Source organism: Phoca vitulina, unplaced genomic scaffold (assembly GCF_004348235.1).
Source record: "Phoca vitulina isolate PV1807 unplaced genomic scaffold, GSC_HSeal_1.0 scaffold6, whole genome shotgun sequence".
In the NCBI taxonomy this organism is placed as follows: domain Eukaryota; kingdom Metazoa; phylum Chordata; class Mammalia; order Carnivora; family Phocidae; genus Phoca; species Phoca vitulina.
Window position 1 is genome coordinate 16,810,429 of NW_022589709.1, and position 70,719 is coordinate 16,881,147.

General features: G+C 47.2%; 2 protein-coding genes across 5 annotated transcripts; one reads left to right on the forward strand and one right to left on the reverse strand.

Moving 5' to 3' along the window:
* Positions 1-429: 429 nt before the first annotated feature.
* On the forward strand, positions 430-22,465 carry BNIP1 (BCL2 interacting protein 1). 4 transcript variants are annotated; one of them, XR_004299340.1, is made up of 6 exons: positions 430-565; positions 2,465-2,557; positions 4,027-4,118; positions 6,876-6,977; positions 7,786-8,882; positions 10,979-11,053. XR_004299340.1 is itself a non-coding variant. In XM_032403733.1 (6 exons), exons 1-6 carry the CDS (start codon positions 482-484, stop codon positions 22,448-22,450), a joined length of 606 nt encoding a protein of 201 aa, XP_032259624.1. In that variant the 5' UTR covers positions 432-481; the 3' UTR covers positions 22,451-22,465. The 4 variants fall into 4 exon arrangements, 3 of the variants coding, with proteins under 3 accessions (XP_032259624.1, XP_032259621.1, XP_032259622.1); XM_032403733.1 differs by lacking the exon at positions 10,979-11,053 and adding an exon at positions 22,335-22,465 and having other exon boundaries at positions 432-565; positions 7,786-7,904; XM_032403730.1 differs by having other exon boundaries at positions 432-565; positions 7,786-7,904; positions 10,979-14,026.
* Positions 22,466-58,629: 36,164 nt separating this feature from the next.
* Positions 58,630-61,774, reverse strand: NKX2-5 (NK2 homeobox 5). The gene is made up of 2 exons (XM_032403480.1): positions 61,273-61,774; positions 58,630-59,686 (listed from the first exon to the last, which is right to left on the reverse strand). Exons 1-2 carry the CDS (start codon positions 61,601-61,603, stop codon positions 59,046-59,048), a joined length of 972 nt encoding a protein of 323 aa, XP_032259371.1. The 5' UTR covers positions 61,604-61,774; the 3' UTR covers positions 58,630-59,045.
* Between the last annotated feature and the right edge of the window lie 8,945 nt (positions 61,775-70,719).

The window sequence follows — 70,719 nt, forward strand, 5'->3', positions numbered from 1 at the left end:
CCTTGAATTCCATACATTAAAAGTAGTAATAACATTTTTCATTTTTTCATTTGCTCCACAGTTTATATTCACTGTACAACATATGAAAAATATAAGAAAATTTAAAGAAATATAAAAAATTGTTAACTCCACCTTCCAGAGACATCCTAATTGATACTTTCCTTCCAGTCTTTTTTTTTTCTCTATGCAAAAAAATATGTAGTCATTAGAATGGCTCTTAGATAGAAGATGGGGAGAAGCCACTGCAAAAACGCCCTTGATACTCCCTCTCTCTTTCTTCTTCGTTTTCTTAGGACCACACCAAGAAGCGAGGCTGAGTCCAGCGGAATTTTCAGAAGTCCCTAGGACTTGCCGCCTCTACCCTCGCTCGCCTCAGGCCGGTCTCTAGAGGGCGCTGCCGAAAGCCCAGCGCGGAAGGAACGCGACGCGGAAACGCGCTTAAATTTGGGCACCCCCCCTTCCCGTAGCCTGCGTCCTCAACATGGCGGCTTCCCAGGATGTCCACGTCCGTATCTGTAACCAAGAGATTATCAAATTCGACCTGGAGGTGAAGGCGCTTATCCAGGTACTAATTCCCGGGACCCCTGCCGGGCTCCAGCAGCCTTAAACCCAGGTTCCGCTGGCTTCCTGTGAGCTTGGCGGTCTCACTCCCGAGCTTTCCCCACTTGGTCAAGTCCCTGAGGTCGTTGGTCCCGCCCCATGGCCGGCTACCCCGTTGTGGTCCCCCTTTGGTCCCGTTTCCTTGACCGTTGGCCCTGATCCTCCATCCACTTGCTGTCGTCTTGCCCTCTTCTGGACACTCCCATGTTCCCCGGTCCCTGACCAGGCTGCCCCTTTATGGCCCCCATTGGCCCCTCCCGGGCACACTTCTCGACTGGGACCGCCACACAACATACCTGTCACCCTGGTTGGCCCCGCCTTCTGACACCGCCCTCCCCACCATTTGGTGGCGCCCTGGGGGGCATTAGCCCCGCCCCCTCCTGGCCAGCTGGGCTGGGTGCGGTGTCCCGTGGTACCAAAGGCCGCCTGACACGGGAGGCACCCGGTGAAATGAACTTAACTTAGACTGTAGTTGTGACTTTGTAAGTGAGGAAATCGGGTAAAGTGCCAAGGCCTGAATCAGAGGGCAGACGGTGGCAAAACTGCGACCTGACGGGGAAGGTCAGCCTAGAGAGGGACTTACGGAGTATCTACAACTTCGTTTAACAGATGGGGTAATTGAGATGCTTTGCCTTAAGCCATTTAAGGGCAGAAGGCAGCAGAGCAATAACCAATTGACATAGGCAAGAGTTAGGAATGTAGAAATGGTTCCTTGAATTTAGCAAAAAGAAACTAGGAGTTTTAAACCTTGGTTTTAGGCAAGTCATTTCCCTTTCCAACAAATGTTAGTAGACATTAGATGTAGACTGAGAGTTTGCAACTAGCTGTGGCAAAAAGTGAAGGAAAGTAGGACTTCCCATAGAAACCAGATGCAGAATAAACCAAAGTAGTGCCTTATCGTGGTGCAAGGGGGTGTGATTTAGCGAGTAAGCCAGAGAACAAGTGAGGAAACTTGATGCAAGCATTTAAACTTCTTCAACTTCACTTCTTCTCCATACACATTGCAAAACTTCTGGGATGAGTCTAGAAAAACAAATTTAGAATTCATACAAATAAAATTGCCTATTTATATAATCTAAATTGCTTAAGTCCCCTTTTGTACTCTCTAATATTTGGGTTCTCATGGCTGCTAATGAGAAAGATTGATTATATCTAGATTTACTGCACTCTTACTGTGTTGCAACCCCTCTGCAATATGCTTTACATACATATATGGTCTATGTGGTAGGCAGTGTGATGAGGAAACTGAGGCACAGAGAACTCAAGTGACTTTTTGTTACACAGTCAATAAATTGCTACAGCCAGAATTTGAATCCACATACTCTGGCTCTAGGGCCTGCTCTAAAACCTGACCCCAGTAATTTTGAATGTCCAGAAACAAATTCTAAATTGACTCTTGGACATGTCTATAAACAGTGTGATTTATAACAGATGGTTTGTAAAATCAGATTGAAGTTAACCTTGTCCTTTTCCTATGATGCCAGGAATTGAGTTTGCAAGTTGGAAAGATCTAAAGTTAAAGTATCACTTTTGGATGTCCATTCTTGTTGGTCATACAAGCTGCTTTAAGCCTTTTTATACCGACCAGGTGGCGTTTTGTTAAACTTTAGGAACTAGTAAGTCAAGACAGTTGTGTTTCTTTTTATGCTTTTATATTACATGCTCAAAATTAAAGAGGTATGAGAGAAATGTAAATGATAATGTTTTTGCTTGTGTTGCAGAGGTAAGCCGCAAAGATCAGGATGAATTATAGTCAGTAGGCCAGCCTTAGTTGTGGTCTAAGCCAATTCTGTCATTGTACAGATGGTATCATTTCATTTCATTGCCTCGAGAAAGGCCCTCTCACCTCTTCGATGTCTCCTAGGATATTCGAGATTGTTCGGGACCATTAAGTGCACTTACTGAACTGAATACTAAAGTGAAAGAGAAGTTTCAGCAGTTGCGGCACAGGATACAGGTGAGTAGCTGCAGAGCTGAGGTGTGGGGAGATTGGGTAACAATGAGGAGGCTCCGTCTTGGGAGTAACCTCCGCTTGAGAGCTGTCCAGGTTTTTTTGTTTTGTTTTTTTTAGTAAACGTTTGGACAGTGAGGGTAACTGTACTACCATGCTCTCAAGGTAAAAGTAAGGAACTTTTGAATGCATTGTCAGTGTCTCCTGGGGTTTTTTTCATGCTCTGCTTTGCCTAGCATCTTCCTCCCTGTTTCTGAGGTCTCCAATCACTTCATATGCACATATAGCACTCCTGAATCCAACTAAGGTGTATGTGCTCTCTCAAAAACCACCGGAGTGAGAAGTATCCATTTGCATAGCCTGCTTCTGCTGCTGTGCCCTAGTGAGAATAAGATGGGTGCGTGGATCTGCCCATCCCCGAGTGGGTCTGGGGGCACCCGGTCTCACTGCTTGTGGTCCTGGGATTTAAAGACCTGTGCTTTTCCTGTGATGTGGCCCCAGATGCCAGCCAACAACCTTGTTGTTTAACAGAAGACAGTCTGTTTCCAAAGCTAGAAGAAAAACTGGCTATTCGGAAATAGTATGTCTGGGTCCTGTGTGTTGCCTTCCTAAGGGATTTTCAAGGCAGTTGTGAAAATAAGCAGTTTTTGTCATAAAAATTCACTTTAGAATTTTAACAATGTCACTGAACCTAGCTGATCTTTTTGCCTCCATCTCTAGCACTGATTTAATCATTTAATTTTTTATTTTTGAAAGGCTATTACTTTCATATATATATATATATATATATATATATATATATATATATGAATGTATGTTTGTAAATATGGGCACATAGTGGGGCGCCTGGGTGGCTCAGTCGTTAAGCACCTGCCTTTGGCGAGCCCCTCATTGGGCTCCCTGCTCAGCGGGAAGCCTGCTTCTCCCTCTCCCACTCCCCCTGCTTGTGTTCCTGCTCTCACTATCTCTCTCTGTTAAATAAATAAAATCTTTAAAAAAAAAAATATGGGCACACAGTGAAACCTTCAAATTGTTTGCTACCAGTCAATAATGAAATAGGTACAGGGATTGAGAGTGAGCATTTAGACGTGTAGCAGTTTGATATTTCCATGATATCTCCAAGTGGGACCAGGGGGCTCCTCTTTAGTAATTTTTTATTCCCTTTCATTCCAGGCGTGCCCTAGATTATAGGAGTGAATCTCCCATTCCAGGGCAGCCATGCATCACTCACAGGTTGACCGCTCTGGCTCTTAGTTCCCTTCTCTCCTTGGGGCCCTGGGGATTATCTCTACTTTCTTGCAAGTCAGTTATATATTTATAAGGATGTTTGTTCTCTGTTACCTGGCATTCCTAAGTGTTCTCTTTTAGGAGGGTTTTCAAGTGCTATTGTATAACCTGCCTAGAAAGAGAAGTGCTCTTTGGTTTTTATATTGGCTTTTAAAATCATTTTAATATAGCGCTCTTTTCCCCCAAAGGAGCTTGAGCAGTCAGCTAAAGAGCAAGACAAAGAGTCGGAGAAGCAAGCTCTGCTCCAGGAAGTGGAGAATCACAAAAAGCAGATGCTCAGGTAGGTGGGGCCTGTGCTGGGTCACTTGCTCCCTGGGAGGCTTGTACAAGGGTTTGCTTAACAAACCTGGCTTAATGATTTAATTGTGTCATTTATACACAGACTGAATGTCCTCTCTAGATCAGTAGTTCTCAAAGCAGGGGCCAGCAGGGGTTGTTGGTAGGTCAAATTGTGTATAGTTTACAAAAGCATATTTACCATTATACTGTATTTTATATTTTTAAGACAAAACCAAAAAATGGTTGCTTTTATAATACAGGGTCCTTTTTCTTTAAGGGTAATTGTTACCAGAGAAAGTCCTACTTAAGATGGACCAAAATTTAGAAAGCTTTGAATGGGATTTTATCTTAAAAAACAAAACCCCCCAAAATGTAAATAAGGTTATGTTATGTTAAATAAAATGGTGGTTATCGTTGTAGCTGTGTGCTAACCTTTGATTATATAATTGAAGTATGTGCTATTTCTGGGTATTGAGTTGGGGGACTTGCCAACAAAATTGTCTGATGGCATGAAACAGTACCTGTCCCTTCACATTTGACTTTTGTATCATAATCATAAAGAGGTTTGTCGTGGCAAAAATATTTGAGGGCTCCATCAACTCTGCCAATCCTCTGGTAGCCAGGTCATTCTCTTTCGAAGCCCCTGCTAGTCATCATCCTCCTGGGTGTTCCCTTCATCCTTGTTAATTGCTCTAATTCTGCCACACCTGTATTTGTCTGTGGTTTTGCTTCTGATTTGAATAATTCTCCAGCGTCATCCTTGCTGACAGCAGCTGTGTTTATAACACCCAGCAACAGGAGGAGACTGACAAAGATGTGGGCATGGTGGAGGCTAGTTAGTGTAAGTAGGGAGGGATGTGTGAGTGGTGACCAGTGTTAAAGTGCGTGGCTCAGTCATAATATTTTGTGTCGTGATGGCGTTTGCTTCCCTCGGCCACCAAGGATACTCAGATTATGAACACTGAGTCAGGAGGACCCCTTGTATAAAGTATAGTAAGTTACACCAGATAAGGTGGGCTTAGCATGGGTTTAAAGTTGAGAATGGCCATTCATGATGTGGAGTTACAGGGGAGAGAGAGAAAGCAATAAATGAATACTTCGGCAGTTGTGTGTGAAAGCTGGTTGTGCTTGCCTGGGTTATCGTGCTTATCACACCGTTCAGCAAATATTTGTTTGCTTGTCTTTCTCCCCAATAAATGTGAGCCCCTTGAGGGCAGCCACTGTGGCTCACTTATCTCTGTGTCACAAGGCCCAGCAGAACCCCCTTGCAAATAGTTCGAAAATGTAATTGATTTTTTTTAAATATCAGGTGCGAAGTGGCATAGTAAATGCTGTTCCGGTGGCAGCACAGAGGTGCTCTTAGAAAAACACCCTATCAGTTCATGTGCCCTGTGTTTGACTTCGTAAATACCTCAGGGGTTAGCACAGTTGATGTGACCCAGCTGCCTAAGAGTTCTAGTGCTTGAGCTTGCTTCTCTGAGGGGCCCAATTAACATTTGTTTTTGTTTTTTTTAAAAGATTTTATTTATTTATTTGACAGAGAGATAGAAGAGCACAAGCAGAAGGAATGGCAGAGGGAGAAGGAGAAGCAGGCTCTGCACTGAGCAGGGAGCCCGATGCGGGACTCGATCCCAGGACCCTGGGATCATGACCTGAGCTGAAGGCAGACGCTTAACCATCTGAGCCACCCAGGCACCCTAACATTTGTATAGTCTATCGACAAAAGCTGCACTGCCAACCCCAGGGAGCTGTTCACCAAATTTGAGGTGTCTCTCATAAGGGAGATCGGGTAAAGAATGTAAATAAATCACATCAAACTGGGCCCTGCTAATACATTGTGTTTATCTTGTTCATGATTGTTCTGGGTGTGTAAAGAACAGCAAATCTTAAAGAAATATTGAGCAAAACCAAAGTACTGAATCACTATATTGTACACCTGAAACTAATATTACACTGTATGTTATCCGACTGGAATTTAAATAAAAACTTAGGGGCGCCTGGTTGGCTCAGTCGGTTGAGCGTCCAAATCTTGATTTTGGCTCAGGTCATGATCTCAGGGTCCTGGGATCAAGCCCTGTGTCAGGCTCTGCACTGAGCATGGAGCCTGCTTGAGATTTTTTTCTCTCTCTCCCTTTGCCTCTCCCCCTGCTCTCTCACTCTCAGGCGTGCTCTCAAAAAAACAAACAAAAAACTTAAATGAAACTTTAAAAAGAAAAGAAATATTGAGGAAAACTGCCTTTCTATGATTTTTCTACTTCTCATAATACCTATTGATTGGCTAATGGGCCAGAAACTGTTGTTCTAGGTACTGGTGATCCAGGAATGAGTAAGACATGGTTCTCAAGAAATGGAACCAACCAGTACACAAGGCAAAGAGCAGGAAAATGTTAGAGATAACTTGACAGAACAAGGCCTCGTGCGCCCACAGCGAGTTTGAAGTCTGAAGCTGTTGTGGGCTGTCAACACAGAAGTGCTGTGGCCAGACTGCTCCCTCTGGCTGCCCTAGAGGGAGAGGGACAGCTACAGGCAGTAGGGCAGTAGGAGAACGTCCCAGAGGCAGCCTCCAGGGTCCAGACCAGAGGTGTTGTGGCCTGAGCTGGAACAGTTGCTGGGGCAACCAAGAGGTGGAAATGGCGGGTGGTGGAGGTGGACTCTGTGGGCCACTCCTGGGTGGCCTTCCCCATCACTCCCGTGCCAGAAGGAAGAACTGCTGTGACTTGATTTGACAGAAACTCATGCAAGACGCTTTTGATTCCAGCAATCAGACCTCATGGAGGAAGGCTAATCTCACTTGCAAAATTGCTATCGACAATCTAGAGAAAGCAGAACTTCTCCAGGGAGGAGACCTCTTAAGGCAAAGGTATCTGTCTTTTTGTCTTTCTGGGCCCTGATGTTAGAACAGATAGCAATTGGCAAGGTGCAAAACCCACGTAAGGAACCCCTTCTTGTTTTCAATGTAAAACTGGTACTTAATTTTATTATATAGGTAATATTTTTTAAAGTATGAAAGAAAATACATGCTTATTTGTAATAAATTGGTAAAATAAAGAAAAATATTAATGACAAAATGAAACCATACTGTCATTGTGTTGTACACATTTGGATACATTGCCTCCTCCTACCATTTTTTTTCACGAAGTCTGAGTCATACTGTATATAAAACTTAGTGCCCTGCTGTTCTTCACATAGCATTATAGCACAAATACTTGCTTGTTGCTTTAGAAACTCTTTAAACAAAGGTTTAAGAGTACATAGTATTCCCCTGTATTAGCTAATCCCCTGTTTGTGGGTGTTTACATTTCTAGTTTGTCCATACTGTAAATAATACACAAGGCCACATCTTAGGACATAAGGCTTTGTCCACATTTTGGATATTTCCTTTGGAGAGTTTCCCAGGGATGAGATTATTGGGCCAAAAGCCTAAATGTTTCTAAGGCTCCTAATACGTATTTGCCAAATTGCTTTACAGAAGGTAGCAGCAGTTTGCGTTCCTACTAGGAGTCTTCAGGAGTGTGGTGTCAGCATACCCTTGCTGGTGTTGACTATGATCATTGATATTTAAATAGATTTTATTTTGATAGATTAAAAAAATGGGATCTCATTTGAAGATGGGATTTTCTTGCAGCCAGGCTTTTGTTGACATGCCTCCTCCCACTCTGGACTTTTAGGAAAACCACCAAAGAGAGCCTGGCCCAGACGTCCAGTGCCATCACAGAGAGCCTCATGGGGATCAGCAGGATGATGTCCCAGCAGGTCCAGCAGAGCGAGGAAGCCATGCAGACTCTAGGTAAAGCCGGACCTGGAGTTAGAAGCTTCTCCCAGAGACACCAGCCCCAGAGCCCTTGCCCTGGCACCTGCCACCAGGCTCTTCCACCTTTGCCCCCTCTCCCTACCCTCATCTCCAAGCTTACTGACTTGTGTGGCTTCTCAATTCTTCGACAGTGTGGTGTTGCCTAGAGTGGGATGTGTCGCTCTTACTTCTCTTTTTGGTTTTTATTGTTGTACTAAGAAGATCTGCACACCCCTGTCAAAATGTTTCCCCAGCAGAAGCACTCCCAGGGTCTCCTGTGAAAAGTAGAGATCCCCAGGCCTTCTCCTGGAGAGTGGGTGCCAGTAGGGCTGGGGGAGGGGCCTGGCAGTCTGTTTTTTTCTCTGGAGTTCTGTGGACCCATGTGGCCAGGCAGGTTGGGGAATCATTGCTTGAGGAGATGTTTAGTATATTGGCAGCTGGTTGGTCTGCTAGGGCCTCAGCTTACGATTATACTCTCCAGTGTTATTTTTACCATGAGCTCCTTTTAAAAGATACCATCAGAGGCCACAAAAGAAGCCACTTGAGCATCTGGTTTCTCTAGCAGCTTTCCCATGGTGTCTCCCTTGTAATGTAGAAGAGAATTGGCCCTCTTCAGGGTCCTTTGTATAGGAAAACAAGGAGAGAGTTTACTGTTTGAGACAGTTTTAGAAGATTTCACAGAGACTAAAGCAGAGAGTGTGGTATGCACTTGTCAGCTCATGGCCAGTCTCGTTTCAGCTCCACCCTTCCTGGGCCTCCATCTGGATTATTTCAAAGCAAATCACAGACATCATCTAAAAATATCTCAATATGTCTCTCTAAAAGATAAGAGACTCTTGAAACAAAAAACAAACGAAACCAAACCACAATACTATTATCACTCTTAAAAAGTATGTATAATTTTGAGCCACTCTTTTTTCAGTGCACTATTCAAACAGGAGGAAGGAAAAGCAAAGCAAGCAACTTGTCCCCCAGGTCAGTCCCTGTGTTTGAAACTTATCTGGGCGTTTAGGCTCAGAACCAGCCAGTCACATCCGCTACATGCATGCTGGGGGCGGGGCTCAAGCCTTGGGAGAGACCTGGGAGAGTGTGCAAAATAGGAAGCCACCTGGCCTTTGAGTGGAGGGCTTTTCTGCTTTGATGCACGTGACAGGACGCCTCCCCCTACACACAGTTTATAGACACATCAGAAACAGATGAGATCGTTAAGTGGTGAGGAGGGTGCACAGATGCTGCTGGCTTCTGGGGTGTTGAGGGCAGTTCTTAGGGCCCGTTAGAGAAAACTGTTGAAGAAAGAAGAATGCAATTCTTAATCCTTTCCTTACAGCTCACAAATTCAGCTTGATTTAAGAGCCTAATAGGGCTACAATTTTTTTTAAAAAAAGCATATAAGGGATATAATGTCTGGAATTTGCTGGAATTGGGTGGGGTAGTATGGGAACAGGAGCGCCAGGGTGTTGGTGGTTCTTGGGTATGGGTGATGGGCATAGGGCATTTCATGATACTATTCTGTCTACTTTGGTGATGCTTTAAAATTCTCTATCACATGAAGTTTAAAAAGAAAGGCCTGTTAGATTTTTTTGAACTGACTCTTACTTAGGTTTTTGGGATGGAGGTAGGCATGGAGAAAGGGCCAAGAGAGGGATTTTTGTTGTCTGAGTGTTTATTTTTCCCCTTCATCTGTCTTTATATAAATGCTGCTCTGTTTCCTCTGGTAATTTCTTTTACTTACTTATTGACTTTTAATTTTATGAAAAAGTAATATGCATTACATGGTTAAAAAAACCTCTAGGCCTGCATTGTCCAATAGAAATAGAATGTGAGCCACATATTTAACTTTAAATTTTCCAGTAGGCACATTAAAAAAGGTAAAAAGAAACCTATGAATCTGTTTAACCCAATACATATAAAATATTTCCATTTCAATATGTAATATCAAAAACTATTGAGATATTTTACCTTCCTTTTTCTCATACTAAGTCTTGGAAATCATGTGTGTATTTTACACCTAGGGACATCTCAGTTTGGTTTAGCCGCATATGCATGCTCAAGTGCCACCTGTGTCTAGGGGCTGCCATATTGGACAGTACAGGAGAGACGTAAAAAGATAGCTCTCTCTTCTGACCTCCCTCTGACCTCTGGCCATCAGGTCTACTCCCCAAGGGCAACCACTGTTACCAGTTTCTTTTATATCCTCCTGAGCTCCTCTAAGCACATATAGCACAAGCAAATTAAATATTGTTTATCCCCCTCTCTCTTACATAAATGGAAATTTTCACATACGCTCTTTCACACCTCACTTTTCCACTTAACAGCACGTTTTATTCTTTGGATGTTCTGATGATGTTAGGCTTTGGGGGAGAATCTTGCCAGGCAGACCTTCTTACCCAAGTGTCAGGCTCAAATACCCATACTCAGAAGTACATTTGACTCCTAGGCACAGGTACCTCCCCTTAGAGTTCATACAGTGGTCAGAGCACGGTGTGACATCTTTAAAGCTACAGCAGTGTCCCAGGACTGAAGAACTGACATGTGTGGGGGCTGGTGGCAGGGCCAGCCCAACTTGTTAGGATCCCACCAAGAGCAGATCTGACTCTCAGGGGTCTGGGCAGGGTGCACCTCAGGTGGAAAGTCTTGGTAACTCCTAGCTTCTGCCCCCCAAAAGACCTCATAGTGCCTGGTCACAATCACCCGGGTTCGTTTTGGGGCTGGTGGTTCTTCTCACCAGCACTTGCCTGCTTTGGAAAACTGAGATCGATGGTCAGGAAAGGAACTCTATTCTTTTTTCCCTGGTGATATTCACATTGGAGAACGCCTAGTTGTGGCCCTGTGACATTGTATATAAACAAACCACATCACTCTGAGCTGAATAGGACCTAGGGAGGTACTTTCCTTATAATATCCTTGTTCGTTGCTCCTCTGGTTGTCTCTGCTCACATCTTTGCTTATGGCCGAGGGGAACTTGCTGCAAAGTGCAGTGTTATTTGCTGGTAACCCAGCCAGCAGAGCAAAGTCTTTGGATTTGGTGCTCTACAGTCTCTGAGTCAGGCTCCCTCCCTCTTCTGTTTCAGCCAATTCTTCCCGGACTATCCTGGATGCAAATGAAGAGTTTAAGTCCATGTCAGGGACCATCCAGTTGGGACGGAAGCTTATCACAAAATATAATCGCCGAGAGCTGACGGACAAGCTTCTCATTTTCCTTGCCCTGGCCCTTTTCCTTGCTACGGTCCTCTATATTGTAAAAAAGCGGCTCTTTCCATTTTTGTAAGATCTGGAATTACCAGCTTTTGCCCTTTAAGCTCGTGTCAGGATCTGTCCATGCTCCTGAGGTCTGGCCCCGGCTGCCAAACCAATGCACACCTCTGCAGCCTGTTCCACTTGCTCAGCAGGTGGATTGCAGACCCAGCCCCCCAGCTTTCTGTAGGCAGCTGGTTGGCCTATAAAGGGCAAGTAGAGCAAGGGGAGGCCTGTCATCAGGACACCTGCAGGACACAGGGACTCCAGGAGCCATCACACAGTGCGTGTGGCTGTCACATGGGGCATGCAGAGGCCAGCCTTCAGGATTGGATCCTCCTCTCTCCCCTTCTCCTGCTGTAGCCTTAATGCCAGATCTGGTGGAAGGAAGAGAGAAGTGGGGAGAAGAAGGATAAGGAAAACTCAGGCCCATTCCTTGAATAAACTTGACTCTATTTAATAGAATGAAATGCATGTGGATTTATAAGGTATCCTTCTGGGAATTTGTGACCTGTTTTTGATGTCCAGATTTCTAGAACATCAACTTAGATCATTTATTTGTTCATTCAACAAAGGATTATTAAGCAACAGCCACATGCAATGTCTTAGAGACGTTGCTGCCCGTTACAAATACTTGGTAAAGCAGCTGTGGTTCCTCCCTCCGGGAGCAAGAAGAACAAGATCTCATAGGCTCTAAAAAAGCAAGTTACAAAAAGCCCCCACGGGAGGTGGCTGACACCACATCTGAAAAGGCTCAGGCAGACATCCTTCTCTTTTTATGTACAGTGGTGGGCCTGGCCTGGGGGTGTGCTGTGTCTTGGGGGCTGGCCCACGTCTTTCTCTTTGAGGTCCAGAGCTAAATATAACCATGAGAGCGAGCCTAGTGATAAGCTGAGGCCTGTCTGGGCCTGAGTTCTGTTGAGGCCTGGGGGATACTGGGGCTCAGGCTGGGAGATGTTAGTGTCTCCTTGTGCTGTAGGCCTGGCTGGCCTCATGAAATCCCAGCCTCCCCACTATTTATAGCCCCAGAGGCCCTGGGAGGTGTAATGTGGAGGCAGAGGGGAAAGTGGAAAGAACATGGACTTTGAACCTTGGTTTTGAGTCTTGGCTCTACTACTAAGGGACCATGTGACCATGGGCAAGTTACCTTTTGTCACTGAGCCTCAGTTTCCCCACCTGTAAAGTGGGGGTGATAGTCCATATAGTCATTTGTAGAGTCAATATGAGAATCAAACAAGAATGTACAGTAACAAGTGCAGCTTCTGTCTGACTGGACAGTGGGCTTCCCAAATGGGGCCCCCTCCAGGACTCTGCGCCCTGAGGTTTCCTGCAGCGAACAGGCTTTAGTGAAAGCTGGCCTGGGCATCGGAAGTTCTGTTAGATCAGCTTGAGCAGAGGGAGGGTGTGAACAGTTACGGCTTCAGTTACAAAGTCCGGATTGTCACGGGACCAAGTGTGTAAGAGATTGGCTGCACATCTCAGACTGAGTAGTTTAATGAGCAGGTTCTAAGTTAAAGTGTGTGTGTGTGTACTTGTACACACACACTTCCATATATATATCATTCTTAAACAATTTCTGGACTCAAGACACTCAGTGCAAAATGTGTATGCATGTGTCTTATTTATAGTCAAGTTAAAGCTGAGAATAAAGCACAGATGGGAAATTCCCACTCAGATTCCAGCTGTAAGTGCAGCAGATGGATGTTATCAATTTAGGATTTTCTTGTCTTAACATTTTTCTTTACTACTTCCCACTAATTGTCAACATCCTCCTTACAATATGGGAATGTGTGGGCTCTGTACTCCTTAAAAAAATCTCCCTTTGACTTTATTCTTCTTTAACTTGTTTCCTTCTGCAAATAGGTTGAATTTGAAGTGTCATCAATAGCATTATATCTTGCAGCCCCAGTCAGCCAGCCACCGGGATTCAAAATGATCCCGGTGGGCTGGCTGGGCAGAAGCAGCCAGCGCCATGTTCATCCGTGAGGGGGCAGTGTTCACATTTGTTCTATGATCTTGCTGTGTTTGGGACTCTCCATCAGTCCACGTGGAATGTTCTTATGGATTTTTTTTTTTTTTCGGATACCAGACACTTTAAAAAAAAAAGCCATACAAATGTACAAAGTCCACCTATATAGTTTTTGGGAGATGTTTCATAAATGATTTTAATTCTCACTGTTAACAGTAACGTAAACTTGTATTCTACATTTTGCTTAGATGAAGGTCAAGGAGCTAAAAGGACAGAGCATCTGTCAAGAGGTCGTTCATTCAAGTATTTACTGAGGACCTACTTTGTACCAGGCACTGTGTTAGGTACACTCAGTGAACAAAACAAAGATTCCCTGTCGTCATGGAACTTATAATATGTGGGGGAGGGTGGGCAGATGATAAACAATTAAGATACTAAATAAGTCATTCATTCTGTTAGGAAATAAGCGTCTTAGGGAAAAGTGAAGCTGGCTAAGGGAGATCTGGAATATAGGTGAGGGGATAGGTTTGCGGTATTAAGTAGGGTGGTCAGAGCTGGCCTCATTGAGGAGATAAGATCTGAGCAAAGGCCTGTTGAGGATGGAGACACCATAGCCATGTGGACTGCTGAGGGAGGAGGGTTCCACACAGGGGCCAGCTAGAGCTAGTGCAAAGGCCTACAGTGGGAGCATCTGCGATACTGTGATTTATCGTCAGAAATATATATTTGGTGTCCCCGGTCCTGGCACAGAGCTGCTAAAGCCCTTGGACTTTCCTACAATGAGAGTGATAAAGGTTTCTTTTGTTATCTTCATGAGGCAACTTTTGGAAAGCACTAAGGATGGGGCTGGTTGCCAGTGGGCCTCAGAGGAGGGGAGGGGGCTGGAGATTGAGTTCTGTCACCAGTGGCCAGTGATTTAATCAGTCATGCCTGTGTAATGAAGCCTCCACAAAACCCAAAAGGAGGGGCGCCTGGGTGGCTCAGTCGTTAAGCGTCTGCCTTCGGCTCAGGTCATGATCCCAGGGTCCTGGGATTGAGCCCCACATCGGGCTCCCTGCTCGGCGGGAAGCCTGCTTCTCCCTCTCCCACTCCCCCTACTTGTGTTCCCTCTCTCGCTGTGTCTCTCTCTATCAAATAAATAAATAAAATCTTTAAAACAAAAAACCAGAAGGACTGGGTTCAGAGATCTGGGTTGGTGAGCATGTGGAGATTGAGGGAGGGTGGTGCACTTGGAGAGGGCATGGAAGCTCTGCGTTCTTTCCTCATGCCTTTCCCTGGCATCTCTTTCATCTGTCTGTTCCTGAATTATATCCTCTTGTAATAAATTGGCAATCTAGTAAGTAAAATGTTTCCTTCATTTCTGTGAACCTCTCTAGCGAATTAATCAAACCTGAGGAGGAGGTGCTCATGGGAACCTCCCATCTGTGGCCTGCTAGTCAGAAGCCCCTGTGACAATCTAGACTTGTGATGGGCAGCTGAAATGGGGGTGGGGGTGGGGTCGCAGTTTTGTGGGATTGAGCCTTTAACCTGTGGGATCTGATGACCATGTGGGTAGTGTCCGAATTGAGTTGAATTATAGGACACCCAGCTAGAACTGATCGTTGGTGTGGGGAAAAAACCCATACATCAGAAATGCATCCATGCATGCACTGGAGCATGACTGATGGGGGAATAGCAAGGAAGCTAGTGTGGTTAGAGCAGAGTGTGAGGAGTGGTAGAGAAGTAGCACAGGACATCAGAGTGGGAACAAAATCATGAGAAGCCTTGTAGGTCATTGGAATGATTGAGCTTGTACTTTGAGGAATATGGGGAGCCACTGGAGCAGAGGAGTGACTTGATATGACCTACGTGTTGATAACAAAGTGAACAAGACAAGTACAGAGCAGGGTGGCCAGTTGGGAGGACCACTGCAGATGTCCAGGTAGCAGATTGACGGTGGCTTATACCTGGCTGAGCAGTAGAGGTGGTGAGAAGTAGTCATATTCTGGATATATTTTGAAGATAGAACCAATAAGATAAGGTTTCTTGAAGGAATGGGTATCATTCTTGAAGGAATGAGAGCCAAAACTAGGAAATTCCTTTTTTTAAAATGTCCTTTTATTTTTAAGTAATCTGTACACCCAACATGGGGCTTGAACTCACAACCCTGCGATCAAGAGCCGCATGCTCTACCAAGTGAGCCAGCCAGGCAATCCAAAACTATGAAATTCTTGGCCTACGTAACTAAAGGAGGAAAAGATCAGGAGTTGGGTTTTGGACATGTTGGACTTGAGATGTCTAATTAGACCCCCTAGTCAAGATGCAGGTACACAGGTGGTTATGTGTGAGTCTGGGGTTTGGGAGAGCAATCAGGGCTCATGGTATAAATTTGGAAGAGGGCACATAGATGGGATTTAAAGCCATGAGGTTGGATGAGCTCGCCCAGAGATTTGAGTATAGATAAAGAAGAACTCACGACAAAAAAGAGGAGCCAGCACATGAGACTAAGGAGGAATGCTCAGAGACAGAGCCACGGTTACCAGTGAGACTTTTGAGGGAGTCTGTTCTTTTAATCCCCCAAATAGGAGACTTTCTGATCTACAAGAGTCTGTGTTTTTCATCCTTGTCTTCATCGTTGTCATCGTCACTCTCATCATCAAAAGCATCTACTGTTTGTTGAGTTCCGGCTGTGTGCGAGATCCCTGAGGACTGCACATAAATGCAGTTCCCCCTTGCCTTTTAGGACAGCACAGAATGACAGTGGTGCCTGTGCACTGGCTGCCGTAGGGGACCTGTGGAGGGAGGGAGCTTTCCTCTGTGACAGGACGGGGAAGGTTGAGCCTTCCCCCTTGAGCCCTGCTCTGTCTTCTCCCCGTTACTGCTCAGCTTCTGGGACACGGTCTGTGTCCTCATCACCCACTTCCCGGCCCACTTAAGTCTCATTGCTGCGACGGTCCCACTCTCTCATAAACAAGCCTCCCTGGGGTCATCAGTTACCTCCGGGCTGTTCATCTGAAGGATGTCTGCCCCCACCTACCTCTTCCTTAGCAGTTGTTGACCATGGTGGGCATTGTTCCTCCCAGAAACCTGTTTCTGTGATACCACACTCTAGGTTTTCCTCTTGTTCTCTGGCAGCTCCTGCTCACTCTTCTTTCTTCATCTTCTCTTCAGCCTTAAGTGCTGGCTTACCAGAGCTTCTTCCCTCTGCTCCTTCTATGTATTCCGTCACAGGCAAGGTCATCCTATCCACCCCCCCCCCCAGTTTAACAATCATCTAGAGAATAACTTCTCAATAATTTCAAAGTTCTATCTCCATGACAGACGCTCAGGTGAGCTCCAGATCTCTATCATCTCCAACCTTCTAGCATTTCCATTCACATGTCTCTGTCTCTGAGACTCTGAGACTCCTCCACTTCAGGAGGGACCTCTCCCTCCCAGGCGCGGCCTGGCTCTTCTCCAGCTTCCCTGTCTTCCCTGACACACCTCATTTCCCCTCCTGGGCTTCCTTTTCCCTTCACCAGGCCCATCTGCTTCACACCTCTTGCCACCAGCCCAAGAGATGAGACTTCATTCAACGGTCAATATTGTTCTGAAGGAAGGCAGATACATTGTGTTAGTGAATTTAGGAGGTCAGAAGGCTCTGCTGGAGGCAATTTGGCAGGGTGACCCAATTTGGATGTTTTTCTAAGGAAAAAAAGATAGTTAAAAAAAAAAAAGATAGTTAAAATGTAAAATAAGCTTCCTTTTCTTCCTTGACTAATGGTGGTCTCCCCTGGGGCCCTGCCTGAGGGTTTGCCCAACCTGTGTTTCTTCCCTAAACAAGGGCAGAATAAAAATAGCTGGGGGCTAATCTAAGAGATACCAGCCAGGAGTCTCAGCAGTTGTCAGGAATGAAGGGCTGCAGGCTGGGATGAGGGGAGGGGATGGGTGTTATCTACCCCACCAACCACCCCCCCACCCCAGTCCCCAACAGCAGAGCCCCAGGGCCCGTGGTATTGGTCAACTTGCATTTTCAATGGCCCTACAGTGCACAGGGCCCCAAATCTGCCCTTTGGTGACAGAGGGGCCTGGGTTCTAACTGTAGTCTTCCTGGCCACATGCCCCTGGGCTGGGATTGCCCCTCTGTTGTTTCCTCATCTGGAACACAGGGATACCCAACAGCATTGACCTCTTAGGGGTGCTGGGAGATTAAAGGACAAAAGTCACCCAAGAACTCACACAGTGGAGCTCACAGTCACCCTGATGGCCATTGCATTCATTCCCAGAAAAACGTGGAATGACCTCATTCCCTTTTCTCTTTGGAGCTTTATTTTGGGGGAATGGTGGTTAGGTGAAGAGGATGCTGGCATTGGCAAGGAATCAGGCCCAAGGATGGAGCAGAGTTTCTCGGATGGTAGAGAGCTGAATGGGACAAAGCAGGTGGTGGAAAATTGGCCATCTTTCTCAAAACATCCAAAAAAAAAAAAGTTAATGGGAAGAATTAGCTCAATGTAAAATGTTCTGTTTATTATTATTAAATCTTTGCTCTTCTCTCTCTGCCCCTGCAATCTTGTTCACTGGCAAAGAATGCTCCTGGGTAAAATGAATCCATAAAGTAACAAATGAATATGGACTGGAAAATGAAAAAATGGTCACTCAGTTTTAATCTGACAGCTTGACTGGTATGAACGACAGGAGGGCTCCTAACAGAAATGTCACAGTTTCTGAGAAAGGAGTTCTTAGTTTGCAAGAGATGGCTCTGCCATTGCATTCTCTGCCACTACCTGACCAGGTTTGCAGACCAGTGGATTCAGGGACCGAGGGGAGGTGCGTTCTTAGGCTCTGCAATCTCCTGGCTGCCTTGCTGAAATGACCTCAACCCACTCCACCCCCAGTCCATTCCAGAATCGTACTGCATGTGTTCTTTGGCTACACTCTGCTGGGCACTAAGGACAGAAGAGGAGGATTCTCCCTGCCTTGCGGAGCCCACAGCCTATTGGAGACAGAGCCGGAGCTAGATAGTTACCCCAGAGGGTGGTAAGTGTCCTAAAGGGAGCCACAGGGGCCCTGGGGAGCACAAAGTGACAACTCCTTTAGACTGCTTAGAAGCAGCAAATGGTAGTCAAAATAAAATTAATGATAAGCAATTATAATGAGGTCCAAAAGCAGTGCTTGGTGAGGTGTTCAGGAGGTGATGATGTTAATAAATTTATTGAGTGCTTACTATGTGCCAGGCACTGTGCATTAATTCACTTAATCCAGGAATTCTACCAATAGTTAATGTTACTCCAGCTGAGGCAGCTGAGACCCAGAAAGGTCCAGAAACATACCCATGGTCACACAGTTAGCTAGTAACTGGTAGAACTAGGGTTCAAACCCAGACAGTTAGGCTCAAGAGTCTCTGGACTGCTCCCAACAATAGGAATAAGAGAGGCCAACAAAGTTCTGGGGGCAGAGGCATCCTCCATGCAGACCCCACCCAGCAACCCATAATGATCCAAAGGGGAGGGTAGAGATGGAGGAGTTGAGGGTGCAGGGTTAGCAGATCCCTTTGTGAGGGTGCCTGCTGAGCTTGGTCAGCACTGGAGGTTCAGGAACGGGAAGTCACATAAGCAAAAGAAAGAATTCACTGGCTTGTGTAATGGTAAGTGGCTTTAGACACAGCTGGATCCAGGTGCTCTAACAAAGATGTTAGAAACTGGTCTCCTTTGGTCTCTCCCCTGTTTCCCTCCACTTGGCTTTCTTCTGAGGTGGACTCTGACCAGGTAGCAGGTTTCCCCCTTCCCCATGGGCAGCTTCAGACTTACATCCACCTAGCTTGGAGTTTCTGAAGAAAGAGCCTTTTCTTAAGAGTTCCTGAAAATCCCTCGCTGAGTCCCTGTGGCCAGGGGGCCAGGATGTCCTGACTGGTGAGGCCCTGGTCACACGGCCAGCATGGGCGTGGAATCAGCCCCGCTTGGACCAACTGCAGAGTGGAAAGTGGGAGGAGGTGGTTCCTTGAAGGAAATAAGAGCAGCTGGGCTGTGTTTTTGCCAGTGTAGTGGTGGTCACGGCGCGGCTTATTTCCTTTGTAGGAAGAAGCATACTTTTAACAGTGGATTCTCTTATTAGGAAAGATCTGTTCATTGTAGGAAAATTAGAAAACATATTTAAGCCACACAAACTCCTCCTTCCAAAGATACTAATTTATAGTCTCATCTAGAGAGAATTGCTGGAAACATTTGGGAGTGGATGCTGTATCTTTTTTTCTTTCTTCTTTTCTACCTCCAACATATATGGGATCATGTTGTATATCCTGGTTTGTTTGTTTTTACTTTAAAAAATAGTTGATCAAGATATAATTTATAATAAACTGTACATAATTAAACTGTATAATTTGATGATGTTTGTCATGTGTACCACGCAATCAGGGTAATGAGCATATTCATCACCCCCCAAAATGTTCTGGTGACCCTTCGTAATCTTTAGTATATGTGCTGCAGAAGTGAGCACATGCTCCCTTGTAGTCTGTTTGCCGCCACCGCTCCCGTACTTTCTCCAGATGACCACTGATCTGCTTTCTATCACTATAGACTAGATTGTACTTTTCATCACATTTTATAAATGGGTCATATCATATATACTATTTGGGGGGTGTGGCTTTTTTCACTCGGTATGATTATGGACCTTTTACCTCAGTATAGTTATTTTGAGGTTCATTTGTGTTGCTAAATGTGTCGATAGTTCCTTTTTGTTGTTGAGTACTACTTTATTATATGGACATATCACAGTTTGTTTATCCGAACTGGATAGTGGACTTGCACACCCATGTTCATAGCAGCATTATTCACAGAAGCCTAAATGTGGAAGTAACCCAAGTGTCCCATCAATGGATGAATGGGTAAACCAAATATGGTTATACATACAATGGAATATTACTAAGCCTTTAAAAGGAATGAAATTCTGCCACATACTACATGGATGACATACTTTGACGACATTATACTAGGTGAAATAAGCCACACACGAGAGGACAAATATTGTATGATCTCACTTATACAAGGTACCTTTTATAGTCAAATTCATAGTGACAAAGTAGAAGGGTGCTGCTGTTGGGGGAGGGGAGAATGAGAAGGGACAATGGGGAGTTACAGTTTAGTGTTTAATGGGGACAGAGTTTCCATTTAGGGTGATTCAGTTTAGGAAAAGTTCTGGAGATGGATGGTGGTGATGATCATACAATAGTGTGAATGTGCTTAATGCCACTGAATTGTATACTCAACAGGGGTTAAAATGATAAATTTTGTGTTATGTATATTTTACCACAAAAAAAAATTGTTTTAAAGGAGAGGGTGGATTTCCCGGCAACTCACTGGAGTGGCTCCAGATCTGAAGGAGAGCTGTCGGAGCCTGGGCAGCTCTGGGACTGAGTCCTGAACAAGTCCTGACTCCAAGCACTCGTGGTCCTAGCACTGTGCCCATGCTGCCTCCCATCTCTGCTCTTCTTTGCAAGGCTTCATCCTCTCAGCCTCTTCTCGGTGGGACATGTGACCACTCGCTGCTCTGGGATTTAAGAAGACAGAACTTTCCCACATTTAGTAAGAAGGATACTAGGGAAGGATTCATGGAACGCAGACACTGGAAACCTCAAAGTCATGTTCAAAACTCCCTTTTTCATCCCCATATTATCACCTCCAAGGGTGTGGCCATTCTTTTCCATAGTGAACTTTCCTATGGTTCTCCCTTTTCCTACTGCCCCAATTGGACTTGGGCTGGCTTATTGCAATAACTTTTTTTTTTTTTTTTTTGAGGGGGGTCAGGGGCAGAGAGAGAGAGAGAATCTTAAGTAGGCTCCAGGCCAGTGCAGAGCCTGACCCGGGGTTCGATCTCCATCTCACGATCCTGAGATCATGACCTGAGCTGCAATCAAGAGTCAGATGCTTAATTGACTGAGCCACCCAGGCACCCCACGCAATAACTTTCTGAATGGTCTCCCTACCCTAGGCTCTGAGGGATGGGCTTATTTAAGGTGAAGAAACTTAGCACATTTCAAGAATGTGAGGGTGAATGGAGAGGAAGGTAGGCAAGGTCATGGGGGAGGTGAGGGGAGAGGGTTCACCTTGGGAAGGGGTTTCGTGTTCCACTGTAAGAACATTTGGAGAAAGTGTGTGTATGTGTGGAGACCTCTGCTGTCTTTGGTTTCTCTTTCCTGAGGGTTCAAGGTGGGGTTAACGGTGCTGAGAAGATGGACAAGACAGAGACTCATGGGGTGGTAGGTAGGATCGCTGGTAGTGTTGGAGCTTTGCGGAGGTTCTGGGAACTTTGGGTCAGGAAACCGCTGTGCAATCACTTTAAAAGATGTTTGCAAATTTCTTGACATTCTTTCCATCAAAAGGTGTAATCTAAGTCCTCTCCCCTTGACTATGGGCTGACTTTCATGATGTGCTTCTAATAACAGACTGTAGTGGAAGTGACGCTGTGTGACATCTGAGACTAGATCATAAAACAATATAGCATCCATCTGGCTCTCTCTCGGGACACTCACCCTTAGAACCCAGCCACCATGCTGTGAAGATGCCCAGGCCAAACAGGGAGGCCACTTGCTAGTGTTGGAGCCCAGCTGAGGTCTCTGCTGACAACCAGCGTCAAACACCAGGCGTGGGAATGATGGGGACTTCAAAATGACTCCGGCACCAGCTACCATCTGACTGCAACTGCATGAGCATGAGAGGCCCCAAGGAAGAAACGTCGGGCTGAACCCCACGATCCCCAGAACCATGAGACAAAATAACAATGGCCACGTGTTGTCGTTTTGCGCCCCCGTGTATTGTGATTTGTTACACAGCAGTAGATAGCTGGAACATGCTGCCAGACTGCCCTCAGAACATCAGTTCCTGTGGTTGACATTGTCCTTATAGAATGAACATTCATTTTTTGATGGTAAAGTGATTCATTTGATGGTAAAAGCGATACAGGGTCATGTGAGAAAATTTGGAAAACACTGACAAATTCAAAGAAGAAAAAATTACCTGAAAACCTACTACCCAAGATAATCCCTAGCACACAACAGGCACTCAATAAATACTTACTGAGGAAGTGAATGACCTGATGACTTGCCCCCCTGCCCCCGCATCCATTTTTGGGCATTTAGGTTGTTTGCAGGTTTTTGGAATGGTAGGTTTTTGATCTCTGGAGTTCACTGTGCTGAGCAAGATGGAAGCAGGACATGGTGAATCAGTTGGGCAAGCCATTTTAAGGTTTGCAACCTTAACATTTGTCTTTCCCAGGTAGAAAAGCATTTCCTGGAGCCTTCAGGAACCTTCCCCCCATCTGGGGCATTGACTCACCCCAGCTCAGAAAAGAGATCGCAAACATCTTCCTTCTGGAAAATGGATTTACATAGGAAGGTGAGCTTTCAGGATAATATTTATATCCATCTTTCAGTCGTGCTGCTCATGTTACTCAGTGTCACACTGACTTCAAACACTTCTCCCCAGTAAGTACAGGCATTGCCATCAGCTATTCTCAGGAACAAATGTGGTCATGTAATCCCAGGGCCTACAAAGAATGTGGCAGCAACTGAAACCAAATTAACCATTTTCTGAACCAAAAACTGGAAAGCAAATAGCAGAGGTACTTTTGAGCAGATAATATTAGTGACCCAAAATTTTCTCAATCCTCTGACCAAAATACATCCCGTTCCTTCTGACTTGAAAGAGTCCACTCACAAGGTTAATGTTTTTCCTTATATATTTTAACACGCTCAACATGGCTTTCTTCCCTAGTGTCTTGAAGTGATGTAACTGGTAGAAGCAGAGCAGAGTTTAAGGGGGAGGCCTCCCCGGATAACCAGGCGTACTTTCCTCCTTTCTTTAGGGACGGGAAGTAGGTATAGCTAAGCACAGATGAGGTTATTTTAGGAAATCGTCTGGGAGAAAGACCCATACTCCTTTCCCTTGGGCAGGGAAAGGATGTCCCTCTCCCCCAGCCTCAGGGTTGAGAGTCAACTGCCCCGTGGTGGGCGTCTGCTGTGTCTGTTTGTCCTACATCTATTCCCCTTTATCTGAGAATACCCCACCTCTGCCAGTTTTTCTTTGGGGAGCCACCCTTTCCCACTCTCAGTCCACATGGTTAGAGTGGAGTTCACCCAACCCTTGATACCAGGATTGGAGATGTGACCTGGACAATCAGGGTCAGATTAGCTCAGTGATTGGCTCATATAACCAAAGCCAGGCCCCCAAGCATCAGTCCTGGGATGTTTGCTGGAATTCTCCAGAAAGAAGCATTCTCTTTTTCTGGGATTGCTAAGCTCATAGGAAGGGACCCTGGAACTACTGTCTTTGGGGGAGCCTGTCTAGAAGAGAGCTGAGAGACGGACAGAGAGACAGCGTCCTCCTGACATAATTTAAGCCCTGGGATCCAGCTATGCCTGAAACCAGCTGTATTTCTGGTCTTCCTATTTAGATCATCCAAAAATTAACTTATTTTACTTTGGCTTCTGTCACTTGCAACTCAAAGCGTCCTTAATCATACAGCCCCTGTGTATTGGAGGAGGGAGAAATTAAAGAGGGAGAGAACTGGCAGGCAAACCCCCTTCAAAAGGCTTCCAGACAAGGGCCCTCCACATTAGTATGGCCTAAAGCATAACAGTTTCTGTCCAGACTTTCCCTACAAAGACTTCAGGCCCTGTTGGCTTTCTGGTTTACTTTGACCACCAGTTGTTCAGTTGACTGTGAACTGGTCTTAACCTAGAGCTGGGATGTTAATTAACCCAAAGTCTGGGATTTGGCCCTTGTTGACATTAAGCCTGACCCTTGGCTTACCACAGTTTTCTGCCCCAAGACCAGGCCCTACTTGACCACAGAGATGAGTATGGGATGCCTGCTTAAATCTGACCACTGACCAAGAATAAAGAAACTGGGTGTCAAAAGCTTTACCAGCCCCAGTGTGTTCCCTATTTGGGTTGCAACCTCATTACCATCATGCAGCTTCCCCACCCTGTCACTGGCCCCCAGTGCCCAAGCCAGAAACTCAACCTCCTTCCCATCTCCTTTGTCTTTTATAACTCTTCTGACTCGTCACAAGCCCCCCTCCACTTCCACAGAAATACTTATATGAAGAAATGTGACCAGATTCAAAATCCCAAGAAGTTCCTATATTATAATTGCCAAGTGAAAGAAAAGAGAGGTTCTTTAAATGTAGTTTTGACCATTATAAATTTTTTGAGATGACAAGACAAAATTTTCTAAACCTTTTCTTTTTTTTTTTTTTTTTTTTTAACTACTTGTGTTGTGAAAACAAAACCTCTTGGCAGTTCTGACTCTGAAGAATTTGAAGCACTCGTCATTAAAACAGGGATTGCAGGTGGCCATGAGCCTGAAGCCTGACACAAAAGTTACATTCATGGAAGGAAATTCTCAGTCAGATTTTTGACAATATTTCATTCCAGTTTCCTATTAAGTTTCCTCCTCTTTGTAATTTATTTTAAAATCAGAGTTATGTCATATGAAAGTGTGATGAGTTTTTTCACGAAGCCCCAGAGAGACCAGGTCTAAAACCCCTCTTGTCTGCTGCACCTGCCATAACAACATTACCATTTTGGTAAAACTACTTTCTACCCTTTGGTGTGTCTGATGTATCTCTTTAAAAAGTCTGACAATTAGGAATCCAGAGCTCGGATCATCCTTACTGCCATTATCTTTCTAATCCAGACCCAGCACAGTCTGCGTTTTCTCCCCTGTACCCATCTCAGGATCCTACTGAAAGCCCGCAGCTAGTCCACTAGGAGAGTGAAAAACAAAACCATGTCAACCACGGAGTTTAATGTCATTGCATGTGGAATGGAGGTGCAATGCCTCTTTTCAAATTGGAAAGGAGAATAGCCTGATTATCTCTTGAATCATACTGACATATAGATATTCTCTCATATGCAAATTCTATATGGAAGAAGCCCCATTTCCAAAACCCATGTGAGAACAAGATGATTTCCCTTTAGAAAAGTGACTATGGCATGTCAAAACACAAAATCTGAAGTTTTTGCAGATTGTAACTGCTTGGCAGATGTGTGCCAGATAACAGGGACGCGTAAAACTACTACATGTTCACTTGGGCATTTATCCCAGAGAAATGGAAGTTTATATCCTCACAGAAATCCGTCGATGAGTATTCAGAGTGCCTTTAATAGCCCCAAACCAGAAACAACTCAAATGTCCTCCAACGGGTGAATGGCTAATCAAATTCTAGTACATCCTTACAGTAGAACACTACTCAACAACATTAGGGTTCAAACTGTCCATCTGTGCAACAACTTGGATGGGTGTCATGGGAATGATGCTTCGTGAAGAAAGCCAGTCTCAAAGGTCTGCATGCCCTGTGAGTCCATTGATAGAACATTCTCAAAATGACAAAACTAAGGAGAAGGAGAACAGATTAGAGACAGCCAGGGGACGGGTGTAGGGGGCTCTGGCTGTGAAGAGGTAGCATGAGGGAATTCCTATGTGGGGATGGAATGGGTCCATGTCTTGATTACAGTAGTGGTTACACCAGTCTATCCATGGGATAATGTAACACAGAAACACACACACACACAAATGAACACGTAAAAACTGGTGCAGAATAGGGTTGGTGGTCTAGTCAACCATACTGTATCCACATCAGTCTCCTTTGATGTTGGACTACTGCTCTAGAAGATGTTACCATTGGGGGAGGCTGGGTGAAGGGTCCATGGAATCCTGTGTACTATTTTTGCAATTTCCTGGGAGTCTATAATGATTTCCAAATACAAAGTTTTTAAAAGCCCTAAACATTAGGGATTACTGCGGATGAATATAAATCAGAAAAGAAGACTTCTCGCTAGACTCTGGGGTTCAGGTTACTTGTACTTGACTCACTAAGTACTGTTCAGGGGCACAAGTCCGAGCGCAAAGTGTCATGTGCCTTATGTGCTTGTGAATTTGAGTTGTCTGTTCCCCCTAGAAAGGATCAGGCTGCAGCTCGTCAACTGAAATGAGACGTGGCTTTAATTCCTGGACTCTCAGTCCCCTCCAGCCCCACAGTCATCCATTTGGTTGGGGACCAGAGGTCACTGATGGCGGAAGTGCATCCCTCCTGTCTCACTTCTCACCCTCCTGGTGGGGCCATGGCTCCTTGTAACAGACTGGCCCTTCCAGGTGTGGCCCCCTGTGACCCCTGTCTTCTCCTCGCTGGGTGTGGTGCTCACTCAGGAGGCCATCCAGTGCCCCCATCACTGGCTTCAAAGGCGGCCTTTTCAAGGAAGCAGACAGAGCTCAGCTGTCTGTGCCCTGTGAATGGTTATGAATTGGGGCGGGAACTCTAGAGAATCACAAGCAGCTCCGATTCCCATGCTTAGGGCCACTCAAACCACCTGGCTTTGAAGCCCCAGCTGGGGTGTCTGTGCAGCTTCCAGCAGAGCAGAGTTCAGGGAAGGAAAACAGATGGCTTAGTCATTAGCGGAGGACAGAAGACAACATCCTCAGGCCAAGAATCCAGAGCTCCGGATGGGTTTCAGCATCCCCTGGGGAAACTCTGAGCCTCTGGAGGAATAATCCAGGGATGCTGCCAACCTCAGTGGCACCTTTGGGGAGTTAGAAAAGTGTGCCCCTTTGGGGGGGGTCATGGGTCCTTGGCCCACAGCTGGCCAGCGAGTGGCACCTTGTGTGAGAATATTCAGCCAGTTCAGGGAAAGGCAGATGGCCAGAGGAGAAGGCTGGAATACAGGCTGGGACAGGCTGTGAAGAACTTTGATTTTCATGCCAAGGGGTTTGGACCTCATTCCATGCTTGAGCAGAGGGCCAGGTTTTGTCAGTCAAGTGAGGCGTACCCCAAAACCTAGACCTGAGGGAAATCTGGTTTTCTACCTAGTGGACGTAATTGATTGTGGTGGTTTTGAAACACAGCCATGGGTCCACTGACACTTCTCTGTTGGAGGAGGAGTCTCTGTCTACGTCTATAGGCTCCATGTCCTTCCTCTTGAAACTCTGAGGGCTTGGGACTGTTTTGATGAATGGAGTACAGTGGAGGTGATTCTATATGACTTCTCAGGATAAGTGATGAAAGGCTGTACAGTTTCCACCTGGTTCTCCTGAGCCCTTGCCCTTGGAAAACTGAGCTGCCATGTAAGAAGTTCAACTGTCCTGAGGCCACCATGCTGTGAGGATCCTAATCCACGTGGAGAAGCCAGTGTAGATGCTTGAGCTGTCAGTTCCCACTAGGGCCAATCTTTGGGTCTTCCCAGCCCAGGCACCAGACAAATGAGTGAAGAAGGCTGCAGGTGGTCCCAGCCCCTGGCCATTGCAGTCTTCCCAGCTGGGGGCCCAGACATCATGGAGTAGAGATAAGTCATCCACACTGTGCCTCATCTGAATTCTTGGCCCACAGAAGAGATAAATGGTTGTTGTTGTCTTATGGCACTAAGTTTGGGGTGGTTTATTACACAGCAATAGACAACTGGAACATTACCAATAATCTGAGTAAGACAGACATCTTAACCTCAGATACTTTCACTTGGGCAAGGCATGAAGTAAGAATGTGAGAATGGGGCCTAGTGAGGAAGTGGTGGGGCCAGCAAAAACACTACCTGGCAGGGAGCACCCACCTGATGGCCCTGGGGTGAAGCCTTTGTGGCATCTGGATTAAACCAGTATCACCTTGGTAAATGTGAATGAAGAGTTGGGGCACACCCCAAACTCCAACCAACGTCATCTGGGGCGATCTCAGGGAGGCCCAACTATTGGATTGGACTGTAGTTTGTGACGCAGAAGCCTCATCAGTTGTGTTGTACCCATCTAGAGAAACAAGCTGGTGATCGTTTCAGCCACAAGGATAGGAAAAAGCAGCCCCCACCCCAAAGCCTCACCTCACAGTACCCCTCAACTCTGTCCATCAGGGAGGAGTGGGTCCTCACCTCCCTTGCCTCTGGTTCCAGTCTCACCCACAAATGCCTCTTCATGATGGTAGTGCCCTTGTCCTCTCACCTCTGGACCAGGTTCTTCACCAGCCTACCTACTACCCCCACCTCTGGGCCTACAGGCCTCCACATGTGTCACCAGGGTCTAGCACAGTGTCTACACATAGTAGTTGCTCACTAAGTACTTGGTACATGACTAGATGCCTTAAAACAACAGAAAATTACTGTTGTACAATTCTATAGGCTAGAAGTCCAAAAGCAAGGTGTTGACAGGGCCGTGCTCCCTCTGATAGCTTGAGGGGAGAATCCTTCCTTGCTTCCTGTAGCTTCTAGTAGTGCCAGCAATCTCTGACATTCCTTGTCTTGTAGATGCATCACTCCAATCTTGGCCTACACCACCACATGGCCATATTCTCCCTCTGTGTCTTCACATAGTCTTCCCCCTGTGCCCATCTATCTCTGTGTCCAATTTACCCTTTTAATAAGGAGACCAGTCATACTGGATTAGGGCCTACCCTAATAACTCCATCTTCATTAATTACATGAGCAATGGCCCTATTTTCAAATAAGGTTACATTCTGAGGTGCTGTGTGTCAGGACTTCACATATATTTCGGGGGGGGCAAATTTTAACCTATAACAGCTTAGATAACATAAGTCCAGCCCTGAGATAAGGATCTGCTCCCAGGATGCTGATCAAAAGCCTTCTGAGCCAGCAGGATGAGAATGAGAACCCAGTCTGGGGGGTTCACCCACCCAGGGTGCTCAGGCACGCCAATGCATGAGCTTATCACACCATGTAAAGGGGCCCCCTTTTATTGCCTTTTGGCACATCTCTTCATAGGGCAGCACTCACTACAACATGTCATTATTTTGTTCACTATAAGCTTGAGAGGGGCAGGGTCCTTATGTATCATATTAACACTTATATCCCCGGTTCCCACCACAGTGTCACAATAAATACTGATTGAGTGCACACATGAATGAATAAATGAATAGTGACTTGTTGGAGGGAAAAAATATTTCAGAAAGCTCCCTTGGAACCACTGTGGAGGGGCAGAGACTGAAATTGAGGGGACCAAGGAGGTGGGTGCAGCCATAGGCTGGTGCATGGAAGGCATCTGAAAATTGATTTGTGGAGGTTTCAACCTGAAAGCAGAATTGCTGCGCATACGTCCCAGGAGATGAGGCATGCTTATGCAGTGATAATGGCACCCCTGGGAGCCAGGGTGGGGCTGGGCAGGGGTCAGCACACACCTAGTGCCACCAACAGACCAGTGGGTGGGAAATACAGAACAGCATGAAAGCAGGCAGTGGCCTGCCCCTGGCTCCCTCCTTTCCAACTGTGTGATGATCAAAGATGACCCAGTGAGGCTTGTTAACTCACCCCTTTCCAGACCTTTCTGGCCCATTATACCCTTCCTTTCTGGTTTGCAGCCAAGGTGACCAAGGACAGGGATAGCAGAGCAGGCACATTCACTCAGCAAACCCTCCTGCAAGAAACAGTCATACCAGCCAACTGCTAGCCCATGAACAGACAGAAAACATTATAGTATCTTCCTGTTCAAACTACAGAATACAAACTCCACTCAGTGGTTTCCAAACCCTTTAACTAGGCCTGTTCAGCAAGCGCTTCCATGTCCCCGTGTGCGCACCCAGCAGCTCTGTGAGGCAGCACGTCATGACCCCAGTGACGCACGAGGGCACACAGCTGGCAAGCAGCCCCTAGGCTGTGCGTGTCCAAAGCCTGTCCTCCACCCACACCGCAACGCGACCTCCAGTTCCACCCACTTGAGATCGTCTGTGAGGAATCTCCACTTTGGGGCCTCACACTGAAACTACCTTAGGCCCAGTCTCCTGCTTGAGAGAGCGACCTATGGAAAGTGGGGAAGGGAAGTCACGTTTGTTGAACTGACATCTGTTCAACAACATGGTGTGGGGGGCTTTAATAGCCCCATTTAACAATCAGGGAAATCAAGTCTCAGGTTGTTTCATGATGCTAGAGCTAGGATAATAACATGGGCCAGTGGGTACTAAAACCAGTGGTTTTGCCACTACCCCATGGTCCTTTCCAGAAGAAGACCTCCCCGCACCTCCCTGTGTACTCCCCCAGACAACAGATCCTTGTCCATCCCACAGGCCCTGCTTGCCTGTGGCTGTAGGATGTGGCCAGTCCTCCCACCCAGGACTGGAGTGGAGATAAGAGGATAGGGACTGTTGGGCCGGGTTGGGCTAGGTGGCATTTAAGGATGGGAACGGCCCTTATGCTGGCCAAGGCCCAGCTGGAGAGAGACCCCAGGTGACCATAGCCCTCAGGAGCCTTTCTTGTAGATTCAGAGTGAGGATACTCTGCAGACGTCCAGTGAAGGTTGACAAGGCCCTCGGGTGAGACCGCCTTAGAGATGGCCCCTGAGCCCCAGTGGCCTACCTTGTCACCAGATGTTTACCCAGCCCTGGGCAGAGGGGAGCGGGTAGGGGAGGAAGGGAAGATTGAGGAGAGGACAGGTACAGAGGCTGAACACTTAGGTTCTTAAGTCAGACTGCCTGGGCTCACATTCTAGCTCTCATTGTGACGCTGCCATCACCACATTTGCCGTGTCCTCTAATGCTGGCTATTTGCAATTCCTTCTTTCTGAATCAGTTGACTATGGCCACAATAATGTGCATAACAACAACAACAAAACCACTGAACCTTAGTGGCACTCAACAATAAGCATTAAATTAACTCTATGGCTCTTATGGACCAGCTGGGTCTGGCGGGGGTGGGGGGATGGTGGACTGTTGTAGGCTGGCTGACCCCACTCCATGTGTCTCTCCCCTCCTTCAGCAGCCAGCAGGCCAGCCTGGGCTTGCTGTTCTCATGGAGAAGCCAGAAACAAGACCAACCATGCTAGCGTCCCTCCAGCCTCTGCTGCCATGTCATTTGCTAACATCCTATTAGCCAAGCAAGTCACATGACCAAGTACAGAGTCAGGAGCTAGGGATGTCCGCTCTGCCCATGGAAGTAGGGGGATGAGGCAAATATATGGGAATAATAAGCAGATCCAGCACACGTCCCCTCTACACTATGAGTTCCAGTGGGATGCTTATTGATAGCTGGATTTCTAATCCCTGGCATAGGGCTGGACACAGACTAGGTTCTCAGCAGATGATAATAATGAGAGCTAATATTTAGGAGCCCTTAAAAGTGAGATAAGAGGACCTATTCTATGTCAGGCACTGTGCTAACAGCTTTACTTCTTTGTTCTCATTTAAATGCCTTACTGTGATGTAGGTCCTAATAGCCCCATTTTACAAAGGAGAGCCCTGAGGTCAAGGGAAGCTAAGTGAATGGCCCCAGGTCACATGGCTGTGTAAGTGAGAATCAGAACACAGCCTAAGCAGCCTGGCATCAGAGTCTGAGCTCCTGCAAACTATAAAGCGAGCCCAGGGAGAGAGTGCTGAGCTGAGCTGCAGCGGGGGGGCAGTGGCATGGTAGAGGAGGCGTACTTTGCCCTGGATTTGACGAATGGAGTCAGTCTGGGGAGCGCATTCCCATACACAGGGAAGGGTGTATGCAAAGGCACAGGGGAGTGACAGTTTGTGGGAGAGCAAATTTCTGACACATACAGGTGGGAGATGAGGCTGGAGAGACGAGCAGGGTACTTAGATGACAGAAATGGCTCATTCTCTCTGTTTTGTTCTGTAAACATTTTTAGGTGGGCACAGGCATAGATACCAACTCACCTACATTTGTCAGCCTTCCTTGCAGCTGGGTGCGTAGGTAGGTGTGGTGAAGCAACTACTTTCAGATAATGGGGCAAGAGTGAAAGTTCTAAGTGAAACTTCTAGATTGTGTCCTTAAAGGAAGACGAGGGCCCCTCTCTACTCTTCCCTCATCCCCCTGACTAGAATGCAGCTGGGATGGTGCAGCCATCTCAGAGCATGAGGTGGTTGCTGCATGTTGAGAACAAATTGCAGAACAAGATAGAAAGAGCCCAGATTCCCAATACCATCAAAACATAAATTGGGACAAACTTGGCATGAAAGAGAAATAAACTTCTCATTTGCTTAAGCCATTCTAGTTTGCGGGTGCTTTGTTATAGCCACCCTTGATCCTAACTAGTGTATCATGCAACTTCATCATACCCTGCAGAGGAGTTTAGTTCTATCCCCAGATCGGGGAATACAAACTCAAAGGCTTATAGGCGCCAGGCCAGCCATGCAGATGAGTAAGGAAGACTAGGTACTTCTTTTCACCAAGAAATATCTGCTTTCCTGTTGGAAATACAGGATCCTCTTCACCTAGCTTTAATTTTTCCCATTTTGCAAGACAAGGACATAAGAAATCTTTCTCTGTTCTCAACTTTGCTATGAGAGGAACCACTGGTGCCACCTCATTGTCAGGGACAATAGGGAGTGGTGGGGACTGTGGCGAATTGGAGAGCAGATGCTACTCAGTCTACACAGGGGAACATGAGCCCCCATGGCCAGATAACTCCATTTTTCAAGTTCAATAGTCTGGATGTTTAAATCTAGCACCGTCTGTGTCGTGGAGGAACACAGAGCCCCCTGAGAGAGCAGCCAAACGCAGAGGCTTCTTCACACGGGAAGAGCGCGGGTCCCATGGACAGTCCTGAGGCTCCGCGGCTCCTCCAAATAGTAGCATGAGGCCAGTGCGCAGGAGGCGACCTGGGAGCAAAATGACGTGGGACAAATTACAGATAGTCTAGCCCAGCACTGTCTTGAGCTTCACCGTTACAATAAGGAGGAACCACAAGGCATTTATTTTCCAAGCTCCTGGCATAATCTTCACAGGTGTTACATAAATATTCAGGAAAATCACATACATTGTGTTCATTTAAAAAGAGAGAGAGAGAGAGAGAGAACCCTTCATGGGCTAAACATTCCAGTTTACAACCTCAACTCTAGTGACCGGAAAGCGTGATGGAATTTTGAATAAGGACCTTGTGCGGAGAGAATTGTGTGGAGAATGGACTGGAGAGTGAGACAGGGTCAGTGTCCCAGGCTGGTAGGAGGCCATGGAGCCTGAGTAAGGTGGTGACCGTGGGCACAGGGAGGACAGGCCAGAGCCTGCCAGCGGGGGAGTGCACTGGCCTCTTCCCTGGCGTGCAGCGGGCTGTGCTTCGGGAGGCACTCCGGCTGGCCCCGCAGTGCGGGCGTGGGAAGGTTCGGGGGGATGCTCCCTCAGGAGCCTCATCCCGATGCACCGCAGCACACCTAGAGGATCAGCAGCCTCATCTGGAAGCAACCCAGGAGCTCGGCGTGGGTAAGGCCGCAGTTCCCACGCCATGGTTCCCACGGGGCGAGGCACAGGTCCCTGGGGGCATGAAAGACAATTGTAAATGGTGCACAGGAAACATTTTCTTTTCAGTAGTTCTGTCCTTATTTTCCTGTACCTTTGGGAAATGTGATTGGCATATAAGAGCTGCAGTTTCATAGGTACTATTGTTCAGGATTAGGCAAGTAAAAGCAGTGAGTCACTTAAGGTGAACTTAGGGAAAATGTCAACAAATAACCCCCTGAGCGGGGGGCTGAGTGGACTTGGGAGAGATGGTGAAAGTGAGGCTTGAGGGATAGGGCTGGCCAGCCTTCCGGGTTCCAGTCCAGCCCACCATCTTTCCTTGCCTCTGGTTGTTTCGCGTAGGCTGGATACCAGCTCGGTGTTTGTGCACAGATCAGGTCACTTTTGCTCACAAGCCAGCCTGCTCAGTCTTTTTTGTCCTCGTCTGAGGATAAGAAAGCCTAAATGTCAAGTACTGGCCCGGACACGGACTCTAAGCCCGGTCGGTGTCTAGCTGTTTGGGACAGCATGACAGGGGCCATTCTTCTGTGAGCAGCTCTAAGAGGCTGGCCTGGAGTGGGGCTACCCTGGCTCAGGGGCTGACCTGGGCCCTCCAGGGAAGATCACTCACCAAATGCGGTGTTGGGCACTTAAGAGGGTTGTTCTGAGGACCCCTGGGGGGACAGCCAGACTTTGTTTTGCTTTTCAACATAAAATGTGCTTTTGTCAGTTTTTCAAGGAAATATATGATCATTCTAAAAATTCAGAAAGAAGGAAGAAAACCGACGCACATAATCCCACCAGACACTCACTGTTGATGATAGCCAGACATTTTGGTTCAGGTTCATAATCTTGGAATCTAGCAGAAAGCATCTTCTCTCCGTAAGAGAAATGTCTCCCCATATGCCCTGCTTTTCTGTACCGCATCAGGTTGCCTCCCAAACATCAACAAAATTTGACAGGTCCAAGGACGTTCCAGTTTCTACTCGTCGATTTCTGGTGTTCCCCCCACTGTCATGCTCTGTTGTCTCTCCTCCCTTCTGGCTATCCTTACCCCATTGGTCCACGCTGCAAGGCCACAGAGCTTGGGCTGACAGCTTTGGCATTGAAAACACCTGACTTTCCAGTGCCCTCTGAACAGGGTGATGCTTCTAGCCCAGCTCAGAACAAAATACGGAGTGTTTCTGGTAAAGAGATCAGGAACATAAAAAGGAGCAAGTATCTGGGCATGGGAGCTAATAGCTTTCGAGGCCCTGCCCGCTGCAGGCCCTGCGGCTCACCCCGCACTTGACTCCGGACCGCAGGTCCCAGAGGCTGCGGATGAAAGAGCAGAGAGGATGAATTCCAGCATCTTGATTTCAGCCCACAGCTTGGACAGCTGTGTGAAGCAGGCCCCTGACTCCACCAGGGGAAGGCAATCCAGCCATCTGGTTGGTGGGAGTCAGGGCTGCGATTAGCTGCTTCTAAATGCCATGCTTAAACCAAGTTCTCTGGCTTTGAAGATGATTCCTGCAGGACCAAATAGTTCATTTCCTTGAGGGGAAACACTGTCAGGTTTAAAAGCCATCATTCTCCAGGGAGGCCGGGTGGCTAAACACTGTTAAGGAGGGGCTTGGTTTCTGTTCTAACAGCTCCTTGAGCTTTACACTTAATGGGAGCAGGGTGGCACAGGGGGCAGATGAACAGTGGGGCCATCTATGGCCCCCAGACAATTTGGTCTCATCGTCTTTGGACTGTCATGTGTGTGGTTTATTTCAACCAAGGCAGCTGCGCTCTCTGCTTTCAATCAGGGCACGCCGTTCTCAGCCCCGGCACCGCACCCCCAGAGAACACCCATCCGTTTGCCTGGCATTCATTGGGCAGCTACTGTGTGCCAGGCGGTGTGAACCGGCCAGAGCAGTGGAGTCCAGAGGACAGAAGCATGGGCTCTGGACCAAGCCTGCCTGGGTCCTGAATTCAGTCCTGGCCCTGCCCTAATTTACTCTCCATGTCCTCTGCGCTAGGGACTTCGGTCCTGATCGGTAGCTGGAAGATAATGATGGTGTTTGTCTACAGGGTTAAGGTGAGGATTAAATGTGATGTTGCAAATGCAGCCTGACGCTTCATAATTGCTCCATGAGTATGGACTACGATGGCATAGTCCCCGCCCTCCATGGCACTTAGTCTAGAAGGGACGACAACAAACCAATGCACTTGCAAATGTGTGGAACAGACTCTAAGAAGGGCCACTAAAATAGAGGATGTGGAAGCACCCAACTTAGACGAGGGCTCAGGAAGGCCCTTTCTTAGAAAGCTGCATGCAGGAGTGGGTGATGCAGCCAGAGACGTGGACAGGCCATCCTGCCCAGGCAAGGAGTTCTGGATCGCCTACAAGCACTGTGGAACACTGGGGGGCCTTGTGCAGGGAAGTGACAACATCCGACTTCTGGATCCCTGCAGGCCGCGTGGACACTAGACTGTAGGGAATTGTGTTCATTTTCTATTACCACAAACTCAGTGGCTTCAAACGATACAAATGTATTCTCTTACAGTTCTGGAAGGTGGAAGTTCTGACATCAGTGTGTCAGCAGGGCCACATTCCTCCTGGAGGCTCTAGGGAGAACCTGTTCCTTGCCTTTTCTAGTTTCTAGAGGCTGCCTGCCTTCATCAGCTCCCAGGTGCGTTCCCTGCCACCTCTGCTCCCATTGTCACATTTCTTTCTCTGACTCCAAACCTCCTGTCTCTGACAGTGGGCCCACCTAGATAATCCAGGATAATCTGCCCATTTAACCTAATCACACATGCAAAGGTTTTGGTGTGTGCATGTCTGGTTTTGTTTTTGTTTTTGCCATATGAAGCAACATTTTCACAAGGTTCTGGGGATTAGGACATAAACATTACAGACATCATTGCGGGAGACTGTTATTCTGTCTAACACAGGGAGCAGGAATGGAAAAGAGGAGACTGGCTGGGAGGCCGCTGTGATCATACAGGCGAGAGAGAACAGTAGCCTGGACCAGGTTGGGAGCAGTGGAAGTGGAGAGAAGCAAATGGAATTAGAGAGATTTATTGTGCCTGGCAGACGGAAAATGGGAGATCGAGTAGTGTTCTGGCTCTTAAAGCTTTCATCCGGAATTGACATGTTAATATCACTTCTGCTCACAAGTGACATGGCCATGCTAACTTTACGGTGGTGGGGAAATGCAATCATGTTATGTGCCCCACAGGAACACAAACAGAGTATGTGTGACTGCTACATCTGGTGTAGAGACCCTGGAGCTAAGGGCCATCTAAAGCAGCATTCATCCAGCTGGCTTCTCTGCCCCTTGAAATAAAATCCCAGCTTCCTACAGTGGCTTCATATTAGTTAACGATAGCCAAAATAATGCCGTGAAACAATCCCTTCCCACCAATCCAGTGGCTTAAAACCATCAGGTTTTTTTTTTTTTTTTTTTTTTTCCTGTCATACATCTTTGGGTTAGCTGGAGTTTGGCTGAGGTTCGGCGGGCTTGGCCCAGGCTCTAGGTTAGGTTAGGTCCAGGGCTGCTCCAGGTGTCTCTCATCCTCCTTGAATGAGTGGGCTGGCAGAAGCCCAAGACAGCAAGCCCCTCCATGAAAGCATACGTCAAGCCTCTGCTATGTCCTATCTGTTAACATCTGATTCGTCAAAACAACTCCCCTGGGCAAGCCCAAAGTCAAGAGTCAGGGAAGTTCAGGGACAGGTGTAAATACCATACAGGGGAGTGAAGTCTTATGATCAATCTGCCCCATGTCTACAAGGCGGACTTCTCCAAACCCACATCTAGTCCTCCACCCATCCACTGACCCCACCATCCAAGTGCTCACTAAGTGCCGGCCACACTCGTTTCTTCAACATGCCAAAGTCATTCCCACCTCGGCCTTTGCACGAGCTGCTCCCTCTGCCTTGAACTCTCTTTCCCAGACCCTTCCATGGCTGCTACATCTAAAATCTCAGAACTAAACTAAAATGTTACTTCTAATATGTGGCCTTACCAGACTGCAATGCTTTAAACACCTCTCTCCCTCCCTTCCCTCATCCCACCCACTCCCAAGCACCCTCTATCATGTCACCCAGCTGAATTCTTTTTCTTAGTACTACAACCTCAAATGATCTCATATATGTTTGGTTTATTTGTTTATTGTCAGCCCCCTCCCCAGGACCGAAGATTCTTGATGGCAGAGATCTTGCTCACTGTTGGGTTCCCTAGTGCCCTACACATGTTTAATAAATGTTTATTGAAGGAATTTCAGCAATGCCAGGGAGGAGCGGGGCGGGCGGGGGGGGAAGTTTGAAAGGGTGATGAGTAAATTGCAGAAAGTCATATTTTTTTTTTATTCTGTCCCCAGAAGTGCATTTCTGTATCTTGAAAGTCAGAATTAATGAATGGACTCTTTCATTCAGACAGTACATATTTAGGACATGCTTACAATGATGCAGGCTCTGTACAGGGTGAGCATCTTTCCCCCAGGGAGCCCGCGATTTAGCAACAAGACAGAATGGCAACAAGATTTACAAATGCCATGAATGTTACAGAAAACAAGTACAGGAGATTATGAGTCTGCAGGCCTTGCTGCTTCCTACGTATAGGCTTCGTTCATTCACTTATTCACGCATTCAACATTGTGAGCGCCTACTACCACCGTAGTGTGTTCTGTATTAAGCACCGTGGGCATAGAGATGCATCAGATTTCCCATGGTAACCACCACATTACAAAGTCAACTTTCAAACAGTGGGGAATGCCTCTCAGAAAGGGTGGGCCACATGACACGGACCTTGATGGGTGAGTCAGAATTCACCAGGTAGAAAGGAGGAACGTCAGACACAAGAGAGCAAGTGTATATAAGAGAAAGTACTGGTTTTGAGACCAGGAGAACAGGGGGTCATTGGTTTTTAAGGAAAACTCATGCTAGAAAAAAGGGCTATTTAAAATAAATGGAGTCCAAAATGTGAAAACAAATTCTTAAAGCAAAAAAAATGAGATTAGTTTGGGACGTTGTCTTGAAGAAAAGAAATGAAAAATTAGGAAAATAAGTTCATCTAATAGTGAACAAAAGTTGTTAGATTGACAGTTATTTTAATTCTTTTTTTTAATTAAGATTTTATTTATTTATTTGAGAGAGAGAGTGAGCACAGAGGGAGAGTGAGAGGGAGAAGCAGACTCCCCGATGAGCAGAGAGCCTGATGTGGACTCGATCCCAGGACCCTGAGATCATGACCTGAGCTGAAGGTAGATGCTTAACCGACTGAGCCACCCAGGCGCCCCAACAGTTGTTTTAATTCTTAAAGGAAACCAAAATGGAATCCAGTGTTGATTTGGGGAAAGATGCAATTTTTCTGGCCAAGTTCACCACATTCTTCACTTTGCATTTGATTTCAGAGCACAGGCCACTGGGCAGGTGCGTTTCCCCAGGGCCTCTCTTTCCCCCTCTGATGTGTTGAAGCATTCCTGTTTGAAGCTGCCTGTCTCAGCATTTTCCTTATCATGTTTCTCTTTGTGGATGGTTGTCCACTCTCCTTCCTTCTCAGACCCCAATTATCCAGGACTGAGCTGGCATTTGTGAGGTTCCCTGATGCCACTGTCCTCAATGTCATGACCTCCTGCGTCCTTTGCAAGACTTGTCTTCTTATTTGGATCTTGATTTGCACCCCTCATCAGAATGCTTGTCAACCAACTCACAAAGATTAGCACGATGACCGGTGGCCTTGTTGGGGACCAGGGGATGGATCGAGGCAGGTAGGGCACTTGTGTTGGGGTGGATTTGATATCTGGTCTGCTTCCTGTGCCTCAGTGTAGGGACTTGCACATTGCAGACCCTCTGTAGTTGCTGTCTGGGGTTTAGGGCACGGGCTGAGGCTGGGAATGGACAGAGGCAAGCTCTGGCAGCTTCATATGCCTGCTTTTCCCTGAGGGCAACAGGAGCCCTGAAGAGTATAAATAGGGTGAGAACAGTTCAGATTGGGCTTCAGGAACCTCCTCCTCTGAGACAACCAATTGGCTTGGAGGGGGCAGGGATGGACATGGAGTCCCAGCCGGACTGGAACTCCCCAGAGCTGCCCTCCTCCATGGTGGCTGGTGGCCCAGGAGACCTCCCTTGTGCAGCCTCCGGTCATTCTTTTGTATGAGCTAGACCTGAAGGACAGATGCCCACCCTTGGCTGAGAAGGGGCTCTTCTGGAATCAGGGATTATCAAAGTAGGAGATACAGAGAAGTTGGAAAGGGGGTGGATTATTTTGGATAGGGTGGCCAGAGAAGCCTCTCTGAGGAGTACTCCTTAAACAGGAAACCAGAAGGTTGAGAAGGGGCCAGTCAAGCAATGGATATGTGGAAGGAGCTCACGGCAGAGAGAATAGCGTGGGCAAAGGTCCCGAGGCAGGAAGGGGCTTTGCTGGTTCAAGAGACAGACTGCAGATTGGTACACCTCATGCAAGAAGGGGATAGGCTAGGGTAAAGCTGGAGAAACAGACAGGAACTGAAGCAGCAGGCCCGAGAATTTGGTCCTAAGTTTAGGAAGTCATTGAAGGCCTTTAATTAGGGAAGTGACGTGATTCCATCTGATTTGTGTCTTTGCAGGATTCCACTGGCTAGAGGTGGGCAGGGGCGAGCAGGGAGCCTGGAGGCTGTGGCTAGACTCCCAGTGGGACCAGATAGTTGCTTAGCCCGGGGTGGTGGCAGTGGAAATGGAAAAAAACGAACAGATGTGAGATGTAGTTTAGAGGGTCACCCAGCTGGACCTTCTGACGTCTGCCCCCAAATCTGTCCACATCTCAGCTCTACCTCTCACCTCTGAGGCAACTGATTGTGCTGAACACAGCATGGGTTTCAGAGTGAGACAGGCCTGGGTTACACTTACTCCAGAGTATAGCCAATCCTTCCACCTTTCTGAAACTTTTTTTTTTTTAAGATTTTATTTATTTATTTATTTGAGAGATAGCAACAGAGATAGTGAGAGACAGCATATGTGGGGAGGAGAGAGAGGAGCAGGCTCCCTGCTGAGCAGGAAGCCCGATGTGGGGTTCGATCCCAGCACCCTGGGATCATGACCTGAGCCGAAGGCAAACGCTCAACCGACTGAGCCACCCAGGCGCCCCTGAGACTTCGTTTTCTTATCTATAAAATGCCAACGACATCCTCAAGAAGAATTACCATATGATCCAGCAATTCCACTCCTAGGTATATACCCAAAGGAGTTGAAAGCAGGGGCTCAGATACCTGTATACTCATGTTCATGGCTATATTATTCACAGTAGCCAAAAGGTGGAAACAACCTAAGTGTCCATTGACATGAGTGAGTAAACAAAATGTCGTGTATACACACAATGGGATCCTATTCAGTCATAGAAAGGCATGGCATTCTGACACATGCTACAACATGGATGGACCTTGCAAACCTTATGCTAAGTGAAGTAAACCAGATACAAAGACAAATACTGTATGATTCTCCTTATTTAAGGTATGTAGCAGAGGCAAATTCATAGAAACAGAAAGTAGAATAGAGGTCTACCAGGGCCCGGGGTAAGTGGGAATGAGGAATTATTGCTCAAGGGATTCAGAGTTCCTGTTTCTGATGATGAACAGTTCTACAAATGCATTGTGCTGATGGTTGTATGACCTTTTAGGTGTGCTTAGCGCGATTGAATCGTACACCTAAAAATGGTGAAAACGGTAAAATTTTCTTATGTATATTTTACCACAATAACAAAACAAAACAAAACAAAACATGGGGCGCCTGGCTGCCTCAGTCGTTAAGCATCTGCCTTCAGCTCAGGTCATGGTCCCAGGGTCCTGGGATCGAGCCCCGCATCGGGCTCCCTGCTCCGCGGGAAGCCTGCTTCTCCCTCTCCCACTCCCCCCTGCTTGTGTTCCCTCTCTCACTGTGTCTCTCTGTGTCAAATAAATAAATAAATAAATCTAAAAAACAAAACAAAACAGGGGGCACCTGGCTGGCTCGGTCAGAAGAGCACACAACTCTTGATCTCAGGGTCTTGAGTTCGAGCCCCGTGTTGGGTGGAGAGATTACTAAAAAAAAAAAAGAAAAAAAAATCTAAAGAGAAGGAAAGAGCAGCACCTGCCTGGAGGGCGTTTGTGAAGGGTCAGAGAGGCCCCAAGCCATCACCCGGTGCGCCCCGTGCAGGTGGAATGAATCAGGAGCGGCCTCCCTGTCCAGCATGCAGAGACCACGGGTACCCAGTGCAGGTGAGGCGGCCCTACTGGGAGCTTTTGTCAGAGCAGAAAAGAAACAACTGAGGCAGAACCCGTGGTAAAGATCGCATTAGTTATCAAAGCAGACAGTGGAGTAATCAAAACGGGAATTGTGGCAAGAGTGTGCTGGTTGGTTAGAGGATGGAAGAGGTAATCTTTGCTATCTGTCTTTTGGGAAAAGTTCTTAATGGGGCTCAGGTCTGGATCTAAAGGTCAGGGTTGGGTTAGGCTTTGACAGCTTGCTTGGAGCAGAGGGAAGGCGTTCCCCAGCCTCAGGTCAGGGGACCCCTCTACCTGCTGAGAAGATGAGTTTAAAACACTGAGATGCCATTTGCTGCTTGGGAGGTGGGCAAAGATGAAACCGGATCCATATACAGTAACACCTGGTGTGGGGCAGGACTCGCCACTCCCGGAGGAAGCGTCAACTGGGGCCACATTCTCCAGGGTGACTTGGCATCACACAGGCTCAAGCTTTAAAACTGTGTCTAGAGGTTCTACTTCAATGTATCTGTGAAGATGTTCATCACAGTGTTGGTTAGGAGAGAAACAAAAGGGCCCTACATATTTTAAGCTAAGAGGCTAGTTAAACAAATTATGCTATATCTGAACAACACAATTATTTATGCAGCCAATAAAAGCAGTGTCTTCATGTTGTGCAAAAATACTGAGTATCATGGAAGGATGATGATATGAGCGCTTACTACGTGCCAGGCACTGTTCTATGTGCTTTATGTAAACAACCGGTTTGATCCTCCCCACAGCTGAAGACATAGGTACTAGCATTATCCCCGTTGTACTCTTGAGGAAAATAAGGCACAGAGAGGCTAAGTAAGCTGCCCAAGGTGATACAGCTCTAAGTGGCAGAACTGGGATTTGAAATCAGGAATGCTGGGTCCAGACTCTCAAAAACCTTCATGATGTACTGTTAGGTGAAGGGACATGCCTGTTTTTTGTTTTTGTTTTTGTTTTTTTCTTAAAAAATTAAAGACAAAAGACATGCCTAGAAAAAAATCATTGGAAGGGAAAAATGACGTTGCCTGGTTCTCTCTGGGTGGCATCATGGGTAATTTTAATCTCTCTAGCATTTCTAAATTTGCTGCAATAAAATGTATTAATTTTATAGTAAGGAATACTTTTAAAAACAAAGATTTTGGTTTTTAGAGCAGTTTTAGTTTCACAGCAAAATTGAGGAGAAGGTACAGAGAGTTCCCAAATATTGCCTGCCCTTCCACCATATACGGCCTCCCGCACTATCAAGATATGGCACCAGAGTGGGACAGTTGTTACAACTGAGGAACCGACCCCGACACATCATGATCACCCACCCAAAGTCCATAGTTTATATTAGGGTTCAGTCTTGGTGTTGTACATTCTGTGGGTTTGGACAAATGTATGATGACATGTCTCCAGCATTATAGTATACAGAATAGTTTCACTGCCCTAAAAATCCTTTGTGCTCCACCTAATTGTCCCTCCCTTCCCAATCCCTGACAAACACTGATCTTTTTAATGTCTCCATAGTTTTGCTTTTTCCAGAATGTTCTAGAGTTGGAATCATATAGTGCGTAGCCTTTTCTGACTGGCTTCTTTTGCTTAGTAATATGCATTTAAGGTTCTCCGTGTCTTTTTATGCCTTGGTAGCTTATTTCTTTTTAGGGATGAGTAATATTCCATTGTCTGGATATACCACAGTTTACTTATCCATTCACCTACTGAAGGACATCTTGGTTGCTTTCAAGTTTTAGCAATTAGGAATAAAGCTGCTATAAATATCTTGTGCACTTTCTTACATGGATGTAAATTTTCCACTTATTTGGGCAAATACCAAGGGCACGATTGCTAGTATAATGAGTATGCTTAGTTTTGTAAGAAACTGCCACACTGTTCCAAAGTGGCGGTACCATTTTGCATTTCCAGCAATGAATGAGACTTCATGTTGTTCCACATCCTCGCCAGCATTTGGTACTATCAGTGTTTCGGATGTTGGCGCTTTCATTTTTTAAGAAAGAATAATGTCCTTGCCAGGCGCTCCTTGGCCACCCCAGGGTCCCTTTGAGGATTCCATGCTCCACTTGGTGGTAGGTGCTGGTTGCCAGGGCCGACTGGCCCATGATGCCCCCTTCTCTGGGAACAGTTGCAATGCCCAGGTGGGCCCTGCGTTCCCTCTGGCTCAGCTGATGGATCCGGGGAGAGAAATCGGACCTACCTAGGCCTGTCAGCTGCTGTCCCAGGTACCTGAGCATGGATGGAGCTTTCACAGGCTGCAGTCACCGGGGCTAAGTGGCTTTTTAACAACACCCTCTAAAGAGCAGGGCTGTGTTGTGAACTATTCCTCCATGTGGGCCTTTGGGCTGCACTGGTTCTGCACCTCCTGGACCTGTTGTTTAGATGCCCCTTCTTGGGTTAGACAAGCTGCTCTAAGATCTGTTCAATGAGGTCCTCTTTTGGGCTTGTTTAGCCAGAGCCGGCTTCTGTCATCTGCTCCCATAGAACCGTAAGCCAATACCGTTTCATTTCTTGTAACTGCAGCTAAATGACAAAAGATAGTACAGAAATTAAAAACCCTTAAAATGCAGCTGTAATTATAAAACATATGCCTTCTGTAGTTGTAACTTGAAAAACCCTATTAAAACACATGATCAAGAAACATTTTGTGTTAATAGAGCAGTTGCCAGAAGAAAAAAGAAAAGATCTTGCGGCGCCTGGGTGGCTCAGTCAGTTAAGCATCCGACTCTTGATTTTGGCTCAGGTCATGATATCAGGTTCGTGAGAGGGAGCCCTGTGTCGGGCTCTGTGCTTGGCGAGAGTCTGCCTGGGATTCTCTCCCTCTCCCTCTGCCCCTTCCCCACCCGCCACTCGCATGCATTCTCTCTCTCTTTCTCAAATAAATAAATAAATCTTTTAAAAAAGAAAAGATCTTGAGACGCTGTGGCAAAATGTCATCATTAAAAATCTCTGTCTTGTAGGGGCGCCTGTGTGGCTCAGATGGTTAAGCATCTGCCTTTGGCTCAGGTCATGATCCCAGGGCCCAGGGTCCTGGAATCGAGCCCCACATCGGGCTCCTGGCTCAGTGTGGAACCTGCTTCTTCTTCCCCCTCTGCCTCTCTCCCTGCTCATGCTCTCTCTGTATCCCGTGCCTCAAATGAATAAATAAAATCTTTAAAAAAAATCTCTATCTTATAGATATAATCATACAAAATGGCATATTAATAAAGTTATTCACTGTAGCATCATTTGCAAGACAAAAAAGCTGGAAACAACCTAAATATCCATCAATAAGTAACTAAATAAATGGTACGTCTATGCAGTGAGACAGTATGTAGTTATAATACACAGAATAAGGTCTTTATTAACTGATATGGAACAATCTCCAAAAATTATTCAGTAAAGAAGCAAGGCACAGAGCAGTGAGTCTAAAATCTGCCACGTATGTAAAAGGGGCCAAAAAAAAAAAAAAAAAAAAGAATCCCATGTATTTGCTTGTTTATGCATCAGGTATCTCTGCAAGGATACAGTTTGTCACCATATAACCTTTTGTGCTTTGTGAAATTTTTCTAAATATTTAAAAAATGATTAGATATAACATTCAGACAGAAAAGGCATAAAACACATATGTGCAGTTTTACTTATAGTAGAAAACAACACCCATGTAATTGCCACCCAGGTCAAGAAATATAATATTGTTGGAAACATCTACAATTGATCAAAACTTCTACCCTTTTTCTGGCGCTTAACACACTTTAACTCCATTTCATTGCTCCTGATGGATAAGTTACTGTTATCTGGTATTGTAATTCTCGCCCCTCCTTTTTCTTGGCCCCACGTCTTACATTCAGTGTTTGCTTATATTTGCCCACCTATTTACATATTTCTTTGCTTTTCACTTGTCTTCTATCTCAAACCCCATATGAGCTTATTGCAATTTTTAAATGAATTAATAAGTATCTTTAAAAATCATCACTCTCAGTTTCTAATATGCTAAATATCAATAAATATAACCAACCCAAACTAAAGCTCTTTGGGGCTTTGAATAATTTTTAAGAAGTGTAAAGTGAGGGGCGCCTGGGTGGCTCAGTCATTAAGTGTCTGCCTTCGGCTCAGGTCATGATCCCAGGGTCCTGGGATTGAGCCCCACATCGGGCTCCCTGCTCGACGGGAAACCTGCCTCTCCCTCTCCTACTCTCCCTGCTTGTGTTCCCTCTCTCGCTGTGTCTCTCTGTCAAATAAATAAATAAAATCTTAAAAAAAAAAAAGTGTAAAGTGTTCCTGGGACCAAAATGTTTGAGAACCGCTGGTCTAGTGGATTTTTACTATTTCACCGGTCATTCCTTGATTTTCTCTCTACAATGAATTGGGCTCACCTTGCCAGGTCTTCATCTACCTGTTGCCTTGGGTGTAAATGGAATAACACTTCAACACTTTCTTCAGCTTTCAGAAAGCTGACAACTTCTTCTTCTTTACTTTTGGGACTTACTATTTTTTTTTAAGATTTTATTTATTTATTTGAGAGAGAGAGAGAGAGCACGAGAGCGAGGGGAGGGGCAGAGGGAGAGGGAGAAGCAGACTCCCCGCTGAGGATCCTGACCTGAGCTGAAGGCAGACATTTAACAGAGTGAGCCACCCAGGCGCCCCAGAACTTAATTTTTTAATTGTGATAAAATATGCATGACATATAATTTAACATTTTAACTATTTTTAAGTGTATAGTGTAGTGGCATCAAGTACATTCATATTGCTGTGCAACCATCACTATTATCCATCTCCAGAACTTTTTCACCTTCCCAAACTAAAACTCTGTATCCATTAAACACTAACTCCCGGTTCCTCCCCTCCTCCAGCCCCTTGGCCACCACCATTCTACTTTCTGCCTCTATAAATCTGACTACTCTAGGTACTCATGTGAGTGGAACTATACAATATCTGTCCTTTTGTGTCTGGCTTATTTGACTTAGCATAATGTCTTCAAGTTTCATTCATGTTGTAGCATGCGTCAATATTCCCTTCCTTTTTAAGGCTCAATAATATTTCATTGTGTGTACAGATCACATTTTGTTCATTCGTTAATGAACACTGGGGTTGCTTCTCTTAGCTATTGTGAATAATGCTGCTATGAACACTGGTGTACAAATAGCTGTTGGAGTCGCTCCTTTTACTTCTTTTGGGTGTAGATCCTGATGTAGAATTATGCATCAAATGGATATTCCATGTTTCAGTTTTTGAAGAATTGACATACTGTTTTCCACAGGTGCTGTGCCATCTTACGTTGCCATATTTCTCCACATCCTTACCAACACTTGTTATTTTCTGTTCTTTTCATAGTAGCCACTTTCATGGGTGTGAAATCATTGTGATTTTGATTTGCATTTCCCTAATGATTAATGATATTGAGCATCTTTTCATGTGCTTATTGGCCATTTGTATGTCTTCTTTGGAGGAATGTCTATTCGAGTCTTTGAGCATTTTTGAATTGAAATTCTACAGCTTTTGTGGAATTTATTATTTCATTTTATAATTGAATAGCCTTATAGAGTTGCACAGTGCTGACTGACTGCCACTGGATGCTGCTTGGGACAAAGAAAGACCTTGACCGGGTGGCTGTGGTTCTCCTGGTACACATTTGCAAGTATTTCTCTAAACGCTGTTTAAATGAGGACTACCTTTTTTTTTTTTTTAAGATTTTATTTTTAAGTAATTTCTACACCCAATGTGGGGTTCGAACTCACAACCCTGAGATCAAGAATCACATGTTCCACCAACAGAGCCAGCCAGGTGCCCCAAATGAGGCCTTCTTTTTAAAGTGGTTAGTTCATTAGTCATTATTTTTATTTTCTGAGGACTTACGGTTTCTTATGAAAGTGATTTGAATAAGGAATACTTAATGAAGAGGACCCTGATACAGTGTTGTAGGGTATTTTTGTTTGTTTGAACTAGTTTTCTGAAACACAGATAATTTTCCCTTTCTCTTCAGACTTCTTTTTTATGAGATTTATTGAGCCCCTTCTTTTATACCAAGAACTTTCCTTACACAGAATCACCTCTTTAATCTTTATGAACCCCTAGCAAGTTCTTTTTCTTCTCTTTTTTTATTTTTTATTTATTTATTTTTTAAGATTTTATTTATTTATTTGACAGAGAGAGACACAGTGGGAGAGGGAACACACATAGGGGGTGTGGGAGAGGGAGAAGCAGGCTTCCCACGGAGCAGGGAGCCCGAGGCAGGGCTCGATCCCAGGACCCTGGGATCATGACCTGAGCTGAAGGCAGACGCTTAATGACTGAGCCACCCAGACGCCCCCTTTTCCTCTTTTTTAAAAATTTAATTTAATTTTTTTCCATTTTTTAAAATTTAAATTCAATTAATTAACATATAATGTATTATTGGTTTCAGAGGTAGAGGTCAGTGAGTCATCAGTCTTATCTAACACCCAGTGCTCATCACATCATGTGCCCTCCTTAATGTCCATCACCCAATTACCCCATCCCCCCACCCCTCTCCCCTCCAGCAACCCTTAGTTCGTTTCCTATGATTAAGGGTCTCTTATGGTTTGTCTCCCTCTCTGATTTCATCTTGTTTTATTTTTCCCTCCCTTCCCCTATGATCCCCTGTTTTGTTTCTTAAATTCCACATATGAGTGAGATCATATGATAATTGTTTCTCTGACTGACTTATTTCACTTAGCATAATACCCTCTAATTCCATCCATGTCATTGCAAATGGCAAGATTTCATTTTTTTGATGGCTGAGTAGTATTCCATTGTATATATATACCACATCTTTTTTATCCATTCGTCTGTTGATGGACATCTGGGCTCTTTCCATAGTTTGGCTATTGTGGACATTGCTGCTATAAATATTAGGGTGCAGGTGCCCCTAAGACTTTCTTTTAGACACTCCCAAGGCTGGGCATCTCCTGACTCCAGGAGAATTAAGGTTGAAGTCCTTGGAAGTAAGACTCACACCCCCAGATATTCTTCAGGTTTCATCACAGACCATGAACAGTTTGCTGGAACACTGGGATCAGCCTGATTTCCGGGGCCTTATCCTAGAAGTGGGGCTGAATCCGAATTTCTAGGGGGGAGGGGGGCTGGGCGTCTCAGCATGAAGGTCAAGTTTAGGAAACTGAGAATGAATGTAAAAGCACTTAGTGCTCAATTTGTAGTCCACGTTATGTGAGGAACTGTTCCAGACACTGAGAATTCCAAACCCCCTACCCTCATGGAACTTCTGCTGTAACGATGGAGACCATGAGTCAAAGCACGTCATTTCTGGGAGGGATAATGCCGCGGTTTCTCTGTCTGGCTTTGATCTCTAGCTCATAGTTTCCAGGCCTCTTGGTGAAAGGGCCTCCACATACTGCTGTCTCTCTCCCTACTTACATTTTTAAACTTTGATTTTGTTTCTGATGCTTATTGTAGTAGACTTAGAATATAGAGAAATCAGAGTTTGTGTCTTACATTGTATATAAATTTGAATCCTATGCTTTTGAGGTAGAACAATACCAAAAATAATCATTTCCCTTTAAGTGCAAAACTGGATACATGAATTGTACTTTCCATTTAATCCTATTGCAAACCAGGCTTGAATTATTTGAGGTCCTAAGAAAGCCTTCCGGGTATAAAATTTGAGATTACCCCTGGCCAGGCACATATTGGTGTATTCCCTTCCCTTCCCACTCCCCCCGCCACTGCCCGCCCTGGTTTGTTGTGATGGAGGGGGGAGGGTGGTAGCCTATGAGCTGAGTGACTTGCTTAGTTCACTTCAGCTCTGTCTCTTCTGTTGAAATAGTACCTGGATTCATTTCACAGAATTGTCTGGAGGCCTGAATGGGCATACGACTCTAAAGTGCTCAGTGCACAGCAGACTAAATAACATTTGACAGCTGGAAAACAGTGATCATTAAATAATATGAAATAATATATATGATAGTATGTAATATAAAATAATAAGTATATACTATTTTTTACATACTTGAGATCCTCCTGGAAGCACAGTTTTCATCTTTCTTTCTTTCTTTCTTTCTTTCTTTCTTTCTTTCTTTCTCTTTCTTTTTTAAAGATTTTATTTATTTGTCAGAGAGATAGAGAGAGTGCACAAGCAGGGGAGTGGCAGGCAGAGGGAGAAGCAGGCTTCTGCTGAGCAGGGAGCCAGATGCGGGGCTCAATCCCAGGACCCTGAGATCATGACCTGAGCTAAAGGCAGGCGCTTAACCAACTGAGCCACCCAGGCTTCGCTCATCTTGCTTTCTTTCACTTGGAAATATATCTTGGGCAGAGCCCCCTAATTCTAAGGGTAAGTGCTGAAATTCAGGACACCATGATTGATTTTGGGGGTGCACTTTAAAATTGTCAAATATAGTATTTTATATAAATACATACACAAAGGATTATTATAATTTGCAAAATTTAATTGACCATTTAAGATTTATGTGCTTCACTGTAAGTCATATCTCAATTGAAAAGTTAAATAATAATAAAATGAAAATAAAGAGCATATATATGTATAGTTTAAGGAATAATAAAATGAAATAATGAGTACCCATCACCCAGACCAAGAATACTTCACAGCCCCCACTGAAAGCTCCCCCTATTTGTATTCCTCTTTCTCTCCCCCAGAGGCAACCACTATCTGAATTTTGGGTTAATCATTCACTTGCTTTTCTTTTCTTTTCTTTTTTTTTTACGATTTCTTTATTTATTTGAAAGAGAGAGACAGCATGCACATATGCATGCAAGTGGCGGGGAGAGGCAGAGGGCAAGAATCTTCAAGCAGACTCCCTGCTGAGGGTGGACCCTGCTGGGTCAGGCTCTATCTCCCAACGCATGAGATCACAACCTGAACTGGAACTGGGGGTTGGAGGCTCAACTGACTGAGCTTCGCAGGTGCCCCACACTTGATTTTCTTTATAAGTTTTGACATCTAGGTACACATCCTAACTAATACATCATTTGTTTTGCCCATTTTCACCTTTATGTAAATGGAATCTCATTGTCTATATTCTTCAATGACTTGCTTCTTTTGTTCACCTTTGAGCATTGATTCATCTTTGAGATTGATTCATGTTGACAAGTGTGGTACCTTCATTTTTCACTGTTGTATAATATTCCACTGTGTCAATCTCCTACATTTTATTTATCCATCCAACTATTGATAAGCATTTAGGTTGTTTCTAGTCCATGCTATTACACACAAGTCTATTTTGAACTTAATTATATAATTACATATGTCTCCAGGTGCACATATATAAGAATATCCCGGGGATATGTGCCTAGAAATAGAATTACTGGTTCTAGGGTGGGCTCATATTCAACTTTACTAAGTTGTGCCAAACTGTCTTCTAAAGGCTTTCTGCTTGGTCACACCTCTTCCAGAGGAATGATTCCCATTGATGCTTACTCTCCCAATTTCTGGTACTCATGGCTAATTTTTGCCAGTCTCGTGGGTGAATTATAGTACCTCATCATGAGCTTTTGTTTGTCCCTGGGGGTGCAATTTTAAATAGAGCAGTCAGGGTCAGCCTCATGATAAGGACATTTGAGTAAAGACTTAAAACAGAAGAGGCGGGACACCTGGGTGGCTCAGTCAGTTAAGCATCTGCCTTTGGCTCAGGTCATGATCCCAGGGTCCTAGGATGGAGTCCCGAGGTGGGCTCCTTGCTCATCAGGGAGCCTGCTTCTCCCTCTGCCTGCCACTCCCCCAGCTTGTCTCTCTCTCTCTGTCAAATAAATAAATAAAATCTTTAAAAACAAAACAAAAAAACCCAAAACAGATGAGGCATTAGCCAGGAAAATATCTGGGAGAATGTCATTCCAAGCAAAGAGAACAGCCAATGTAAGGGCCCTGAGGCAGAAGTATGTGCCAGGTTTGTGTGACAAACAGCAAGGAAGCCAGAGAGGCCTGGAGTACAATGTTGAGGAAGAATTTTAGGATTTCATTATATATTCTGCATACTCATCTTTTGTTGGCTACATGCTTGCAAATATCTGATGTAGACAATCTTTTCCTTTAAGTTTATGCTTTTTGGTGTTATATTTAAGTAATCTTTTCCTATCATAAGGTCATAAAATATTTTCCTATATTGTCTTCTAAATGTTATATAGGTTTGCTTTTCATATTAACCCTGATTTAATTTTTGTGAATGGTGTGAGGTAGGGGTCTAATTTCATTTGTTTTTTTGTTTCATGAAGCAGCATTTTATAGAAAAGTCCACCCTTTACTTAATAATCTTCAAAAATAACTGTGCTATGAATCATGTATGTACAGATCTGATTCTAGGGACCCTCTTCTGTTCCATTAGTTTATTTGTCTGCCCTTGTGCCAATACCACACTGGGTTAACTACCATAGCTTTAAAAACCCTGTTATAGGGAAAGATCCTCCCTACCTTGTTTTCCTTATTGAAGAATATCTTGGATTTTCTTTACAATTCCATGTGAGTTTTCTAATCAGCTTGTCAAGCTACACTATACACATATGCACTGCTAGCATTTTGATTGGGATTACACTGAATCTATATATACTTAGGGACCTTTAAAACTGTCATTTCTTTTTTTTTTTTTTTTCCAGATTTCATTGATTTATTTGTCAGAGAGAGAGAGAGAATGAGCACAAGCAGGGGGAGCAACGGGCAGAGCAGGCAGGCAAGGGAGAAGCAGTCTCCCGGCTGAGCAAGGAACCCAATGTGGAACTTGATCCCAGGACCCTGGGATCATGACCTGAGCCGAAGGCAGACACTTAACTGACTGATCCACCCAGGCATCCCTAAACTGTCATTTCTTTATTTATATGTTTTAAACTTCAAGTCTTTCCAGGTGGTTCTTAAGATGCTTAGCTAGGTGGCTAGGAAATCTGGATCATGGAAATAAGTCAAATAACCACCAGTGACCACAAATATGGTGATAACTGAGCATCATATTTGACTGGAGTTCGAGAAAAGGGGGAACTATTTTTAATTTGTAAGGAGAGAGCTAAACTAAGGTCATCAGCAAGATATGTTTCCTATTGTTGCAACTGCACAAGAATTTATGAAGGGCCACAGAAGAATAGTAATGAATGATAACTGTTGCATTCATTGAAAATGAGAACTTCTTTCTATATAGCAGCTTTTATAAAAGACCTCCTCTAAAAAGTTGAGGACAGAGGAAACCAGTTTGGGATGGGGTGGAGTTAATGTGAGTCAATGCTGCAATTGAGATTTCTGTAAGCTGGAGTTTGGGGGGGGTGGGGATGGGTTGAGGGGGTACTGGAAAGAAGAGGGTTTGGTGTTAGAACTCAGCTTGGTTACTCCCTAACTATTGGGACAGGACAACTCACAAAACCTTTTAAAGTCTCACTTTCTTCACCTGTAAAATGGAGCCCATGAGGATCAATTAGTTGTGGGGCTTTGGTGGCCTCACACAGACAGAGGGCTGGCGGAAAGCCTGGCACACTTTAAACCCCTATTGAGGCTGGTTTCCCCTGATTCCCCTTCCTGTGGGACCTCAAGGTGGAGCTTAGAATCCAGACAGAACAGATGGACTGTTTCTGAATAGTCCCCCCAAATTTCTCTTCTCTCCTCTTGCCGTACTGGCAATCACTGCGGTGTGTAACCCACAGGCATGGCTTTGTGGTCTTCGCCCAGACAGGTGTGTCCCAGAGTACCTCTCCCAACTCTACCCCCTCGGTTTTACCTTTCTGCCCTCTTTCCTGCTCCCAGGAGCCCCAAGACTGCTTGGCTTGTGCGTAGCCACTGTATCAGAGCAAACACACAGAGACCCTGAGATGGACGAGCAGGGCCTAGACAGAGGAAATCTGACTCCACTTTCTCCCAGGCCCTCAAGAGCTGGACCCTGAAGGGTCTGGGGCCTCTGTGAGTTTCGGTTCTGCAACTTGCCAGATGATGAGAATCACCTGGTTATACATGCGGTTTTCTAGGCCCCCGTCCCTGGGAGTCCAATTCAGGGGAGACGGGGCAGGCAAGGATTTGGGTTTGCCCCAGCCTCCAGCAGCGTGTGCCTTTAGGCAAGTTGGAGAACTGCTGAGAATGGTTCAAAGCCAGGGCTCTACAAGCATCATCTGATTCAAGTACAGCCTCCCCGGTCCACACTGCCAGAGCGGCCTTAGTTAGGCAACGTCCTTAACCTCTTTGGGTTTCAATTTCCTCCTTGGGAAACAACAGAATGAGATTTGCAGGTTTAGCACTTAGCCCTAGGCCTGGCACAAAGCAAGCACGAACAGATGTTAGGCAATAATCTGTGTTGCTATCCTGTGCAGCTGTGAGTTGGGACAGGGTAGGGAACCTGTAGTGGCTCTGGGTGACCAGCCTGTGAGGGGTGTTCATTTTCCACCCTGTTCTGCAGTAAGGTCTCCTGAGATGCAGCAGAGTGGGGGGGCAATTGGCCCCCTGAAATCCCAGCCGCTATGCCTCCCCCACTGTGAGATCTTGGGTGGGTCACATCTCTCTGTGCCCGTTTCCTTTTCTGCCCAAAGTGAAGAATAATTGTGCCTATCTCATAGGTTTGTCATGCTTGGCACATAAAAGCCTTCAAAGAATTGTTAGCTAGTATTATTACTGTACTCTTTAATCAATTGACAAACACTTTTTGGTGCCTACTCTTTGAACCAGGGATGGGATGGCACTGGGCGCTCAGGCTTCAGAGCCAGCCTGCCTAGGTTTTTAACCAAGCTCTGGCACTGATCAGCTGTGAGACCTTGGGGGAGTTACTCCTCTTTTTTGTTTTGTTTTGTTTTTTTAATTTTAAGATTTTTATTTATTTGAGAGAGAGAGTGAGATCGAGAGAGCTCACAGAGGGAGAGGGAGAAGCAGAGTCGCCACTGAGCAAGGAGCCTGATGTGGGGCTCCATCCCAGGACCCTGAGATCATGACCTGAGCTGAAGGCAGACGCTTAACTGACTGAGCCACCCAGGCGCCCCTACTCCTCTTTTTTGAACGTAAGATTGAGTCTTCATCTATTTCCTCAGTAGAACTCAGAGGTGTGAAAGAGGATTAGATGGGTTCACTTTGTAAAGAGCTCAGGACAGTGCCTGACATGCGATAAGCTCCCGTGGTGATAACTTAATGAAATCCAAGCCATAGGCTCCCTTTTCCAGGAGCCCAGTGTAAGGAGCAAGTAGGCAAGACCTGGGGACTGCGCCTCCCACACAGGGGCATGGGCCGGAGAACCGGAGAACCAGAGGACGTGAGGGGCTCGGCTCAGGAAGGGCATGCTTTCCAAGGAGCAGAGCAGAGTTCCTGGCTGCTGTAAAGTTCGCGGGTCTGCTGTGAGCCCTAAGGGTTCTGTGCGTTCTTTTAAACACAGGTATTGGGGCGCCTGGGTGGCTCAGTCATTAAGCGTCTGCTTTCCGCTGGGGTCATGATCCGAGGGCTCTGGGATCAAGCCCCGCATCGGGCTCCCTGCTCAGCGGGAAGCCTGCTTCTCCTTCTCCCACTCCCCCTGCTTGTGTTCCCTCTCTCGCTCTGTCAAATAAATAAAATCTTTAAAAATAAAATAAGATAAACACAGGTATTGAGGGACGCCTGGGTGGCTCATTTGGTTAAGTGACTGCCTTAGGCTCAGGTCATGATCTCCCGGTTCTGGGATTAAGTCCGGTTCTGGGATTAAGTCCGCATCGGGCTCGCTGCTCAGTGGGAAGCCTGCTTCTCCCTCTGCCTGCCGCTCCCCCTGCCTGTACTCTGGAGCGCTCTCTCTCTAGCAAACAAATAAATAAAAATCTTAAAAAACACACACACACACACACACACACACAGGTATTGAGATACACAACATAGCCTTGATTTAAGGGGTATCTATACAAAATAAGAAGATGAGAGCTATTCTGATTTGGCAAAAGCTTTATCTGCTGGCTGGGAATAACGCAAGGAGGCGAGAGGACATCCGGGCCAGAGCAGGGGCTGACTGGGAGGGACGAGGTGTCCTGGCCTCTCTTTCGCGGGATGGGGGACTGGGGGGACGCCCAGCCAGGTCTCCCCTCCGCCAGCCTGCGCAGGGTGGCGCCGCGCTGCGGGAACCACTCCACCCCAGCCCGGGAAGCCAGCTTTTTTTCTATTTAATATCATGGTCTATCTCTCATTGTTTTTTAACCGTGGCGTCCTTGTTTGATTTTTTTTTTTTAAATTAAATATAACTAGTACCCTATGTGCTCCCCCTGGCATTCCGGGAATGCGGGGCCAGCCTGCATCACCCCAATTTCTGCGCTCTTTGACACCTCGGACGCGGCCCGCACTTGTCATCTATTTCTTACTTTTCTGTCCTGTTTGAATTTTCTCACTGCGCCCATCCTTTATGTAATAATTGAAAAACAAACACTACCGATTTAACTTGGGAAAGGATCGCTGTGTAAACGCGGGCATTGTTAGTCTGGGGTACTTCTGACCCTGCCGTCCCCTGCCCCCTGGCTCTTGGATCCGACACCCCCCACCAGGGAGAGCAGTCTGTGCAGTGAGGCTTCCCAAAGCTCCACGCACCAGTTTGCCCCATAATGAGCCTGAATATGAAGCCTGACACCCTCACCCTACTGGTGAGAGAGAGGGGTAGGCTCTGTGCCATGGCCAGAAGTAGGGTCCCGCTGCATCTTTCGGAGAGCAAGGCAACGTGGAAGGCTCTCGCTTCTTCAACACGCCACCCGCTCTGCCCTTCGGTAAAGGCTGATAGGTTTCCCAGCTCCACGCTAGGGGAATGTATGACCTTGACCATTACCTCCGGTTCTCAGTTTCATGGTTTGCAAATTAAGATGGATTAGAGAACTCCTATAAAGCATTTAGCCTGGAGTCCCCGCAGTTGGTGAGCCCGATGCCAGCCAGCCATTGTTATCCGTTTGTGAGAGACATTGGGGTCACTCAGCTGGTCCCTGAAGGGACATGATAGAGAGAGAGTCATCATAGAAAAGTCCTGGTGGGGCGGGGGGGAGGCGGTCAGCAGGCTGGCTCAGTCAGTAGAGCATGCGGCTCTTGATCTCCCTCTGTGAGTTCAAGCCCCACGCTGGGGATAGAGTTTACTTAAAATAAATAATTAATTTAAAAAAAGAAAAAATCCTTGTGGTATGTTAAGTGAAAGAAATACTTTCTCTAGGGGCGCCTGGGTGGCTCAGTCGTTAAGCGTCTGCCTTTGGCTCAGGTCACGAACCCAGGGTCCTGGGATTGAGCCCCACGTCAGGCTCCCTGCTCTGCGGGAAGCCTGCTTCTCCCTCTCCCACTCCCCCTGCTTGTGTTCCCTCTCTCGCTGTGTCTCTCTCTGTCAAACAAATAAATAAAATCTTAAAAAAAAAAAAAAAAGAAAGAAATACTTTCTCTAATGTTACTGTGGATGTGTATAAGATGAAAAAGGCCAACGGATATGCAGGACCCCAGGGGGCTGTGGGCTAATACACTGTTCTGATTAACAGCGCGGAAGGTGGGTGAGCTCCAGATAGAAGGAGTTCCGCGGGTGTATGAGTTAGGCCGCCTGCAGGCCAGGGATGCATGGTAGGAGAGCGCCTTCTGTTTTCAGAGCTGGTCTGATGGCCTGGTGGAGCCGCAATGTACCCCTCTGTGAGAGGGGACCAAGGCGCAAATCACCAAGAGGGATAGGGAGCGCTGAGTGCGCTGGAGGTAAAGGCTGGAAGCAGGGTCATAAGCCCAGAACATGAAATGCTGAGACTGAACTGAACACATCCTCCCCGGGGCGCTCACCAGCTGGGCTTGGACCTTACAGCAGAGGGAATAAATCTTGGGGCCCAGAGTCAAGCCCTGAGCTCAGCCCTTTCCTCTCCTTCATGGAGCCCGAGTGCATAACCCTGCGATGGTTGATTGCGTGCTCCCGGTGACGTCTAGCTGAGCACCTTGCTAGGCTCCGGCAAGTGGTGGAACCTCCTGGCATCTTCCCCTCTTCCACCGGCAGTGTGGTGAGCCTGCGGGCAGCACTTACCCAAAGAGACGACCAGACAGGCACTGGCAAAGCCGCATGGGCCCCGGCGCGGCGGCAGGAGGGCTCCTGGTTGCACCAGGCCTGGCTTGACGACTCTTCCTGGCTATTAGGGCACTTTAAGTCTCATTTGGTCTCTGAACGCCACAATCAATGTTTTGGCTACGACCAGGAGCCCTAGGCCAAATGGCTTAAACCCCACAAGGCCAGCCCAGCGCTTGCTGGGGAAAATCTCAAAAAAACCTGTATTCCACAGGAACTCAAAGCTCCCACTCCCTCCTGCTTTCATCCCTTTTAAAGAAGCGCAGTTAGTTCCTCCCGGCCCTGGACACTGGGGATAGAGGAGTCAGAGGTCAGGTTGGAGCCCCTGTGGACTGGTGGGACCTGGGCTCAGTGGAAGATATTCTCGTTATCCTCATTTTACAGACCGGGGTGTGCAGCGAGCAAGTCTCACAGCAAGGAGGTTTTTAGCTTAATTTCCTCGAGCCTGTTTTCTCATCTGTAAAGCCTGAACAGTTGCATTTGTTGATCAAGACTATGGCAAAATTCGTTAAATGTGGAGAGGAGAGGACAGCCATCAGGTTTGGGTGGGTGGTTCCCTGACCATGTGAATTCTTACAGCCCAGCCACAGCTCGCGGGGCAGCCGGCAAGCCACCTCTCCGCGGAGCCCACAGCTGGTGAGGCTGGGGCCACAGGACCCCAGGCCCTCTTCCTGGCTGGGCCGGGGAATTCCGGGAAGCTTGATAAGAGCTTTGGTTCTAGGTTTTTCCACCTGTAAAATGGAGTAAAATGTTCTTTTAAGCAGGATGAAGTCTTGTGTGCTCCAATTGCAGAGGACCCAGGTCCCTTTGCTCTCCATGTTATGCCCAGCACCTCAACTGTGCCTGACATGTGCTAGGGTTCAAGGAAGCAAGATTGGGGAGCTCCAGGCAAGTGCCCTCTGTCTGTGAAGTGAGACCTCTGTTCTACCACTCCTGGCTGTTTGCTCAGGGACAGGCCATCAAACCTCTCCAGGCCTCAGTCTGCTAAACTTTAAAACAGGACCTCTTTTTAGGGCGTTATTGAAGATTATGAGAGACAATGCCAGGCAGTATCTAACAAAGAACCCAGGACGAGTTTATTATTATTATCAATTTGCTCAGTGAATGCCTGTACCTGCAACTCAAGATCAGCTGGGCAGCCCGGCTCTGCTTTCTAAAATGCAGTTTCTGAAGCGCGGCAAGCTGAAAGAAGACACATGCGGGATCAGCGCACTCTCTTTAATGAGAAGGGGATTCCCATTCTTACAGCAACAGGTAAAAACATAAATACGGGTGGGTGGGCGGCGGCAAGGCGGCAAGGGCCCGGGCGCCGGGCCCAGGCTCGAAGAAAGGTACACCCGGGCTCCCAGTCCCAACGGCCCATGTTCAGCCGGTTGGGGGTGCCCGTGGGCGTTTGGAGGGCACTCTGGGGGCGAGGGCTAAGGCACCAGGCTGCGGGATCAATCGCCGCAAGCTCTGTAAACGCGGCCACAAACTCTCCCGCGCTTGGGGACAAAGGCGCCGGGGACGGAAAAAGCTCCGAGGCCCCTGCGGGAGTGAATGTGAAATCCAAGGGACGTGGAGACACGTCAGGGGTCCTCCCTCCCCCGAGACTCAGTGTCCCTCTCTAGAGCTGGGATCGGTCGGGGCGCCCCAGGTAGGGCCCTTCCCTACCAGGCTCGGATACCGTGCAGCGTGGACACTCCTGAGTTGCCCTGCGGGATCCCGGGGCTCTGCACCGCGTTCAAGTCCCCGACGCCAAAGTTCACGAAGTTGTTGTTGGTGGCGGCCGTGGCCGACTGCGCCGGGGGCGGCCCAGCTGGGTAAGCAGCGGCGCAGCTGTAGCCAGGGTTGCAGGCCGCGCTGCCGTAACCCGGGTAGGCGGGGTAGGCGTTGTAGCCATAGGCGTTGAGGCCCACACCGTACGCTGGCGCGTAGGGCGCCGAGTCCCCGAGGCAGGGCTTGCCGTCGCGCACAAGCACTGGCACCGCGATCCTGCGGGCCGGCGGCGGCGGCGGCGGGGGCAGCCCCACCAGCTCCAGAGTCTGGTCCTGCCGCTGCCGCTTGCACTTGTAGCGCCGGTTCTGGAACCAGATCTTGACCTGCGTGGACGTGAGCTTCAGCACGCTGGCCAGCTGGTCGCGCTCGGGCGCCGACAGGTACCGCTGCTGCTTGAAGCGCCGCTCTAGCTCGTAGACCTGCGCCTGCGAGAAGAGCACGCGCGGCTTCCTCCGCCGTCGCGCCCGGGGTCGCTCCGCGCCGTCTGCCTCCGGCTTCTCCAGCTCCACGGCCTTCTGCAGTGAGCACAGCTCTGCGGGGAAACAGAGGGGCAGAGGGATGCTCGGTCAGGTCAGAGCGGCCCGATCCGCGGAGCGCCTGCCGGGGAATTAGCCCTAGTGGGTGCCACCCCGTGCTGTCCGGAGCGCCCAGCTGGGCTGCGGCTCGCTCTGCCCAGGGCACTGGGCGCCACGGACAGCTCGGTTTCCGACCTACAGCCAGTTAGCGTTTGTTGAATGCTTACTATATGCCAAGCATGGCTCTAGGCACTGGAGAACATAACACAAGCGAGGTCCGTGCCCTCGGGGAGTTCACATTCTGGTGAGGGTGATGGTCAGTGACTTAAGATTTCAGGCTGCAAAGAAAATAAAACCGGGTGATGCCCTGGGGTGAATTCGATTAGAGCTACATTGGTTAGAGAATTTAGATGAAGGGAGACCAAGGCCTCACTCCAGGATCAGTCACACTGTCTGAAAATTATGGAACCCCGAAGAAACAGAAGGGGAAGAGGTGTTGGTTTGCTGATCGAAGACTCCCGCGCAGCCGCCACGGGGTTTGTCCAGCGCCCAAGAAGCCGCGGGTGGGCAGGCAGCCTCGGATCTTGCCCTGCCCGCCTTCCTCGAGTTGGATTCGAATTGGCAGCGGTCAATTGAATTGACCCGCCGGCAGCTGTCCCCGGGCCTTCCCTCTGCTCCTACACAAACCTTTCTAGGCTAGAAAGATCCCTTCTCGGTTCACCGCAGCCCTTCGCCCAGCGCACCCTGCCACCTCGGATTCGCGCGGACCCAGCTTTGGGACAAGGTCTTCCCAACGTGCCCCTTTCTGCGGCCCCGCCCGCCTCTCCCCTCTCCCCGACCCGCGGCTGGCTTGTGCGGCGATCCCGCCACCTTCCGAGGTCCTCTCCTCCATTGCCTCGCGCCTTGAGTCGCGCAGCATTCTCTAACTTTTTCCAGAAGAGAACCCCGCGACCCCGGTAGCGTCGGGAAGCTGTGCCGGAACAATAAAGCTGCTAATCAGATTCCCGAGAGTTCGCAGTATCTCATTTTTAAATCAAGGCCTTTGTGCCCAAAGATTCCACTGTCCTGGCACAAAGAAGAAAAAGCCCCAGAAACCCGGGTTACGGGTAGGATATAGAAGGTCCTGGGCCCTTCTCCAGTCGTGAGCAAAAGCCTATCTGGTGTGCAGCATTTTAACTTCTGTTTAGCTGTTTTCGGCAGAGCCTGGAAAAGACCCTTAAATCCAAAAGAGATTTTTAAAAACCCCAAAACCCTGATACAGAGAATATCTCGTTCTCTGTTCTACACAAACCGATCGCTAACTTCGTTGAGCAAGTCTGCTGCCTCCTGGGTCTTTGTTGGGCCAAAAGAAAAAAAGAAAAAAAATTATATTTCTTTTATCTCTTGTTTTCTGATCTCAATCCAGCATTTCCTCTAAATCTCCGATTGGACGTGGGGCTCAGGGGCCCTGGCGACGACCTCGCTTCTCACACTCGGAGCCCCCTGCGTTCGGCCCTCCGCCCAGGCACTGGCCTCTCCTCCACCCAGGCCAGGATTTCTTGGCGGCGGCTTGGGACACAAAAGCGACCCCAGGAGGGAGAAGGGGCTTGTGTTTCCTCCTCACCTTTCTTATCAGCTCGAGGGTCCTTGGCGGGGTCGGGGTCGCCATAGGCACGCGGATAGAAGGCGGGGGCGCCTGGGAAGGCAGGAGCACACTTGGCCGGCGAGGGCGCGGGGCCCAGCTCGGCGCGGAGCTCCGGGAGGGCGGGCGCAGCGGCCTCGGGCCCCGCGTAGGCCTCGGGCTTGAAGGCGGCCAGCATGCAGGAGGCGGGCGCCAGCGTGGCCTCCAGGCGCGCCGAGAGCTCCCCGGCAGCCAGGCTGCGCTGCTGCTGCTCCAGGTTCAGGATGTCTTTGACCGAGAACGGCGTGGGCGTGAGCGCAGGGCTGGGGAACATGGTGGCAGCGCACGCCTCACAGCGCCAGGTGGGCGGCAGAGAGCAGCGCTGCCCACGGCCTTCGGCAGCCTCCCTGCATGGTGCCCGCCGCCCGCCCGCGCACCCGCCTTCCAGCTCGGGTTGTGGCCAGGCGGCAGGTAGTGAGGAGCACAAGGGGCAGCAGAGGCGGGACCAGGCCAGAGGAGGGGGACTCAGCCTGCCATTGGGCCAGGGGCCCCGATGACAGGAGCGATGAGCAGTTTCGTGTCACCTAATATAGTCATAGGGCTCAAAAAAAAAAAAAAAAAAAAAAAATCCTGTTCAGCTTTTTAAAGGAACCGCGAGGCATTTGGAAGGCTCTCCTATTGCTCCTGCAGCCTGGCATTTCTCCATAGTACTAGCCTGAAAACCCCATCGAAGCGCATACCCGGGAAAGGACCTGATTCTTCTCCAGATCTGGCCTCTGGGCTAAGCTGGGTAGATCTGGGATTTGAAGAAATGTTGTTCAGCACCTAAAGCAGAATGGGAGAGTGAAGGATTGATGGGAGTGTTGGGGGAGGGGAGACATTTCCAGGAGTCTTATTAAAGGCTTTTTTATGCAAGGAAGAGTTTGTATAAGAAGAGCAGCATGGGGGAGAAGGTTTGATTTGGGGTGATGACAGGAGGGTGAGATTCTGGACAATTTGGGGGTTCTGTTTGGCTTGACTTACAGGGCCAGTCATGCCCCAGTAGTCCCCCTTTCCTCAGCAGCCCAGGCCCTGGGGGCAAGGTGGATGTTATGGGGTGGTGGATGGCCACCTTCTATAAGAGTAGTGCAAGTTATACATACACACACACACACACACACACACACAACTCCAGGGGGCATCAGTCACTATCAACCTCCTCTCAAAGAAATGACCCTCCCCTTAGTAATAAAACAAATCCAAAATCCCACCCGGTAAGCTCAGCTTCCTAGAAGAGATCTTCTAAGGCATCCTAGCTTCCAGCCACCCAGTTTCTCCTTTTCTGAAACCCACCATTCGTGCCTCTCACTTGCCCCTGCCCTTCTGCCTAGTAGCGAGGCCTTCAGGCCTCTGCGGGCCCCAGGACCCCTGGCCGGGCCCAGGTTTAGCTCTCAGGCAGGCGGGGCTCCCCAGAGCCCAGCCAGCCAGGATTTCTCAGAGGTCTCAGGGCAGGCTCCCAGCAGGGAACCCAGCAGTGGCGGTCGGTCGAGGTGCTCCAGGGAAGGGCAGGGCAGGGCAGGGCAGATTGGGTGTCAATTTTTAGCCCCAGGGTCGGTAAAGTAGGGACTCTCCTATCAGACAAATCTGCCAATGTTTCAGGAGCGCAAGCTATGGGCCAGATCCTGTGCCGGTCCACCTCACCCCTCTGGATCCCTTGGGAGATCTGATAAAAGCTTGGGCCATCCCCTCTCCCCCAGAACACTGCAGAGAGGCACTTTATTTTGTGTAGTTTCAGAATCCAGGCAGGCAGAATGGCCCCCGGGTTAAGGTCGCCGCCTTACTTTATCTCTGGGGTTGGCAAGGCTTGTCAGGGGACAAGCGTCGATTTTCACAAGCCACGACCCAGGTTTGTGCAGGGAAAGCGCGGGCGGGGCGCGGGGACTTGCTAAGAATGGAGACTTGGAAGGCTCGGCTCTTAGTGGAGGACGAGTTGGGGACTAGGGAAGAAGTGCTTGGAATAGAAGAAAGGCGCGTAGGGACAAAGGCAAGCCAAGGCCATAGCTCAGAGCCCGAGACTGTAATTCGCGCTCAAAGCGCCGAGGAAACGCACAAAGCAGAGGGACAAGGTGGTGTCTGTCCTGAGCATGGACCTTTGGGTGCTCAAGCAGGCGGGGAGCTGTCAGGCAGCGCCGTCGGGAAGGGTGCCATCGGAGTAAGCACAGGCCTAACACTAGGACCTTTACAGCCCCTCATCAAACCCACACCTCCAGGACCTGTGGCCTCCGGGCTAGGGCGATGGAGAGTGGACCACCGTGCGGCTCTCCCGGAGGCTCGGAGCACTCGGACCCCGACTGCCGGGAGCCAGGCGCCAGTACCAGGCCCGGGCCTTCGCAGCGGAATCTCGCTTAGGATTTTCCAGCCAGGGTCCACGCGCGGTTCTGGAATTGTTAGCTGGGTCTGCGGAGAGATGCCTTTTTCAAATGTATGTGTATGTGTGGCGGGGGTGGGGGGGGGGGTGGAGCTCTCAAGCCCCCGGAACCCTCCTCATCCACCGGCCGCGTAACACCCCAACTCGGGTTCTTCCGCGACGGACCTGCAAATCAGTAGCCTCTCTTCCGCCCGTCCTCGCCACGCTTTTGGACAATGTTAGTTATTGCCCTCAACTAACCTAGCTTGGGGGCCTAGTTCGCCTTTGAAGATTTTTTTGGGGGGGGAAGTGGGAAAGGATGCCTATCGCCTAGGCGGTGACGTCTGGCAAACGAGCCACATCCGATTCAATTAAATGTCTCATTCAAAAGAGCTCCGAGCGAGGGTCCTGGGAGCGCTGTGAAGTGAATGGGCTGGTCGGGCGGCTCGCGATGACAGTTTGAAAGATTAGTGTGAGCCGACGCCTGAAATATTACCGTTTAATGGGGGACATCGAGGCTGCATCCGGGGTCCCTGTTTTTAGTGTTTTTTAAAAATTATTATTATTATTACTGTGTGTGGGTTTAAGAGAGCGTTCTGGAGGAAGGAAAAAAAAAACAAAAAACAACAACAACCAAAAAACAAAACCTGGCATTTCCTCTGCAAAACGAAGCGGTTAAGATTTATCACCTATTTTGGGCTATGGTTCCCAGGGCTGACAAATAGACCTGTGGGTCAGGTGTCATGAAAAGGGGAAGAAAGAAAACCTCCCTATTCGGACGAAGTGACTTCTCCACTCCCTATACCCTCGGTGAATCTGGTAATAATTTCCCTTGGCTCTAAAACAGGCCTTAACGTTGCCAGAGAGAGTAAATCCAGGCAAAATCGAAATTGGGGCGACCCACGCTGGCCTCCACAGAGAAATATCCAAGAGAAATTGCTAACTTTTATTTGTAGTCCTCACTTTCTGAGTAAAACTTTTTGTTTTCTTTAAATAGAAGTTGCAGTGGTTGGGGGTGGGGAGGTACGAAACTTGATTCTCCAGCTTCACTAGGGACACATCTTCCTTCCCAAGGGCGGCTGACCCAACCTGGCCGCCTCTCTAAGCCGCACTTTGGCCAAAACAGCAGGACAAACAAACAGCCTTCAGCCTAGAGAAAAGGAGAGAGAAAGAGAGAGAGAGAGAAAAGGAGGCAGAGAGGAGAGATCGAACATCTACCCATCTATTCCCTTGCCTTTTAAAGAATTGGGGCTTTAAGATGAGCCAAATTCCAGATGACTTGAGCGCATTCTCCGCGCATAAAATATTATTAATTGAAAAAGCAATCGGCACAGCCCGAGCCGGCCCCCCTTTCCTGCAATCAGCAGGGCCCGCCGCAAAAGGTATATATGATTAATTGAAAGATAAGCTGGAACTATCACCGGGAATGTCATTAATGCGCCGGGGAGACGTCCATTGGAGACAGGCGGCGTTATCCGCGGCTTTATCTTCAACAACGCCTCGCTCTCCGCCCGCGCCGGGGAAACAGATGGGGGTTTCTGTCTGGGACGCTCGCCCCATGTTTATATTTTGGGAAGAATCGCAACTCGTGGGAGTCCCCGGCGGGCCCCCTGATAAATGAACATTAGCACTTTTTCGGACTACTGTATCAACAAAGGGGCTGCGGCGCGGCAATAATTGGCGAGAAAGCAAACAGAGGGCGGAGAGCGCGCCTCTGCTCTTCGTCCGGCTGATGGATGAGCAGCGGCGGCTGCGGTCCGGCTCCCGGCCCTCAACCCAGCTCCCGGGTCTGGCCGCGGGGCCCCTCCGCCGCCCTGGCTTCCTTCCGGGCCCGGGGTTGGGGGCGGGGGACGACTCTGAGGGCTACCGCTCTCGTCCTTGGCTCCTGAAGACTCCAGGCGGCTTCCGGGCTCTGGGTTTTTCCCGCCGCGGGACGCGCCTCATTCAGGTGGCTCAGCGAGTATCAAATTCTCCTTTTGCCGCTGTTTCTAGAGCTCTCGCTGGGTGAGCCACACGCTCTCACCTATGTCATCGCTGATCTACTTATCTCGAGTACTGGGCAGAGGAGAAAGAGGCTCAGAGAGGTGAGGGGACTTGCTCAAGGTCACACAGATGGAAAGTGACAGTGTTAGGATTTGAACACAGGACTCACTACAGAGTCCTGAATGTTTTCTTTTAGTGCACGTCGCTGCCTCCTAGAGCCACGCCAACTGGAGAGGAAGCAAGACACTCCTCCTCCCCCCATGCCCACCCCACCCGCACTCCCGCAGCTGGAGCAGAGGACCAGGCTGATGCAGGTTCCCCAAAAACCTTCATCAACGAGGAGGGGCCTCCTGCAGTAAGACCGGTTGAGAGAAAGAGAAGGACTATTTAAGATTCTTCTTCCTCCTCCCCCTCCTCTTCTTTTGGTAACAGCTTCATTGAGATTTAATAGGTGTAAATCACATACTATACAATTCATCCCTTTAAAGTATACAATTCAAGGATTTTTAGTAAAACCACGGAGTTGTGCAACCATCACTCCATTAATTTTAGGACATTTTCATCACTCCTAAAAGAGACCTGTAGGCTTTAGCCATCACCCCCCAACCTTCTCCCCCATTTCCTACCTCCCCAGCTCTAGACAACCACAAATCAGTCTACTTTCTGTCTCTATAGACTTGCCTATTCTGGACAGTGCATTCAAATGGAATCATATTTCCATTTCACTTAGCATTACGTTTTCAAGGTTCACCCGTGTTGTAGCATGTACAAGTACTTTATTCCTTTTTATGGTGGAATAATATTCTATTCTATGGATATACCATGTTTTGTTTCTGCATTCAGCAGTTGATGGACATTTGGGTTGTTTCCACCTTTTTTTTTTTTTTTTTTTGCTATTATGAATATATGAATAGCAAAACCCCCAGCCCAGCCCACTTTACCTAAAATCTAAAGCTTTAGAGGACTGAGGAATTTTCTTTCTCCTCCCTTGATAATTAACCCCATCCTTCCCTGAAGGCTGGCTTAGAAGTGCCCTGTGCTCTGCTGTTGCTGTCTTGAAATTCTTGATAAGTTTTGAACAAGAAGCACCACATTTTCATTTTGCACAGGGCCCCACAAATTATGTAGCTGGTCCTGCTTTGGGGCAGTCTGAACAGAGCCCTGGAAATACTATCTTCATGTTCCCCTGTTATCTGTCTGGCTTTTGCCCTAGGATCAGCCTCTGCTAGCTAGCTAGGACAGGCAGGAAGTCCCCTGAAGTGCTTTGAGGGCTGTCTATTGAAAGTTGCTTGGCCATAGGAAGGTCCTGAGGCCCACAGAAGGGGGAGCAGGGAACAGATTTACCTGGCTGGGGGATATTGTGCATGTATATGTATGAGTGTTTGTCTTTGTGGAAGGGGGGAGGGTAGTGAGGGGAAAAGCTAAAAGAGTGGGCCAGAATGTCCCCCCAGCCTCCAATGACTCCACAGCCTAGTCACTATTGGATGCCGGGATGATTTCCTGTATTTCTTCACCCATACTGCCTGGGTGCCCACCATGCACCAGAAGCTGGGATTGCACAGCCCAAGTCACACCGACCCTGAAGGAAGCCGACTTGTACCAGAAAGAGTACTGGACTATGCGCCAGTACTGGGTTCTGGTCTTGCCTCTCTCACTGATTGGCTGACCCTGAGCACATCCTGTTTCCCTCTCTGGTTCCCAGTTTCATGTTTTTCTTTTTGGAAGTATTAGGTGTACCAAAGGTCCCTCCCAGCTGTGCTGTTCTGGGAAGCATCCCAGGTTGTTAAGTGGTCTCACCTGGGCAGTGGATCCAGTGAAGAGGCATGTTGGTGGTTGTCTAACCTACAAAGTGAAACTGGTTAAGATAGGAAATAAGGTCCCTGCCAATTGTGATATTACACTATTTGAGGGAGTGTAGTGTACATTTAAAATAAAATGAAAGTGGTGTTAGAGAGAGGGAAATGGATTATTCTTGCACCAAACACATTCAATTCCAGATAGGTGAAAAATTTAAACCTAAGAATTGAAACACAAAAGTACTATAGATGGTTAAGATAATAATTTTGGAGTGTTTGTAATATTTGGGAGGGTGGATAAGGAGAACTAAAGACCTAGGAACCACAAAAGACAAATTATGTGAACCTGATGGCATAAAAAGAAACTTGTGTGCAGCAAAAACAAACAAACAAAAACAAAACATAAATAGAATCAAAGAGAAAAAATGTACAGGTTAACTGCTAGAAATAATGACAACAAAAAATTTATTTCCACAATATGGAAAGAGTTCCCGTAAATCAATATGAAAATAACTCAAGAAAACAATTGAAAAATTGGCCAGGAGTAGCAGAACCTTGGTGATAAAATGAAAGTAAGAAAGAAAGGATGAAAGGAAAGAAGGAAGGCAAATTAAAACACAAAGAGGCAAATGTTTTCACTTATCAGATTGGCAAAGATAAAGTTTGATAATTACGCTGCTTAGTCACTTTTACATTGTTGATTGGAAATGCAAATTGATAAATCTCTTTGGAACAGTTTTGTACTATCAAAATGAAAAATACATTAAGTCCTTTGAACTAGTATTTCCACTTCTAGGACTTTATTCTATAGGTAATGCATACAAGAACAGTATATTTTTTAAAGGTTTATTTATCCATTTATTTGAGAGAGAGAGAAAGAGAGTGTAATGGAGAGGGGGGCAGAGAGAGAGGAAGAGAGAGAATCCTCAAGCAGACTCCCCGATGGAGCAGGGAGACCCATGTGGGGCTCAATCCCAGGACCCTGAGATTATGACCTGAGCCGAAAACAAGGGTCAGGTGTTTAACCAACTGAGGGGGCCCCAAGAAAAGTATTTTTGTTGCAGTTTTAATTTTTAAAGAATTTTATAAAATTCTTTAAAAAGAATTTTAAAAAACCCCTATATATCTATCTCGGGGGAATAGTTAAAGACAAGATATTCACCAGTAGAACAGAATACTAGCAGCCACAAGAAAGAATTAGTTACATTTATATGTATTCTTTTTTTAAAAAAATATTTTATTTGTTTATTTTAGAGAGGGAAAAAAAGAGAGAGTGCAGAGGGGAGAGGGAGGGGGAAAGAATCTCAAGCAGACTCTGCCCTGAACATGGAGCTCCCCCCACCCCTGTGGGGCTCAATCTCACCACCCTGAGATCATGACCTGAGCTGAAATCAAAAGTCCAAGGCCTAACCAACTGAGACACCCAGGTGCCACTAGTTACATTTATATGTATTCTTATGGATATGTTTTGAGTACATTAAATATCAAACTGGGTTGCAGAATTTGTATTTTATATATGGGCATAAGCACATATATATAGTTATATGGATTTTTTTGGAAGGATAAACAAAATGGTAATGAAAGCTTCTGGGGAAGAGAACTGGGGGAATGGGGTCAGGAATAAATGACATTTTCCACAGTACATCTTTTAAGACAATTTCCTTCTTTTGTTTTTTATTTACCATAAACTTGTATTGCCTTAAAGAGATTTTAAAAACCACAATCAAGACAAGCCCCAAATGTAATGAATAAAGTGGTGCCTTTATAGAAGGGAAGAGACTCGGGTTGTGGACATATCTAGGCCAGTATCTCCTGTGGCACATGTTGAAAATGCACATTTCTGAGCCTCACTCCTCAACTTGGAGTTTACTAATCAAAGGTGTGTATAGTTTGAGATGGCAGCCCAAGTGACAGTCCAGTGAAATCTCAGCACACACGAAGGGACTGGAGCTAAGCCATCAGCGGTAAGAAATCTGAGTGGGGTGGTCAGCAGAGCCCCAGAGAGAGGGGAGTGGGATGGATTTTGTCCCACACTACCCAGGGACAGAACCTCAATGGTCCTGATAGCCACTCAGCAAATTTGCCCTATTGATTTTTCCGCTAACCTGTCCCAGCAACAGACCCACGTCTTGGGGTCACTGGGAATGCAGCCCCCTCCCATTACCCTGCACACTGGCTTGCTGGTTGAAGGTCCTATGGGTCTGTGGCTGAGTGGGGCAGCAGATGAGGTTGGCTGGTGGACTTGGTAACCCCACCCAGGCCCTGTCCCCAGGCCAGCAGAAAAGTCTGGCAGTTGCTAGTTTTCCTGGCCCCTGGTCTCTAGCCCACTGTCCATCTGTCTCTTGAGGGCCAGCCTCCAAACACCTTTCTGAAATAGCTTTGAATCTGCACCAGATCTGGAATCTGTCCTAACAAAGCCAAGTGACCCTTCCCTATCTTCCAGGGGGTGAAATGGAGATATTGCATACCTAGTTCCCCCAGAGGTGGGACCCTTGCAGTTTCTGGTCCCAGACTGCCTGCCCTGTGGGGAGTTGGGCGGGATGGAGCCCTGGAGCTATGGATTTGGTGGTGCATAAGTGGCCAGGCTTCGGACCTCTCAGGCCTTAGGGACCCTATGCCTGCTTAGCCTGCGGAGGCCTCCGCTTCCACCCTGGGCAGGTGTCGAGCCTTCCCGCGGCAGCTCAGGGCCTCCACCTCTTTGCTCTAAGCGGGATAGCGAGCTGCCCGCGGAAGCCGGGGCACATCGTCCAGGACAACCTCCCTCCTGGTCCTGTGGCTTTCTATAGCGTGCTTCTGTGGCGCTTCTGTGGCCCTCCTTCCCTGAGAGTCCTCAAGGAGATGACAGCCACTCACACCACACATAAGCACCAGAAAAGTTCTGGGTGTTCGTTTTTCCTTGGTGTGTTAAACATATGACCAAAAACCAAAGAAAGCAAATCTGAACATTAAAGATAATCGCCCTTTCCAAAATATTTTCTGGGCTTGGACAGGGCATGCTCTTTCTTATCCCTACAATGGGGTGTACAAGCACCTCTGTTTTTGCTTTTGTTGGTTTCTTTAACAATTGCTTTATATTCACATCACCGAATATCCTAATTATATGTTTTCAAAAAGTATTACACCGTAAAAACCATGACAAAACCCAAAACAAACAGGTAAAAAAGGGTACAATGTAGTGTCCCATGCCTCACCCCCAGCCACCCAGTTTCCTTCCCTAAAGGCAAAGTTGTTAGTGGGTTTATTTATTTTTAAAATCAACTTTATTAAGTCAGACAGTAAGTACTT

Coding starts and splice junctions, on each gene's coding strand:
- BNIP1 (XM_032403730.1), top strand. CDS start 482: ATGGCGGCTTCCCAGGATGTCCACGTCCGTATCTGTAACCAAGAGATT. Junction 6,978..7,785: donor GGAGACCTCTTAAGGCAAAG/GTATCTGTCTTT, acceptor CTGGACTTTTAG/GAAAACCACCAAAGAGAGCC. Junction 7,905..10,978: donor GGAAGCCATGCAGACTCTAG/GTAAAGCCGGAC, acceptor CTTCTGTTTCAG/CCAATTCTTCCCGGACTATC.
- NKX2-5 (XM_032403480.1), bottom strand. CDS start 61,603: ATGTTCCCCAGCCCTGCGCTCACGCCCACGCCGTTCTCGGTCAAAGAC. Junction 59,687..61,272: donor CCCTCGAGCTGATAAGAAAG/GTGAGGAGGAAA, acceptor GTTTCCCCGCAG/AGCTGTGCTCACTGCAGAAG.